This window comes from Sciurus vulgaris (assembly GCF_902686455.1).
Source record: "Sciurus vulgaris genome assembly, chromosome: 11".
Lineage (NCBI taxonomy): Eukaryota > Metazoa > Chordata > Mammalia > Rodentia > Sciuridae > Sciurus > Sciurus vulgaris.
Window position 1 is genome coordinate 98,429,775 of NC_136472.1, and position 66,650 is coordinate 98,496,424.

The 66,650-nt window shown below is 37.7% G+C and overlaps 1 protein-coding gene and 1 pseudogene across 2 annotated transcripts; one reads left to right on the forward strand and one right to left on the reverse strand.

The window, feature by feature from the left end:
- Positions 1-21,032: 21,032 nt before the first annotated feature.
- On the forward strand, positions 21,033-36,917 carry LOC306638577 (annotated as a pseudogene). The gene is made up of 4 exons: positions 21,033-21,042; positions 21,347-21,465; positions 31,510-31,896; positions 36,872-36,917. The product of its transcript is annotated as an uncharacterized misc_RNA (transcript).
- Positions 36,918-39,837: 2,920 nt separating this feature from the next.
- Positions 39,838-49,563, reverse strand: MMP7 (matrix metallopeptidase 7). Its single transcript, XM_079103634.1, has 6 exons — positions 49,405-49,563; positions 46,304-46,530; positions 46,067-46,215; positions 44,280-44,408; positions 42,578-42,739; positions 39,838-40,139 (listed from the first exon to the last, which is right to left on the reverse strand). Exons 1-6 carry the CDS (start codon positions 49,519-49,521, stop codon positions 40,111-40,113), a joined length of 813 nt encoding a protein of 270 aa, XP_078959760.1. The 5' UTR covers positions 49,522-49,563; the 3' UTR covers positions 39,838-40,110.
- Positions 49,564-66,650: the final 17,087 nt, after the last annotated feature.

The following is a 66,650-nucleotide window of genomic DNA, read 5'->3' on the forward strand; positions in this document are numbered from 1 at the left end:
TTATGAAATAAATAAAAATTATTCAAAAGTTCTTTACTGAGCACTTGATGTGTTTGCAGCATTGTATAAAGCATGGAAGAAGAAATAAAATAGTTTAACATGTGGCCATGTCCTTGATGCTCTTATATTTAGGTAAATGATACATTTCCATGCAGACAGGTAGTAATAACATACCATCAAAAGAGATGCCACAAGATGATGATGATGGCTGTAAATTGTCAAGAAGGAGCACAATTAAATGTAATTGGGTACATTCCTAGACTTTAATACTCACTTTTCTTTATTTTTGAACTTGACCTCAAATTTGAAATAATTTTCTTAAGCTTTAAGATTCTATAATTCTATTCATGTACACTACACAAAACCATCAATGCCTCTCCCCTTCCCCAAAACAAAACAAATCCATCACCCCTAAAAAAATACCGGAAAAAGCCATTTATCTCGTTGTTTTCTAGGTGCTTTTTTTTTCCTTCTCTCACTATTTCAAATTTTCCAATTTCTCTAAAATGATTATGTATTTTTAAAAAATTTAGTGTACTTTTTGGTACTGACAATTGAACCCAGGGGTGCTTTGCAACTGAGCTACCTCCCCAGTGTTTTTTTATTTTCTTATTTTAAGACAAAATCTTGCAGAGTTGTTTAGGGCCTTGCTGAGTTGCTGAGGCTGGTCTTGAACTTGCAATCCTCCTACATCAGATTTCTGAGTTGCTGGATTATAGGTGGGTGCCACTGGACCCAACTTTGTGTTGCATTTCAGTGAATTCTTTCAGAAAGCTTTATTTTGGAATTGTATGTCAAATAATAATAATAAAAGTCTTCATAACTATTCTATGATTAAATATTAGGCTAAAGATAAGTATGATTTAATTTTCTTTGAGAGTTCTGGCCTGAGGGATAAAAGAAGAAAAACGAAAGGTCCTCTATGATGGAGAAAAAAAAATCCATATTTATTCAATATTCAATTCAAATACAGATGTGAGATGAGTTTTGTTTGTTCACAGAGTTTTGCCAACATGGCAATGGAATTAAAAGATAATTAGTTGCTAAAAGGGAAGATGGGAGTACTGACATTAAAATTCTGATTTCTATTTCTTTTGAAACATTGAAAGATCTGGTCATACCTGACCTATCTTGTCATCTGGAGTTGTGGAATAACACTGCTTCCTTTAGGTGGTAGATGAATGTTCCCTATAGTCCCTCTGGCTTTTATGGTCTTATTCTCAGCTGGCTTCATTACTTGTACTTGCATTTGAATTTGTGGACCCTAGCATAGAACAGGATCCAGTGAATTGTTTCTGAGAGTCCTATTCCTGGATTGTCAATTTCTTTTCAGTGTTAAAGATTTTTTTTTTCTTTTAGTTCTATTCTTACCTCATCTACAATATGTAACAATTTCATGCTACTATATAAGGTTTTAGAGTTCTGTAACTGACACATATGAGTGAATATTTTTGTGAGCATAAACTTCCAAGGAAGTCTGAAGTTGGATTACTGTTTCCTAGAATGATTAAATGTTTTATAACTTTTAAGACCTCTACTAATTTTATTTATTTATTTTTTATTTTGAAAAAAGTCAAAAATATTACATCAGTGTTGAAAAAATTTAAACAAACCAGATGTGGTGACTCACACCTGTAATCCCAGCTACTCAGGAGGCTGAGGTAGAAGAATTGAAAAGTCCGAGGTCGGCCTGGGTGATTTTGTGAGACCCTGTCTCAAGAAAAAATAAAAAGGACTGGGGATGTACTTCAGTAGCAAAGCACCTCTGGATTCAATCCCTGTTACCACCAAAAATAAAAAACAACAAACCTACCACACAATGCACAGATGTGCCTGAAGTAAATAGGATAAATGTTTTTTCCTGTTTTGTCTCCCAGGGGTAATCACAGTTAGCACTTGCTGTTTTTCTTTGCAGACATTTGTTTTTGTTTTTATGTTTGTTTTAGTTTTGTTTCTGCACAGTTGTTCGGAAATCTGGGAGTTGGGGTGCAGCGAGAGTGCGTGTATGAGGCCCCGAGTTTAATTCCTCCAACCCCTAAAAAAGATTATTTACGTGTGTACAGAGATATAGAACATATTTATTTTCTCCCCAGTAAGGGGATTATACTACACTTACTGCTTTGCAAACTTTTTATTTGCTAATGTATCATAACCATTTTTCCATGTATGTACAAATAGATTTGCTTTGTTATGATGCCTACATAGCAGAGTGTGGATGTACTTTATTCATCTTGCTTTTGATAGATATTTAGGTTATCTCTGATTACTACCAATATAAATTCAATGGCACTGTGAACATCTATGGCAATTTATCTTGGCATGAGTGACCATAGTTCCAAAGGGTAGATTCTTAGAAAAGGGATGATTTACTTAAAGAATGTATGTTGTAAAATTTTGACGTGAGTTGGAAGGTGCCTTTTAAAATTCACGTTCCCATTCTTGCTGACACTGAACATTATCTGTCTCTTTAGTTTTTGCCAAAGTGGTAGGCAAATGACAATGTCTCATTTTGCTTAATTGGCATTTTCCTTCTTAATAACTGAGTTGGCACATCTTTGCCTATGTTTATTAGCCATTCGTATTTCCTCTTCTGGGAATTACCTGTTTATATCTTTAGTTGCTTTACTCTTATATTGAGTCATAGACATGAAAATATGGACTCAGTAAATATCTGTGTGTCCTTCTATATACCAAGGAATGTTTCAAAATCTTCTTCCTGGGTCAGAGTCTATGCTTTTGTTTCCTCCTAGTGTGTAAATTTCCTTTATTGTGGTATGCACATATCCATGTCAACCCTCAGGCAAGCAACATTTGTTCTTTGCCCAGAACAACTAACTGGGGCAGTGTATAATTTAAAAAGATGCAGAGGTCACTTATTCACTTTTACGAGATCACAATCTAATGATGCGGAGAGGAGTAATAGATGTGAACTACACATGGGAACAAGTACAGCAACAACAGTGCAATTCACTTGCCTTTGAGCAGTGCCTTGCAATTGAAATTATTTTAAGAAGGAAACGGGTACATAAATAACTAATATACTAGGTTAAAAAGGTAGCTACCATGACATTGGAACAGGGTTTTGAGGGGAAGTAGATATAAATTGAATGTATGGGGACTTGATTGTAGAACTGGAGAGAACTCTAGGAAAGACAATGGAGAGATGAAGAAGGAGACAGAAAGGTTTTTTTTTTCTTTTTTCTTTCTTTCTTTTCTTTTTTTTTTTTTGGGTAGAAGAAAACAGTGTGAAGAGACAAAAGGGTGAGAATCTGACTTGGAAAGGAAGGCCAGTTCCTATTAGATTGTGCCCAGTATTTGAGAAGTGACCTCTTCTCTTCTGAACACCATACTCCTATTAAGTCAATCTTAAGGTTATGTCCTCATTTTTCTTATATCAGCATATCATTAGTGGTTTATATTGAGTTTGACATGAACCTACTTCCATCTTCTGGTATTTCCATATAGACTTTGTGACCCATAGAAGGAATACACTATATCTGAACCAATGATTTTCAGTCACAGGGACATTTATTAACTCTCTGATTCCTTTATTTTCCATGTTACAACATCCAGAAGATAGGTTGGCCACATACTATGCATTCAGGCTGTGATGGGTGAGGAGGAGACAAAGATGAACATGATGAGTTTTCTTCTTTTGGAGCTTATTTATCAAAGACCAGGAAAAATAAGCTACTTGTACATTCAGCTAGAACACATGAGTACCCTATGCTCAGGGTACTAGGTCTGTATTTGAATCTCTTTAGCACCTCTGAATCTCCACTCTTGTTAATGAAGGTTGTCATGCATAGATGCTCTATCAATGGCCTGAGCCTGGTGAGACAGAACACCGTACACATTACATCAGGCAAACATTTATTACTCAGAGTTAGGCTGCAAGTATAAACAAACCTAGGGCTAGGCACAGTGTTGCACACATGTAATCCCAGTGACTTGGGAGACTTAAGCAGGGGGATCACAAGTTCAGGGTCAGCCTCAGCAACTTAATGAGGCCTGAAGTAACTGAGTGAGAGATTTGTCTCAAAATAAAAAGATTTTTGAAAAAGCTTGGGGGTGGTGTTGGGGATCCAGCTCAGTGGTAAAAAGCACCTCTAGGCTCAATCCCCAGTACAAAAATAAATATATAAACAATAATTTAAAAATTGAGGTCCAGGATCCATAGCAAACTAGTCTCCCAAGACTCAGGAAAGCTGTCCAGGGTGGTGGGGCCTCATCTGTGCATAGATATCCACACCAAGGCTAGGGGCCCTTGACTTTCTGAGCTCCAATGTTGCAGAACATGATGAGAGGAGGAGGACATGGCAAGGTTATTCCAGACCTTCCTCTTTATCCTAGAATTCACATTTTCAGTACCTTTCATGAGAGAACTGAATTGGCTGAGGTCATCCAGGGGGACTGTTGTCCTGCACAGCCTTGCTGGGAGGGCTGACCAGATGGCCTGCTGGTTCCTGAGACCCGGGGACTACTGAACTGAGCCGAGTATGGGCAGTGGTAATTCACATTTTCATCAGGCAGCCTTGTGTGGGAAGTCATACATGTTTAGCAGAATCAGGCTTGACTGAGCCATGGGATACAGAGGTCTGACTCCCAGGTACTGTTTCAGATAGCTGGGGTAGGTGGCCCTGTGCAGAGTTGGCTCACCGTCTGAGGAAATGCTAGTTATCTAAGCAAATGGCTTCCCTAACTTCACGCCATCCTGTTCCTCACAGAAAAAGCCCCTCCTGATCTGGGCCCCTTTACCTGTGGGATTATACATAAAGGTGAAGGTGGGCTCTTCCATCTTGTTGGAGGCCAGATCTGGCATGGCCCCGCCCAACATACCCCCTTCCATTTGAAAAGATTATTTGCTCTTGTGTTTATTTGATTAGATAAATTTTTTGGTGATTAATTGATAGCTGGCACTGTCCTCTGATAGAAACTTTCCCTCATTCATGCAGGATGTGGCAGGAGAGCCCCCCACAGCCTTGTTTTTATTTATATTATGTTTGGTACTTGTTCACAAAGCTGAGCATGCTTTAGCAGAAGGAAGAAGTTTTACTGAGGCTGAAAACTTTTTTTTCTTGCTAAACCAGTTAGTTCACATGACCCTTTGGCATATTAAATGAAAGACTGAGCAGCTCTGATGATGATGGCATTATAATTTAATCTAGTGGAACACTGTTAATTATTTGAAGGTTCATATGGTTTAAGTTGCTTTACTTTGCATTTTGTTTTATTGTTTCCTATAAATTGTAAATGTAATATTAACAAATTGATGTAGGTGAGAATGCTTCTCAACTTGCTAGATACCTATGTAAATAAAACAATTTGTATTTCCCCCATATTGATGAACTCAGTTAATTTGTAAAACATCAATTAAAAATGACTTCAGGATTAAGAAAACACTGTAGTACAGTGAATGAACACTGTTGCTAAGTTAGAAGGCAAACTTCTGATCTTATTTCTGCCACTTCTAATTGTGGAGCACGAGCCACAATTTATAAGCTCCAATTTCCTCTTAGGTAACACAGGGAGACTTCATTAAACAAGGGAATAGTTAATGTCCCATGCAACTTCTCAAAACACCAATGGCAACCCCAGAACCAAACCCATGAATTAGGGACACGTTTGTGCTCTGAGACCAGAGACACATGGCTGTACTCCTACCTTCCTACTTAAACACTCATGTGCCACCTGCCCGTCTGACTCAGCCTGTCTCTTCCTCTATGTATAAGTCTTAGCTTCTTGGAACCTCTATTTCTTCAACTGGGCTACAAGGATACTAATAGGAATATCAGAAAACAGAAATGAGGTAATTCATAGAAAATCCTATCTGTTGTGTCAGGCATTGTAAGTATTCATTAAATATTAGTTCTTTCTTTAAATAAAATACTTAGTTCTAGTTTCCCTCAGGTTCATATGGACATGGTTTTCATATCTTCTCTCCAGCCACTGAAGAACAAGCACCTGGGATCATGTAAAAATAAAACCAGAGAAATGAAAGTTGTCTTCTATTTGTGTACAATGAATCAAAATGCATTCTTCTGTCATGTATAATTAAATAGAACAAACAACTAAAAATATTAAAAACCAGCTGCTTCTATATGTTGTCATTGACAGGAGCCAGGTAGTAATAATAATTTTAATAATAACTTAATAATTATGATTTTAATAAAATGAATACTATATAGCATTTAGTATATAACAGACCATGTTCTAAGAGCATTATATGTATTTATTCATTCAGTCCTTAACAAGTCCTTAACAAGGAGGGTAGTGTTATTATCATGCCAATTTTACAGGTAAGGAAGCTCCAGGCACAGGGAACATACCTAGTAAGTGCCATCAGTGTTTGAACCCAGGCAGGATGGGTCCAAAATTTATACTTTAAACTACTATGTCCTACTAATTATTTATAAGAATTGCATATATTCCTGAGCACTTATTTAATTTAACCAAAGATTTGAACATTTACAAAACTCTGGGAAACTTTAGAAAAAGAATTAATCATGAAATGTAAGAAAAAAACCCAAAGTGACTATAACACTAAGATACTCTGTAAAAACTGGGAATGGTGGTGAACTCCTATAATCCCAGAAACTCAGGAGTCAGAGGCGGGAGAATCTCAAGTTCTAGTCCAGCCCTGTCCAAAATAAAAGGACTGGGGATGTAGTTCAGTCGTAGAGTGCCCTGGGTTCAATACCCGGGCGGTGGGGGAGAAATCTATATATAGGAAAAATCACCAAATAAAGGAAACATTTAAAATTAGAAATGGTGAATTTCATATAATGATAAATGGAGCGACTAGCTACAGACTTGTGTTCTTGGCAGTGCAGCTGATATCTTGACTGACTTACAGGGAAAACACAAAATGCTGAGTAGGAAGTATAAAAGGACATTTAGCAGGCAAGACTGCAGTAAAGTTGATGAGGAAGTTAACATTTTTCAGAGGCTAAAAAGCAAGTGAAAGCAGAAACACAAAAAGGTCAGTAAACTTGTTTTTCATTATTGGGGACATTTGCCAAATCAAGTTCTCGAGGGGCCCAGGTGATCAGATGCCAGGGCTCACCTAAGATAAGGGGTCAAGTAGCAGATTCCTGTCAAGTCTGGAAGACCTAAAGGCTGGAAATGTTGGTGTCCTCTTGGAATTTTCTCCTCTCCCTTTTTTCCAGAATTCAATGATTACCAAGTCTTATCCATTCTATTTCCCAACCATTGCTCCACTTCAACACCCAACTATTTACTTTGCACTTAGAAAACAGGAGTCGCTTGAGTTTTCTACCAGCCCAAGATCTCCTCCTTCTAGTCAATGATTCTCTGCTCTTCTCCAGATCCATCCTCTGTCTGTGTGTGCTTCTCTTCTGTTGCCCTGCTGTCTGTGTACTCTGTACTCTGCCATCTTGTCTGGGCTCTTTGTGTCTCCTTGGCTTTACTTCTGCTGTGCATCTGACCCTGCTTGTGATGATCACACTACTTTTGTCTTGCAAGTTCAGCTCAAATGTTACCTTTCTGTAATATCTCCTCTGACTTAATTTATTCATACTTCACTTATTAAGCATCTCCATTCCAGGCACTGTGCTAGTGGAAAAAATGGTAAGATGAGGTTTCTCGCAGTGGTAACTGACAAACCCTGGGTAGAGCTGATTAATTCTCCCTTCCAATGGAAGAAAAAGGAAACTAACATATTCTGAGCACTAAACCTGCTATCCATTAACTAGGAGCTTTAGGGTACTTTAATTTATTTCTCCTAACTTATTTTTTATATGTCATTTTATTCAACAAATACCTATTCAATGCCTAATTTGCGATAAATGTTTAAGTGCTACGGACATAATGAAAAAGACACATTTCCTGTTCTCCCAAAGCTTATAGTTTATCTCTAGGAGAAGGGTAATTTCATCTCCCATTTCCAAATAAGACACAGAGACTCAGAGAGGTTGGGTAACTGAGGATCACACCATTACTAAGGGGAAAAGCTCTATTTGTTTAGTCATTAATCCTTGCTCTTTTTACCCATTAGCTACTTATTTTAAGATTTGCATCACTGAAGGCTCTGGGGTTGCAAATAATAGAAAAGGAACCCAAATGTGACCACTGAAGGAAACATGAACAATGCTAGCAACATACCAAGTGCTCAATAAATGTTAGCTGAAGAACAAATATAATAAGTGTCTAGTACAGCACCTTTGCATCAGTATTTACTAAATAAATCATATTCAGATTTTCAAATACTATATTCATCAGGTTTGTTCTGCCGTGGAGGCTTCTCAAAAATCAATTAGGGAGCTTGTCTTGTTTTATTCTTTTCTAAGTAACTATCCATATATATTGTGTGGAATACACACATACACACACACACACACACACACACACACACAGACCCCTTGAAAAACTAAACCAACAAAATTCACAAGTTATAAACATTAGGCCTTTTATTTTTGGGGGGAAGTAGATTTTGGGGTAGGATGCTAATATTTATTTAAAATTCTTTCACAGGTATTAAGGAGTGTTCAGATTTGCACAAGTAATAGCATATAGTTGGTGCTCAAAATATGTTAGTTTCCTCTCTCTTCAACTGGAAAAGAAAGGATATTATAACTTTGAAGATATTTGAGGAAGAGTGTAGCATAAATGAAGCAAAAATTTAAGAATATTAATATGATAGCAATGTTGAAAAAGAAAAGTATTAGAGGAATTCTTTAGACAATTTCTCAAACTGATGAAAAACCAGTTCCCTTCTCCCTCCCTCCCTCTTTTCCTCTGTTATTGCAGATCATTTATAACTTATAATTACACGTTACTAGAAAAATAAAATTTTTAAATAACTGGTATACAAAACAAAAGCCCAGTGTTCTACTTTTAGATTCAACAGACTTAAAACTGCTCTGTCACATTGCTGTAAACTTTTCTAAACAGTTCCTGATTTCTGTACTTCCCTTGAACTGGGAACAAACTGTTCATCAAGACTACTGTCCACTGTAGCCCTAGCTAGCAGGTGGTGCAAAAACCCCTCTGTCAATGCCCTCCAATCCAAGATGCCCGTACACCATCTGCTGTTGAAACAAGTTGGGTGCAGAACAAGGGTGACCCCACCTGAGACATCTTAGTAGGAGTGAATTAGAAAGGATTCACTTTAGATTTTGGCTTGTATTAGGTAATATTGAGAAGTGGGGCATTGTTCAGGATTGGATGGAATCAGAAAGTAGGAGCAATTCTGTGATTGGGTCTTTAAAAAAATCTTATTGAAAAAGACTAGGAATAACCAGGATCTAAGTTCTACTTGGCAAAAAGGCAGCAGCCACTCCTGTTTGCTACATTGGGGGATGTTTTGGTTTCTTTTGTGGATCGAACATGTTCATGTTTTTGCCTGTGTTCAGATGTGATTATGGGGTGGTCTTGTTTTTATAATGATCATGAAGTGGCCTAGTCTAATGTTGATGTTCTGTGAAATCATCTACATCATTTGATGCTCTACATCAAAGCTTAACTCTGAGTGCAAGCCAGCTCCCAGATATCAGAGGTTGCCTTTCTCAGCTCGACAGAGTCATTAGTGTAAAAACTTTTGAAAGATAAGGGATATGAAGTGGCCAATTGCTAGAATGGATCAGTGGGGATCCTCAACTGTGATGTGCATCCAGAATTACCTGACAGGCTTACCAAAACGCAGGGAGCTGACTTTTGACCCAGAGTTTTCTGACTCAGTGTATGGGTGGGAGTGGGGCTTGAGAATGTACATTTCTAAACAGTTCCCAGGTATTGCTGATGTGGCCAGACCACACTTAGAAAACCAATGAACGCACACTTGGTGGCTCATGCCATCCCAGTTACTTGGAGGAGGATTGAAAGTTCCAGGTCAGCCTCAGCAAATTCTTGGTGAGACACTGATCCAAAATAAAAATAAAAATAGAAAAGGGCCTGGGGATGTAGCTCAGAAGTACAGTGCTTGCCTAGATGTGCAAAGCTAAGGGTTATGTCTTTAATGCTGCAAAGAAGAAAAAGGAGGGGAAAGAGGAGGAGGTAGAGGAGGAGGAGGAGAAATGAAAGAAAACCACTCAAGTGTATTAGAAGTATCAAAGGCGAGATGATCACAGGAAAAGAGATAGCCTAATGGAGTTAGCAGCAACTCCCAAGATAAGCAAATGAATGGATAAAGAAACTGTGGTATATATACACAATGAATATTATTCAGCTAAACAGAAGAATAATATTATGGCATTATCAGATAAATGGATGGAATTGGAGAATATCATGCTAAGTGAAATAAGCCAATCCCCAAAAAACCAAAGGCTGAATGTTTTCCCTGATACGTGGAGAATGATATATAATGGGTGTGGGGGGTATGGGGAGTGAAAGAAGAATGGGGGAACTTTAGATTACGTAGAAGGAAATGAGGGGGGGTATGAAAAGTGGTGGAATGAGATAGACATCATTACTCTAGGTACATGTATGATTTCATGAATGGTAAGAATCTGCATCGTGAACAACCATAGAAAAGAAATGATGTACCCCATTTGTGTACAGTGAATCAAAATGCAGTCTGTAAAAAAATTAATAAAAAATAAATTAATTAAAAAAAATCTAGAACCTTCTCCTGGTAGCAATCACATGTCCTAATGCATTCTAACACTGTGTTACTGTGCATTTTCCTATCTTAAATTGCCAGTTGTTAAGGGGAGAAGATCATTTAGGAAGATTCTCCTCAAAATAATGTGGGTGAATTGTTGACGCTGAAGTTCATCATTCACATAAAAGAATTTATGTGCTTGTTGTTCATTTTCTAGGAAATTCTCAGTTGCAAATAGTTAAAATCATTTTAGCAAAATGGGTTAGAAATAAGTTCTTCCAATAGATTGTTTGAAAATTGGTTGATTTGCAAATAGATGCTGTACCTATAAAAATGTAAATGTAAAACAGCCCTTACAACTTCCCTATGAACTTTTTTTCTTTTTTAGTAGTACTAGAGGTTGAACTGAGGGGTGATCTCTACCACTGAGCCACTTTTCCGGACATTTTAAAATTTATTTTGAGACAGGATCTGGCCATATTCCTCAGTGTGGAACTTGTGATCCTCCTGCTTCAGTCTACCTGTGGCTGGGATTACAGGCATGTGACACTACTCCCAAATTTCTTTAACTATTCTACTTCACCAATGTTAAGAGAATTCTTTTTCATTTGAATTTGAATTTTATTTTTTTAGTTGTAGATGAACACAGTACCTTTATTTTATTTATTTTTACTTGGTGCTGAGGATTAAACCCAGTTCCTCACACATGCTAGGCAAGTGCTCTATCACTGAGCTACAACCCCAGCCCAAGAGGATTCTTAAAAAGCGATGCAATGACTCAGTCTCTTGAAGTGTCTAAATGTCTTTACTCAAAATTGAATATTTTAATTTAATTTAATTTATTTATTTTTCTGGGATATTTGGTAGAAAAAAGTGGTAAATAGGGGTTGGATAATCCTTGCTTCTGAAAAATAGGTTTAAATTTTATGTTCCTCAGCCTTTGCCTGTGTGTCAGATAAAAGAAATGTTAACATACAGTGAATCCAGTGGTTCAGCTGAATTGCCTCTGACTTATAATTTATATTCAGATTTACCATTCTTTCCCTTAAAAAAATTAAGTATCATACCAGTCTAAATAAGAAAATATTAATATGGTTTCCTACAGCCTTTTAAGCAAGATATAAACTGCTTTAATAACACTCACTCTCTTTAAAAGGATACACCACCAATTTGGTAATTCATGAGAAAAAGGTCAAATGACTAGAAAATATTGCTGTAGAAGTAGGATTCTGGGTCCTCTTTCTAAAATAATTTCATCATCAGAGAATAGTTTTTGGCAAGGAGTTAGATCTTACAAGTCTAACAGAGGTTTTTCAGTTTCATATCATAGTAAGAATTCAAATAAAATAAGATGATTAATTTGGAGTTCTAGGCATGGACCCACCCTCGAGTAGCTATTGGATCAGGAGCAGGTGTTACTCTCATGAGTAATTCAACTTCAGTTTCTTCATTTGTGAAGTGAGAGGCTTAGACTGGATAACATCAAGGGATTCTCTGAGCTCTTAGATGTTTAAGCTGTTACACCAGGGCTGTCTGTTTCCATTATTATGTTGCATTTATCTGTTTTATGGCTCTTAACTTTTTCAATATCAAAAGTCTTTTGACAAAGGGCATACATGGAGATGGTAAAACGACTGGAAACATTTTAGGAACCATTGAAGAAACTGAGGATGTTGAGTTTGATTGAAAAACAGGAGGTTCATAGTGGGAAAAATATAAGCTCTCTCTGAATTATGTGTGGAACCTATCATGTGAACAAGGCAAACTTGTATTCCAAGATGAATGGATAGAAAGTGCAAGGAGATACACTTTGATCCAATGCCAAGAAAAACTTTTCACTTACTCACTCAAACATTACTGTTATAGTTTGGATATGAGGTGTCCCCCAAAAGTTCACGCGTGAGATAATGCAAGAAGGTTCAGAGGAGAAATGATTGGGTTGTAAGAATCTTAACCCAGTCAGTGATTTAATCCCCTAATAGGGATTAACTGAATTACCAGTTAGTGTGGTAGTGTATGGCTGGAGGAGATTGGAATTGGGGTGTGGCTTTGGGGTATATATTTTGTATCTGAACAGTGGAGACTCTCTCTCTCTCTGTTTCCTGATCATGACATGAGCCGCTTCCCTCTGCCTTTTCCTGACATGATGTTCTGCCTCATCTTGAGCCCCAAGGAATGGAGCTGGTTGTCCATGGACTTAGACCTCTGAAACTGTGAGCCCCCTAAATAAACTTTTCCTCCTCTACAGTTGTGCTGGTTGAGTCATTTGGTCACAGTGGCAAAATATTTGACTAAAACAATTATCAAATATTTATTTAACACCTACTATGCACCAGACACTGATCTGCCTAGGTTCTGAGGATCTGCCTTTATTTCTTATTGGTATTATTATCAGGCCTACCTCCCACAATCTGTAAAAGATACATGGATACAAAACTGCTAAACAATTATCCTATGAGTTATACATTGAGCCAAATAGAGTTCCTGTGGTTTCTTTTCACTTTTGATTCACATTTATCTTCCATCAGATGGGACATATGCACAGATGGGGGTTAGCCAAGGAACTAAAAGATAATTAGCTCTACCCTGGTATCCACAAAATTCCCAAACAAATTATTTCTCAGTATATCTCTTGCAAGTCTCACAGAGTTCTGGAGGAAAGCAACATACCTCAGGAAATCCTCCAATACCTGCTCCTGCCCCTCTTAGTTCCTTAGATGGATTTCATGGATTTACCTGCAGCTTTAGGCTAGTCCCACTGTTTGGTTATTGTATGTATATTTAGTGGATGGACTGAATGCTATCTGACTAGACATGCTAACACCAAAACAGTTATAAAGAAATGAATAGCTGAAATCATTCCGAATATGGCATATCAATCCTAATTTTGGCATTCCTTCATGGATGGAATCAGACTTATGACTTCACAACAGAAATAAATAATTTTTGCAAAAAACTCTGGGATAATCATTAAACTTTTACACCTGGTACCAGCCCCACTCTTCAGGGTAAATGGATTGTAAAATTGAGACATAAAATTCTGTCAGGAAAATGGCCTTACGTGACCCCAAGTATTAACTGTGGCCCTTATAACTGAAACATTCCAAATAAAGAAACATGGATTAATCTCTGAAATAGTGTTTGGTTACCCTGTGCCTATGGGCATCTCTAAATTTTCCATTTCTGCACTGAATGAACATTATGGAGACTTGAGTGAACAATTTGATACTATGATGAACTATACACAGTACCGACTGTAAGTTTGGAGCACATCATCAATAGGTAAAAAAGAACATGATTAGTGTATATTAAGGTTTTCAAAAGAAAATGTCATTGTCACTTCACTGGGAAGGTCCTTACAAAGTACTGCTAATCACTTTATATCAACATCAAAACAAAAGTCCTAGATTCACGTGACCCACGCCTAACTAGACCTAGATCAGCACTGCCAGAGCAACAGAAAGATCCACCCTTGCATTTGACTTTACAGTAAAAATTTCCAGAGTCAATTCCCAGGCCTTGGAAGCAAATGCCATCAAAAGGTAGTTTTTCCTAAGATCATAGATCAAGAAAGTAGCTTCACTTCCACTTATTTTCCCACACGCCTGCTTGCTTGCTTTCTTCCTTTTTTTTTTTTTTTTTTTAATGCTGGGGTTTGAAACTAGGGCCTTTTCAGTGTTTAGTAAGGGCTCTGCCACTGAGCTACACACCCAGTGCCTATTTTCTTCCCTTTCTAAGACTTTCTACTTGAACAAAAATACAACAAAATAAAACAAAACAAAAAAGGCGTCACTCATCCACTCATTGGCCATTTCTTTAAAGGTGGACTACAGATTGCTTGTTGCAAGCTCTCCTGTCCTCTCTCTGATCTTGCACTTTTAGTTTTCTTTAAAACTTTGCCTCCCCATTATTAACTTTTAATAATTTCTTAACAGGTTAGGCACAGATCTGACATCCCTTCCACCAGTTTTCCCAATCTCTAACCACATTAACTAATCAATTTGATTGCTGCTTAATCTAGGTAATGCAGAAGAACCTGTACTAATTTTTGTTTCTGTTAACACAAGTACCTTGTGGACCACCTCTGAAAAATAGAATGCCTGACAGGGTATGGCACACTTGACCTACAACAAAACATCACTCTTATTTTTATTTTGGTTAATTAACTGGACATGGAGAAACCTCTCTCTATAAAAGCTTAAGGACTGTCTTTTGCCTAGGTAATGTCATTAGAAGGGAATTTTCCCCTTGGTATTGAAAATAAGCATGGTACTAATCTCTTCCTAAGTGACACACCAAGACAATATTGCAACTGAATTGCTATGGTTTGAGTCCCCAGGAAGTATTCCCAAGCCTGTTGTGACAGTCTTTAATGGTCTTGTCCCTAATTATTATGGTATGAAAATTTACCAAATCTCCAGATCTGAGAGCTGACCTCCAACCCAGCCCTGTATAACCTGGGTAGTTCAGTTCCAAACACCAAAGGTGACATGTGAATAGACTAAAAATGGGCACAAACCTTGTAGATGCCAAATGCAAACTGTAGGCCTCCCATATGTTGTGACATAGTTCCTCCAGACTAACGGGGACAAATGGAAGGTGAAGATGTGCAGATGCCGACATGACAGATGATAAGACATACCAACCCCCACCCTGGTGGGGCCCAAGTTTCATTCTAACCTCTTCTATGAAAAACAGTTTTTAATTTTTATTTTTTAATCTTACATGGTGACAAGGTATCTTACATTGTGACAAGGATCCCACCTAGATGGTCAGGATGATGTAAACTTAAATACCTGATACTTCCTTTTACCAGGTACTGTATTTTTAAATGCCACCCAAACTGAAAACTTGAGCTCTGTATTAGTTAGCTTTGCGTTACTGTAACAAACACCTGAGATAGGTCAACTTAGAAATAAGAAAGTTTGGGCTGTGGCTGTAACTCAGCAGTAGAGCACTTGCTTATCATGTGTGAGGCATGGGGCTTGATCCTTACACCATATAGAAATAAAATCAATAAAACAAAGGCATTGTGTTCATCTACAAGTGAAACAAAAAAGAAAAGAAGAGAAATAAAAAAGTTTGTTTTGTTTCATAGCTTCAGAGGTTTCAGTTCGTGTTCACTTGGCCCTGTTGCTTTGGGCCTGTGGTGACACAGAACATCCTGGTGGGAGTGTGGCATGGAGAAGGCGAAGAGAAAACGGGAAGGGCCTGTTCTCAATATCCCCTTCAAGGGCACATTCTCAATGACCTAACTTTCTTCCATTAGGCCCTATCTCTTAAAGGTTCCATCATCTCCCAGTAGAGCCAGCAAGTGGGGACTAAGCCTTTAACAAGGGGCCTTTGAAAGAAATTTAAAATCCAAACCATAGGGAGCTCCTTTTCTGGCATGAAGTAGTGCCACACATATGTGCTAGAAGTGACATGGATAACCCACTTGTGTATTACATTTCTAAGTTCTTTTCAGTATTCTGATCCCTTTCCCCAGGACTCTGCAACTTATGAGGTAGAAAAGGCAGTTCTAAATCTGTACTTAGTAATCAAAGGGAAGTTCAATATTACTATGCAAGCTTTGGAAGCTCCCCATTCAGATATTAATAGTTTAGCTTCTGTTTTACTCCAAAACTCTCATGCCCTGGACATACTAACAGCCCAACAAGGAAAAATTTGTTTGATCATTGGCAAAGAATACCGCCTCTACGTAAATTGCTCAGAACATATAGTGTTTAATCTGCCTCATTTAAAAAGAACAAGATAAACTCTGCAGCAGATAAATGAGGCTCCCCATTTTACCAGACTGACCTATTTTCAGGGAAGGGAGACTGGTTTAACAAGATATAGGGAAATATGCTTAGATTTACTTTCTCTCTTTGTTTGTATGTGTTCTAATCTGAGTTCTTCTCTTCCTGTGTAAATCTCTAACCACTCAAGTTCTAACCTGATTTTTCTCTTAAGCCACCAAGTTGAATTTTAATGCATGAAACTTCTAGGGAAATTTCAGATGGGGGAAATTCATGAGTTAAAAACATGTGACTCCAGGCTGTGGCAGATTACTTGCCTACTGTGCCTGAGGCCCTGGGTTCAATCCTCAGTACTGCCTCCCACTACTGCCAAAGAATAGACAACTCTAAAATCTGACTCTCTGGCATGCTGACTCTAACTAGAGGCATTTGAGAAACAGCACATGCAGGAAGATCACTCCAACTTTCTATTTCTTAAAAGCATGTGATGAAAGTCCCATGGGGAGGTTGTCTTCTCTGTACCAGAAGGGAAGCATCACTCTTATTATCAAAGCTGGGAGGCAAAATATTGGGGGGAAAATCCATAACAAGTTGAACAAAACTTGTTAAACTAACGCTTATCTTCCTATCAATTCTCTACTTAATTAACTATCAGAGCCCAAGCCCCTTTGCCTTGTTGCATAAAATTAGTAACCTTTGTCCAACTGAGAATATGAATGTTTGAATATTCATTTCCTTATAAAGTTTCCTATGCTATGTAGAATTTATATTGAATAAGTTTGCATGCTTTTCTTTTGTTGTTATGTCTTATTTGCTATGTAGCTCTGAAATGGTTTCAAACACTTAGTTTGCTACGTGAGAATTTTGTTTTGGTGTGTATTTCCCCCTTCCTTCAAGAGTGTGACATCTTTATCACACACTCTCTGTGAGAACTTGGAGTGATCTCCCTGCTCATTTTGAGAGTGTGGAATGTAATCTTGTCAGATTCCACGTGTAAGAACTTGGGGTGAACTGCTCCTCATCTCAGGAAGGGCAGTTTGAGACTTTAGGTTATGATAGGGTCACACTCTGTCAACTGTTTCTTGGAGCATTGGAACTTTGAAGCCTTGCCTGGAAGTATTGACACCACCCTTTGGCGTGGAAGGAACTTAAATGCTGTTGAGGATTTCTCCTGTGGGGTTCAGCCAGCTTTCCTGAGAATCACTCATATAAGTATACCTCAAACTTTAATTAGACCTTATTTTCTTTTTCTTTCTTTAAAGAATTTAACCTTTAATTAATTAATTAATTAATTAATTAATTATTTTTTAATGTGGTGCTGAGGATTGAATCCAGGACCTCCCCCATCTAGGCAAGTGCTCTACCACTGAGCTACCCCAGCCCCAAGACCTTATTTTCCGTGAAGGTCTGTTTTGATTCCAGTTGAGCAATTAGATTTTAATTTTACAACTCACTGTGTGGTTAGTGCACTTTGCCTATCAAGTGTATTCCATGTGAGGTTTGTTCATATTACTCTCATTCTTTTTAAAGCACTGTAACCATAAGAAAAGTTATCTTTGGCAATAAACCATGTGATACATGAAATCATACTTTGATCATCTCCTATTTCTACCACATGTAACATATGTCAATTTACTTTTCAGGCTGAATTGAAAAACCCTGGAGGGTGGAGGTAAAATTTTGCCTCCCTATAGTTCTATGATTATTGTTTTATTCTAATTCCCTAAAAATAAAAATGGGATTGTTACCAGTGGTTGTCCAGGGGTCACATCGTGTTTCTTGATTCTTGCATTCTTGCAGGAGATTTCTGGCAAGACATGAAATGTAGTAAAAATATAGCAAAGTTTGTCAGGAAAGAAAACACTCTCAAGAGGCAGTGGGGTGCGGGGTGGGAGAGTGGGTCATCCCTAAAAGAAGAGAGCAACTATGCACTCTGTTTCCTAGTTTTATTGGGATCTTAGGGAAGTTTTTAGAGAGTCCTGTCCAGGTGCCACCTCTCAGCTTTTGACTGACCGTAGAATTGCATCAAATTTCTAAGTCCCTGTTGTACCTGGTCTTAACCCAGGTACCCAAGAGAAATCCATGGGAGTGAGATTTTACTATTATAATGAGATTAAAATCATATGTTAAAGATCTAAAGGCATCTCTAAGTTACCTTGGTTTGCATTGACTGTTCCAATTGGAACTGGTTTTTACAGATTTTATGGTTGGTGGGCTTTGATAAAGGTCATAACAGTCCCCTCTTCAGGCTAACTTGTGTTCTTATTGGCAGGGAGGTATCTTATAATTAAGAACCTTGAGAGACATAGCTCAACAGATAAAAGGTTGTTTGCTGAGGAATGTAATATATTCTGTAAGCACAAATAACTACGACAGGAGCAGACCTCAATGGATTCAGTGATGCTGTTTTATTAAGCCACGGAGTCAATCAGTCAGGCATTGGAGGGGCTCATTTTCAGGGTAGAAAATGGCCCCCGGTTACAGAAGGAATCTGTGTTTTATAGTTTACAATGAGGATGGCTTAATCTTTAGAGACTGAAGCAGAATGTGTCAGTTTGGGCAGTCAGGAAAAGAGTTGTAAAAAGTCTGAAACTCATTGTTACTGGGAAGGGATGAAAGCTCAGAGCCTGGTGCTCATTGCTTGTCTTCATCCTCTGGGATCTGTTGCTACCCAGAGCTTCACTATTTGCTTTTCCCCTTCCAATTGGCAATGGGAAAGGGTGAAAGCCCAGGGCCCAGCGCTCAGATTCCACTTCCTTCCTTCCGGCCCCTTGTAACTGGGAGGAGATGAATGTTTGCCTTCTTTCCCCCTCCCTCCTTCCTGGTCACACTGTCCTCCTTCCTTCCTGGGGACTGTCTTGGGGGATGTTATTTTCCATATCCTTCATATTCTATTGGCTTAAGTCAGAGCAGGACCAGAATGACCTTAGGCTTTTTAAAAGAAAGCATGTGGGTCAGCACATAGGTCCAGTCTATGGAATTATCCCCTAACTTCATGTTCCTACCAGTCATGTCTATCCACTACCTATCAAGATGGGGACCATAATTGTGGCGGGCAAGACCCAGGGCCCAGGGTTACGCCACGTGCATCTAAAGATGGCGACTGGCAGAGAGCAAACGGTGTCCTGATTATGCCTGGAGAAAGGCAGGAAGCGTTTACAATTGGCTGTATGATAATCAGTTCAGCTGCCTAGCGCGTGGACAGATATATTTACATGTATGCTTCAGCGAGTGATCGCTTGACCTTTAACAGGATTGGATGGACATATCTAGTTACAATTGCTTATGCATGAGACTGCTTATATATTGAGGGTGTTATTTGAATAAACGGGAAGCTGCTTCATGAACTTCTGAAGAGTACGTGTCTTTTGTCCAGCTGGTTGGGCCGAAAGAGCAAGAAGCGGCGGCGGAGCCGCTTGGAGCAACCCAGGCTAGAAGCGGCGGTTTTCCGAACATTATCACTTGGGATATATAAGTATCCATGTCTTTTAAGGGTGAATCCCAGAATTTGATAAGGTAGCCTGAATAGACATATTGATTTATTCATGCATTATTCTTTCAATAGTCATTGAGTACAATTATGTGCTAAACACTTCACCATACTAACTGTGTTACAGAGATAAATTAGACCAAGGTATTGTCCTGGATGTGGTGTCCAGGATAATGAAGAAAATAGACACAATTAACTGAGGAGAATAACATGTGATAAGTACTATGATAAACATTAGTGTAAGGTTATTGAGGCTATAAAGACTAATTGAAAAGATGGGAGATGAGAGAAGAGAGGGTAGGAAAAACTTCATAGAGCTGACTCTTGAGTTTTGAAGATGAGGGTATTCTACCTTGAGGATGTGCAGTAAAAGGAAGGCCAGTCCATGGCTGGTAAACTGCAGGGTCAGCATGTGTGTGCTTGCATTGGGTGCGTGGTCCAGAAGTACCATATCACAAAGAGCTTTAGTTATTTATCACAATAAGGAATTTTAAAGTGTCCTGAGCAGGCCTGTCATATGTAATACCTGTGAGGTCCAGGGCAAGATCATAAGCACAGGTTCCTGGTTGGTTTTCCTATCTCTCCTCAAAGGACCTTGCACACACATGAACATCCCAACCTGCTTGTGTAAGCTCTGCTTTATATTCCGAAAAACATCTGCCTTTTGGCCACTTCTGAGGCTTAACGATGGGTCCCGGCAGCCAGGTTTCTGCATGGTTCCAGAAGCAGATGCAGGCCCTTTGGGATAGGAATTCCAGGAGTGTTGTTCAGAAATGGGGTGGTCACTGGTTCTGGGTGGGACAGCCCTTTGATCTGTGAGGACTGGCCCTGAGTGAGGGTGGAGTGGCTGGGGAAGGGCCAGGGTGGGGTCTCTAAATTTTAGAGGAGGTAATAAACTTTTTCTGTAAAGATAGTAAATAATTTAAGCTTTGAAGGTCACATGTGGCCACTGTTGGATAGTTTTACTTGTTTTATTCACATCCTTTAAAAATATAAAGTCTGTTTTTAGCTCAGAGAAGGTACACAATTTGGTTGCAGGCTGGATTTGGCCAGGAGCCCCAGTGTGCTGACCTGCATGACATGCAAACAGTAGGAGACATTACTAAAGAGTGTTAAAGGGGAGCGACAGTCATTTTGTGTGTGTCTGACTTTGTAGAGATAATATTGGAATTGGACATCTAAAGAGGCTGTTTAACCATTCAAGCAGGAATCGATTAGTCCCTGAACTAAATCAGAAACAATGGCACCAGGTAAGGTGAAGAATTAAGAACAATTTAAAGGAATTGGTAACTTTTTTTTTTTTTTTGACTTTGGCTTTTTAATTAAGGTAAATCAGTATTGGTTCTTATCTCTGAGATGGGGACTTTGAAGGGCAGGGTAAGCCTCTGGAACTTGAGTTGTACGGGGACTCTCAGAGGGATGTCAGGAGGCTGTTACACACGTGCATTGCTATTCTATAGTGAGGGCAGCATTGGAGAGACACTAGGGGACAGATGGCTTCCCAGAACACTGGGAAAGTGAAATAGAAGAGGAGAAACTCCTTGCATCCTACAGGTGTCTCTTTCCTGAAACTAACTACATCACGACAGGGCAAGCCCTGCCGTAGCAAGCTTGTCCAGCTGCTGGGGCCAGCAGAAGCTGGGGTGGTGAGCAGTGTGGTGTTAGAGGTTGAGGTATGATTGGAGTGTGACAGTGATAAGTCTGGGAGGGTGATCAAGGAATGGACAACAGAGAGATCTTCCTTCCCAGGGTAATCCCTTAGTTACTAGATTTAAACCCAGAGTCAGGAATCTACCATACTACAACAAGTTAGATTCTAAGCCCAGAAACTCAAGCATGCAGGAAACATCATATTTCTTTATGACCTATGAATCAACTCAATTTTGACTCCAAGTTGTCATCCTTTGGGGTTGGGAGGACTGTGAATGAAAACCATTCCAGCAGTTCTGCAGCACCACCTCAGCCACACTCCCTCACTATGCCAAGGTTCCAGAGGCCTACTCTACTCCTTAGTCACCTCTTCACCCCAGTTACTGCTGATCTGCCCATTGCTGTGTCTGCACAATTCCAATCAGGTCTGGCAGCTCCCAGGAGTTTCCCTGACACATTTAGGTCACAGGAATATTTGACAAAGCTCTGAAACCCAGTGCCCTATTTCCCTAGATGAACTCAGTATCTCCAGCCTGAAGTCTTACTGTCTTCTGGTCACTACCAGTAGCAGAGCCTGTGTTCTCCCTATCTGTAGCCCTGCAGGCCTCTTTTCCCTCCCACCTCCAAAGTCAGGTCTAGTCTGAGTGGGTGTTTCTCCCTCTTGTTCTTTCACCACATGTTTTCATGGTTCGACAAGTCTGTAACTTGAAAAACAAGTTCCTCTTTACTCCAGGGAAGGGAGGGCTTACTTCTTCAAAGACGAGGAAAGATATTTGCATTTCATATTCTAGAGCATCAAAGAAAGGAAAGAAAAACAAAAGCAGTTAAGATTATACATTAAAACAGTGTGAGTATTTATACCCTGCTGCATATAGAGGAGGATTGGCAAAGGCAAGGAAGAATCCAGGCCTCTGAAGGACTGAGTGAATGAGACAATTAGTGGGACAAGCATTGGGGAAAAGGAGTGGTAGAAGGTGTTATCTTTGGACCTGAGCTTCCCTGATGTTCACAAGGAGCCTGCACTCAGGATCCAAAGACCGGACCTGGACTATCCCCAGTTACCTAGTACACAGGGCTGCAGGTGGTTCAAGTAGTTAGGCGACCAGGGGCTGAGTATTCCTGGTGTAGCCTCATCTATGCTTTCATGCTTCTAGTTAAGATGGCTTTGGAATTCTGTTGGCGCTGAATCTGGGTGCTGGGATCTTTCCTTAAATTTGTGGATTGCTAGGGATGGCTGGTGCTACATTCATTTCATTGTTCTGATTGGAAAGATGAAGCTCAGAGAAGCCAAGTGAATTTACCAGAGTAATACAGCTAATATGTGACATCGAACCCAGGTCAGTTATGTAGGTTCACTTCAGCGGATAATTTATTGCCCAACAGTGACAGTTTAAAAATGAAAGGGGTTGCTATTAGAAATTGTGCCAGGACTATAAGTATAAACTGACTTTCTCCTGTATGGTCAACCTGTTATTTCTCTATAAAACCTTTTTATTTTTATTTTTTTATGCCTGTGGTTAGGTAATTATGCCAATTTTTAATTTTTGTTTATTTATTTTTGGTGTTGGGAATGAGGCCAGAGGCTCACATATGCTAAGCAGGTGCTCTACCATTGAGCTACCTACTCTCCCAACTCCTTTCTTTTTATTAACTTTTTAAAGAACACTGTAGTTTTAGTAATAATTTGTACTTTAAAAATTCTGTTTTATTGATTTGTAAACTTAGTTTTTATTATTTCCTTCCTTTTAAAAAGATAATTACCTCCTTTTATGAAACCAACATACAACCCTAATAACAAAACTTGATAAGAGTATTTCAAAAAAGTAGATTACAGACCAGTTTCACTTTTGAACATGGATGTAAGAATCCTACTATGCATTAGCTTTTAATGAAAAAAAGAATATAATATAGAATGATTAAAATAATATATCAGGACCAATTATAATTAATTCTTAGGACAGCAAGGAGAAAATCCTACATTAGAAAAATCTATTGGTGATTTCCCATACCAAGAAAATACTTAAAACATTTTAACAGATGCAGAAAAAGCATTCAATAAAGTTCTATATTTCTTTAAAATTTAAGTTAGTGGAAAACTGGAAACAAAGTAACTTTTTAAATGTAATATAAAGGAATTTGATTTTTACCTGGAGAAACTTGAAAATCATTTGCTTCAAGATTAGAAAAATACAAGAATACTTGCTATCATGAGCTTTATATCACAATAGAGATTCAGGCCAATGTTATAAGTCATTGTAGGAATGTCTTTGTTAGGAATGAACACTAAAAAATTTGAATGGGATTGGGAGATGAAACTGTCATTTGCAAGTGTTATGATTACCTAGGTTAAAAAAAAAAAAAACAAAAGCAAAGAAAATCAACACTGTTTGGAGTGATAAGAAGACTCAAAGCTTGCTGGTTGTAGGGTCAATACACAAAAGTCAGTAGCATTTCTCAATACCAGCAATAATAAAATCAAGAATCTAATTGAAAATAAGATACCATTTAAAACAATAACAAAATAGCTGTATCATATGAAGAATATAATATATAAAAACTTAAATGACCATTATAGAAGAACATTTTGAAATTCCACTAAAGGGCATAAAGAGTAAACTGAATTAATAATACCTCAAGTCACTTTCATGAAAACAGTATTTAAAGATAACAATCCCCCCGCCCAAATTTAATGCTATTCTAAATGAAGTCACAGCCACTTCTGAGGAGACCCTGCCCTCCTTGTATTTTGAGTGGACACTCCATTGAGTGAGTCCTGGTAGAAGGCAGGGCCCTGCCTTCCTTTGTGGATGTGGAAGAAGGGTCGAAGACCCCTTGCTCTCTGGAAGTGAGGATATAAGTACTGTAGTCTTCTCTTATCCTCTGTTTTGCTTTCTGTGGTTTCAGTTACAGTCAACCAAGGTTTGAAATTATTAAATGGAAAATTCCAGAAATAAGCAATTCATAAGTTTTAAATAATTTATATTATATTGTTATAATTGCTCTATTTTGTTTTTAGTTGTCATTACTCTCTTACTTTCCTTAATTTTAAGTTTCATCATAAATATATACATATAGGAAAAAGCAGGATATAGGGTCAGTACTATGCATAGTTTGGGGCATCCACTGGAGGTGGATATATCCCTAAAGATATGGGGGTTATTGTTTGTGATCTTAACTCAAACATAAAATCCTCCTCTCCAGGACCTTTAATCTTGAGTGGGTGGTACAGTGATGTGGGGACAGTTTGGGAGAATTCTCCTGAGGCAGCATCTGTGATGGTACCCTAACCAGACCCTTTCCAGGTATACCATATAGCCATCTGCAGTTTTGTTGCCAGATTGAATCCTGTCTTCTGAGCCTGTTTTTTTTTCTGGACTTCTCTCTGTTTCTGTGAGCTCTCAGATATATTTTCCAGTAAATGGTATTTCTTCATTAAGTCAGAATCAGTTGCTGTTTCCTGCAATGTAGAAATGGGAAGTGGGCTGGGGTTATAGCCAGTGGTAGAGTGCTTGCCTAGCATATGTAAGGACCTGGATTCTGTCCCCAGCGCATCATCACCAGTAGCCACCACCCCTTCAGGCCCCCCCTAAAAAAAAGAAAGAAAAGAAACAAACAGGGATTTGGAGCTAGAATATTTACAAAATGATTCTGAAATATGTAGAAGATTACATGCCCATGAATCATTAAGACCAGAGACTGGTAAACTTCTTCTGTAAATGGTCATATACCAAACATTTAGGCTTTGGTGGCCAAATGCAACTACTCAACTCTGACTTTGTAGTGTTTAAAAGTCACAGACAGTTTATAAGCAAATGGCAGTGGTCATGTTTGAATAAAACTTTATTTACAAAAAGCAGTCAGTGAATAGGATTGGCTTGGTTCCCTGACCTCTAAGTCAATCAAGAAAGAGAGGAGGAGACAGAACGCCTCTCATAGATCTTAAGGTATATTATCCAGCCATTGTAGTTAAAACAATACAGGAGTGGTAGAGGGATACAGGAGTAGACTAAGGAACAGAAAAGGACCCAGGAATTTACTCATGAGAATTTGCTTTATTTAATATTTTGTAGGAAAATTAGTTTGCTATATTATATCAAAATTCTTAAGAACAAGAAATCTCTGAACAAAAGTGTTTATTTTAATAAAACCTTTAGTAAAAAGGTTAAGCCATAACAAATGTTGGCTGGAAAAAGGAAAATCCTGCCAGGTGGAGTGGCACATGCCTATAATCCTAGCGGTTCAGGAGGCTGAGGCAGGAGGATTGTGAGTTCAAAGACAGCCTCAGCAACTTAGAGAGGCCCTGAGCAACTCGGCAAGACCCTGTCTCAACATAAAATATAAAAAAGGGCCTAGGATGTAGCTTAGTGGTTAAGCCCCACTGGGTGCATTCCCTGCTACCCTCCCCCCTAAAAAAAGGAAAGTGTCCCAGGTGTAGGGACAAGTTCCTGCAACCATTAGCGGTGGGGCTAGGGAGCAGTTGAGAAATGTCTACCAGACCTAAACCTAAGAAAATAATTTTTATAAGCTTTGGGGACAGGAAGCACTATTTACATTCTGCCTACTTTGACTATAGATAGGAAGGGCAAGACAATGTCAAGTGGGCAGTTTGGGGATGGGAGGACAGTGTGTGAGGAGAAGAGCATCTACTTCTGGAATGGTTGGGGTTGTCAGCAGAGTGAATGGCACCTCGATGATGGTCCTGGGGTCCTAAGTCAATACACATTTAGGAATGTGGAACAGTTTTGTTTTGTTTTGCTTTTTGTTATTGTTGGTTTGGTCCAAAGCCAAAGACGAGTTGAGCATCTCCTCTTATTTCTCTTCTTCTCTATCCTTTGGCCTCATAACTAAATTTAGGACATTTCAGAATTTTTCTCTTATCAAGTATATGGAAAACCTAAATTAGATCACTATCTCAGGCAAAAATATAAAACCAAGAAAGGATGTAAATGTGAAAGTTTCAAAATGCTACCAGAAAATATGAAATATCTTTAGGATTTTTGTAGCACAGAAGAGTTGTGATTGCTAGGCCAGTATTAAGCTGTTTTGTGCTCTCTGGGAACACATCGACTGAGACAGTGACTGGGTGACAAAGGCGAGTTGCCTGGAGCTGAGATCTGTGTGGCTAACTCAGGCCAGCATAGTCTTCATTCAGAGAGCCGAGGCCTGGCAGACACACTGGTGACGGAACAATTGTCTGGTTTCTGAAAAGGAAGGAAGCTTGGGCTGAATAGTGGGTGATTTTTGTGTTCACCACAGCTGATTAGAAAAACCAAAGGAGCAGGATTTAGAACAAAAAACAATACATGGCCCTGGTTGTTGATTCTATGACTAAGATGGTTTTTGGGGACAAACATGAGGCAAATGGCCAAGTTCAGTCACAAGGTTAGATATCCAGTAACTTTTGTTTTTGTTTTGTGTATATCCTTAATATATAATGGAAGAGTCAATGAAAAAGACTTTGGGAACATATAAACATGGTTTCAAATCCAAGAGCCATCACCATCTGGCCCCAAGAATTTTCTCATTTATGAAATGAGTGAATTAACGCCTACCTTTCTGAGTTGCGATAGCAAACACATAGAGTGGATTGTAAATGATTGTAGTTCTTTGTCATGCACTCCCATTGAGAAAAGGAGTTTATTTTCATTCATTCATTCATTCATTCATTCATTTCTTTGTTCAACAAATAGGTTTCTACTCTGTGTCCCATGTTCTTCCAGGTGCTGAATAAAACAGATAACTCCCTGCCTGAAAGTAATTTAGATGAGACCTTTTAATCATTGTTGGTGATGTAGTGGTTATTAAGATAACCAGAATATTAGGGTCTAGCTAAAAATGACTCATTGTCTGATGTAGACATGTAAGACACACCTGTAATCCCATCTACTGTGGAGTCTGACGCAGAAAGATTGAAAAGTTCAAGGCCAGCCTGGGCAACTTAGAGAGACCGTGTCTCGAGACGAAACAAAATGAACAAGACTGGAATGTAGCTCAGTGGTAGAGCATTTGAGCTCTTGCCTTTGTGGAAGGCCCTGGATTCAATCTCCTATACCCTTCTCCCCCTACAAAACCAGTTCAAATGAAATCTGTCCTAAATTATAGTTAACACACAAGTATTCATTCTTAACAATCTGGATATAAACCATTTAGCTGTTCCAAATTTAAAATAGCTTCCCTTTTTTCAATATTTTATTTATTTATACCATTCTTTTCTGTAAACTGTATAAAATGAAATTTTTTTTTATTGTAAACAAATGGGATACATGTTGTTTCTCTGTTTGTACATGGCGTAGAGGCATTCCATTTGTGTAATCATAAATTTACATAGAGTAATGTTGTTTGATTCATTCTGTTATTTTTTCCCTTCCCCCCACCCCTCCCACCCCTCTTTACCCTCTATACAGTAGTTCCTTCCTCCATACTTGCCCCCCTCCCTAACCCTAACTCTAACCCTAACACTAACCCTTCCCTCCCCCCCATTATGTGTCATCCTCCACTTATTAGCGATATCATTCGTCCTTTGGCTTTTTGAGATTGGCTTATCTCACTTAGCATGATATTCTCCAATTTCATCCATTTGCCTGCAAATGCCATAATTTTATCATTCTTTATGGCTGAGTAATATTCCATTGTATATATATACCACAGTTTCTTTATCCACTCATCAATTGAAGGGCATCTAGGTTGGTTCCACAGTCTGGCTATTGTGAATTGAGCAGCTATGAACATTGATGTGGCTGTATCGCTGTAGTATGCTGATTTTTAATTGAGTGAGTTAACTCATTCAACCAGTCCTTCAACAAATGTTTGTTGGACAACTTTTATGTGCTAATGACTATTGTAAGCATTAAGTTTCTAACTAAAAAATTCAGATATAGATTCTGTCAAGAATTTCACTTTTCATATCAATATGGGGAAAGAGGTGAAACTTGAAAAAATTTATTGGATTAATCATTTTTTTATATCAGAAGGATTCATTAGACTAACAGATTATAATCTATTTACTTTGAGTCACTCTTTCCTGAATGACATGATCTAATTATTGACAATTGAAAAAGTATTATTAAGTTGGAATCAAATTTTAATTCATTAGTTATCTTTTCTAGCCTTTCTATATGGCTTATAAAGGGCTAGGTAAACTGGGAATTTGAAAGACAAGAAGAAGTAGTCACTCAACTGTGTTCTTATGATGCCCAAATAGTTCTCAAGGTGTCTTTCTTTTCTTTTTAGTGTTGGACACGGAACCCAGGAGTGCTCGATCACCAAGCTATATATCCAGTTCTTTTTTTTTTTTTTTTAAATTTTGAAACAGGGTCTTGCTGAGTTGTCCAGGTTGGCCTTGAACTTGTGAGCTTCCTTCCTCAGCCTCCTGAAGTGCTGTGATGACAAGCATGCACCCCTGCACCTGGCCTTAAAGTTTCTTTTAAGTGAATGTTAGTTTGTGCGCAGGCACACACACTTGACTTTCACCATCATGAATCCATTCTTCCTTCGTAACCAAGGAGTTGGTTACAAAGCTGCTTCTTGGTCCTAAAATGCTAATCCTTATGATGATGCCTCAGCAAAGGACATCAGGGATGAAAGACTGTGCTGTTCCTTCACCATTTGACTCATTGTCTTTGGGTTTTCATAATTCCATGACTCGTCCTCACCAATGAAAGTTACAAAAGGCAACAGCAGCTCACAGCTGTACTTTAGCTGGAGGTCAGACCAGAGCATGCTTCGCCATCCTTTTATGCTTTCTGGTTATCAGAGGATGGTTCCACATGCTTGGAATGATCAGTGGATCAGTGACCAGGGTTCTGTTCATGACCTCATTTTACTCTTGTAGAAAATATAAAATTTATACCCAAAGCAACTGTTATTTCTTTGTTCACCCAGGTCACAGTCTACAGATTCATGTCATCTGAATGTTACTACTAGTTCTGAATTCCCTTTCTGTTGGTTGAGGTCCCATGCAGCACACTGTTGTAGAAAGTATACGTTGGTTGGTGTTATTGTGTCTTTTGATTAAAGTGACGGATGTTTTTGTAAGAGGAAGGGCGACCCCTTGTGGCAATTTAGAAGCACAACTGCAGACTCTGGCATTTCTTCAAGGTGGCAGGGTACATAATGGCATTTCAACTAGGGGAGTTTGTGATTGTTTTTACCAGTAGGGTAGAAGTGATGCTATCGGAGTTCTAAGACTACATCCAAAAAGGCATAACTTAAGATCTGCACACTAGGGTTTACATGTGTGGGCAATATGGTTGTCAGTCTGAGTTGAGTCAGCCTAGTTTTCTAGCCTCATACACTAGTCTCCAAACCAGCCCATCTGCCCCATGGAACAAAAGAATTACCCAGGGGAGCCTTGCTTGAATTCAAATTCATGAGATAAAACATTATGAGATATAACATGTTATATCTCACAAAATCATGTGATATAATAAAATGGTGTTGTCCTGAGCCACTGTTTAGCATGCATATATATATATATATATATATATATATATATATATATATATATATATATATTCAATAGTAGGTAGTTGGACATTCCTTATATAAGTTCAGGTCTTCCAAAAACAGATACCAAGATGAGATTAGATATGCTACATATATATATATATATATATATATATATATATATTTTTTTTTTTTTTTTTTGAAAAGCTATGAAGGATAGAGGGGGAAGGAGTGGAGTAGGGAGAGAGAGAAAGAGCCTTCAGACCATGACACAGGCCTGGAGTTTGTGAAGGAAGGAGGATTAGGCAGGAAGAGTCTTAGGCTACATCACAGTTCTAAGAAAGTTTTGACCAGACTGATGGGGAGTCCCCAAGCCTGTTGCAAAGATTCTGCTTATCCAAAGTACTTTGTGATCAATTGGAGTTTTAGACTTGCATGTTATCTACGGTGTACTAGAAATGGTAAAATGTAGATCAGGAATTCATGAAAATAACATAGAGAATTTCAATAGAATTCCCCTTTCACATTGCACAATCCTCTCTTATAACTCTTAAAATGTTTGATAGTTATTTCTTTCATAGCTGAATAATTCATCAGGTTTTGAAATTCTTGAAGACAGTGTTTATGTAATATCATTTTTGTATCCTTTTTACTCCCCAAGTTCCTGGTTCAGTGATTGCTTTTTGAATGAATGACTGAGAATAATGGTCAAATTGTGTTTCCTGTGTAGTTCTCAGGATAAACTATAATTCTCTGAATTTACTTATAAGAAATTCATTGTTGAATTTCTTAGGGTTCACAGTTATCTCCCCTGGCCTTCTGTGTAGCCACGCTCACCTTTCTTTCACTAATAGACTATAACCACTACTTACAAATAACTCGAGTCCTGTCTGAGTGCTGCACACTTCCCAAAGTCCAGGAGTGCATCTCTGGGTGATAAATGTACTATTTTCTCCATCAGGTGTCAGGGTGGCTTCCTCAAACTGTGTGCAAGCTGTGAACCAGGGGCTCCAGGATCAGGTGCATAGGTGCCTGCCATGGAGATGGGTCACTGCTACTGTGCTAAGAGCTGAAATTAGCTGAAATTTATCACCCAAGCTTTCTCTTGGAAGTTGCAAGTTTAATAGATTCCAGAGTTCTAAAATAGTTGCATCAAGATTCTTCCAATTGTTGTCTAGTTAGGGAAACATATTTCTGATGCTTCCCACTCATCCATCTTTCTAGATTCATTATATTATTTTAAAAATTCTTCTTTTTTCTTAATTGATAGGACATTGATTATGCACTAATTGATGACTTGATCTTAGGAATTTTTTATATGTATACCCCCTTATTCATGGAGCATACATTCCAAGAGTCCCAGTGAATATCTGAAACCATGAATAGTCCCAAATGCTCTATATACTGTTTTATCCAACATGTACATACCTATGATAAAATTTAATTTATAAATTAGACACATGAGATTAGCAAAAATAACTAATAATAAAATACAGCGAGATGCTCCACGCCTTCGGTAGCGATAGCAACTCCCTCTGGGCTTGAGCTGCATCAACACTCCCCTCAGGAGACCACTGCAGTCACCCAGCCACTGCCCCACCGTAACCACATGTGAATGAAAGGCAGTCGTAAAAAATGCAGACTTGTCGGAAGAGATGCAACACAATTCAGCAGAGTGCACTACTCAGGTGTTGGAGAAATATAATGTAGAAAAGGATATGGTGGCCCACATCAAGAAGGGGTTTGACAAGAAGGACAACCCCACTTGGCACTGCATTGTGGGAAGGAACTTGAGTAGTTATGTAACAACACGAAACCTAACACTTCATCGCCTTCTACCTGGGCCAAGTGGCCATTCTTCTGTTCAAATCTGGTCAAAAGCATGGACTGTGCCACACACCCCGTGATCCATCCAAAAATAAGGACTGCAGCTTAATTTCCATATACCAGAGACTGAACTCTTTAGCCTTGCTAAGGGAAAGACGATCTTTGAACATTAGTTGTGTTTTGTACAGGGCATTCTCTGTACTAGTTTGTTATGGTTATAAAACAATCAGCAAAAGAGCTTACATTTCTATTTATTTTCTATTCCATGCTTCTGTGCCCGTGTTTTTTTCTCTAAATCCATTACTTTAAAAAATAAATCCGTGGGAGTTGTAAAAAAAAAAAAAAAAAAAGAGTAACTCTGATAACTTTATGTAATAAGAGTTATATGAAAGTACACAATTTTTTGTGATGATGAGAGGTGACACCTACAGGATGAGATGAAGTGAGGTGAATGACTGGTTTAGTGGTGTAGCATTAGACCACCACGTAAGTTGCTTGAATAAGCACTGTGATACTGCAAGAGTTAATCTGATAACTGAGACAGCTGCTAAGTGACTAATAGGTGGGTAGCTTTTACAACATGGAGATGCTGGACAAAGAAATGATTTGTAGCCTGGATGGGATAGAATGGGACAGAGGAAGATGTCATCATGCTACTCAGAATGGCACACAATTTAAAACTTAGGCATTGTTTATATCTGGAGTTTTCCATTGAATGTTTTGGGAACATGGTTGACCACAGGTAACTGAAACCACAGTCCAGCAAAATTGCAGATAAAGAGGGATTACTGTATTAATTTGAATGCAACCTTAATGGGAGGTTTCAGTGAAATAAACTTTAACTTTTGAGGTAATTTTTCTTTATATAAATGCATATTCAATATCATTATTTAGCTGACAGTCTGTTGTGGAATTCTTCATTAAATAGAAGATTACAATTCTGTGGAATAAATGATGACCGTGAAGATTTAGTATTAGAGACCAAGGAAGCTTTTATGAGTAGCAATCACACAGGCATAAGGGAGGGTAAGGTCAGGGAGGATTTTCTGTACATAGAATTCTAACCCTTAAAGAATTACAGAAGTAGCCAGGTCAAGAGGAGGGGTTGCTTCTATTAGTGATCCTGAAGATCAAACCTAGGGCCTCATTCATGCTAATCATGTATTCTACAACTGAGCTACATTCCCAGGCTCATTGTAATTTTTTTTTTTTTTTGTATCTACCATGAGCTCTGCAGTGTGTGGCTATTCCCTGGTAGAGCCTCAAAGAGTGCTTCAGAAGGCACACATTTTTTGCCTTTATGTTCTTGCTTTTCAGTATGAAATTGATAAAGTTGATAAATTTAATCAAGGGGAAAACCAAATATTTTGATACTTAAAAAGCCCCAGAATCATAAGATATTATCAAAATATTAATAAAATATTATAAAATATTTTATGATTAGTTGTTTTTTAGGACTGGAAGGATGAAAAAGTGAGGGAATTAAAACAGAGGACAGTTCATAGCCAAAAGAAAACAGGGAAGCCCAGTTCTTTCTTACTGGGAAGAGCAGAGCCAGAATTCGCACAGAACTTCAGACACAGATCAGCATTCTTTCTTGTTACATATCATTATTTTTACATCAGCAAAGACAACATAAGGGCAGCTCTAGTTAGCTTCATGCTGGCATAAGAAAAACAGCTGACTTAATTGTATCACTTCAGGTCACTTTTTTTTTTTTTAATTGGAACTAGGGATTGAATGCAGGGTGCTTTACCACTGAGCTACATCCACAGTCCTTATTTTTTTTATTTTGAAACAGGTGCTAATTTGCTGAGGCTGTCCTTGAACTTGCAATCCTCCTGCTCCAGTCTCTGAAGTTGCTGGGATTACAGGCATGTGTCACCACACCTGGTAACTTCAGTCACTTTGATCTGATCTGATCCTGGTTCTGTATTGTTAGATTCTAATTTTTCTGAAAGTTTTCATGGCAAGAACGGAGTATAATGCTAGTAAGGAGAGGAAAATGACTACATTCTATTTTTTCCCTTCATGGTTGAACTAATTTTTTTTGGTTCTAGTATAACCCAAAAGATATTAACATACCTTAATGGAATACAATGTTGAAAAGATATTAACATACCTTATGGAATACAAAAATTTGCTGAACAACCGGGTTTTGGGAAAGGAAAGTTATACAGCATTTCTAGGGTCTTTGGCAGCCAAGACTTATGGATTTTTCCTATAGAAATTATTCAGCATAAACAAGCCTCAGTGCAGAGCTCCATCTCAGGGTTCTCTGTTTATTGTTCATGGTGAGTTTGTTTGGTCCTTGTGCTTTCTTTGTGATCATATCCTCAAAGTTCAAACAGCACCTGGAACATGGTAATAAAGGTTGATTAGGTGAATGAAATTCTACAATTCTCTGGAGAAGGTACCTGGTTGGCTCTGCCTGGCGCAGGTGCCTGCCTTTGCCCCAAACACCTGTCGAAAGAGGTGGCATAGTGCATCCTTGGAACTAGAGTCTGCTATAGGTCAGGGGAATTTCTCAGAGGAGAGGGCAGATGACATGAAAGTGAGTCATTTATGTTTGTCCCTAAAAGACTAACAAGAAATCAACAGTTCTGAAGAACTGAAATTTACAACAAGTAAAGGCTGCTGTGTATAATGTGGTCTCTTTTCATGTACTATATCTAAACTTCATATCCCAATTAGCACATTTTTAAGTGAGTTAAGGTGTCATTTATTATGGGATAAACCATTTCTTCATTTTCCATTAAAAAAGAAAAGATACACAGAGCTTAATATCAAAGGTAAGTAGAGCTTAATAGGAAAGAAACCCTGACATTAAACTTGGGCACCAAATGACTGGTCTTTTTGTATGAGGATCCATGTGACATAAACCTGCCATATCAAAAATATAGCAAGAACACATGACTGTCTCAATAGTAGCACTGGATGGGAAAAGCCATACTCCCTGAGTATAGAACCCTAAGCTGGACCTCCTACCGCTGTGCTAACTGGATTCACATGAGTTGTGTGTCCAAACAATCTCTAGCATGAGATTTAATATAAAGTGATCTCAGATTGATGGGACCCCACTGATTAGCATAAGCAAATTCTTATGCTAAATTCTTTGTAGGAGAATCGCAGCAGCAATTGTAAGATGGCACCTTAGCAATGTAAATGTATACCAATGTATGTTTTACAATCTGTGAAACTGGCAGCGTATTGAATTGGAGACAGTTGGGGAAATTCATCCTGTTCTCTTGTGTCCTAGATTCACAGGCGCATTACAGAACTGTGGTGTTTTGATGGGTTTGGAGAGGCTAGGAGAGTTAGCTAGGCAATTATGAAACAATGAATATATGGAAATTAGAAATAATTTAATTTCTGGTCACATCAATAAGAGTTTGACACTCCCTGATACAGCAATTATAGAAAGACTACATAATTTATAATTTTTGCATACCCAAATTATGATTTTATAAATCAGTCATAGGAAAAGCCATGAATTAAATTATATTAACTTTCATTATTTCCATGCCATCTCTCTGTACTTTTTCTCTCAGAGTCTTTGTTTCATCCCATTCACGTACACTCAAGAAAGGATCAGCATTAGTTATTTCCTTCTTAATATGAATTTTTGTTCACATATTACCTCTTTCCTTTTTAAAAATAATTAAGGGAGGAATTTGTAGACATTTGCTCAGAAATGGAGGAAGTACTGGAATTTTAAAGACCCTTTTTGGCACACCTGAAATCAAACTGTATGAGCAACAACACTCTTTTCTTCTTTCTTTGAGCTTTTTATAAATAAAAATAACATTAAAATCACAACAGTGATTATTTGTTTGTTTTTATATTACTTTATTTTCCCTCTTCACATGTATTTCTATTTTCAAAAACTTCCACTATGAACATATATTGCATTTATTTATTTTTTAGTGCAAGTAATACACTCTACATAAATTAAAAAATAGAACCTGGAGGGCTTATAATAAAAAGCAACTTCTACTGTTCTTCTTTTCCCCCATTAGGAGGAACACATTTTCTTTCATTTTTGGTTATCTGCAAATAGTTAACACCATATTATTAAATAATGTTCAGTCACTATCAGTTTTACACATTTTCTATTCAGATAATTTAGCACAATTATACTATCCTCTGCTGTTTTTCCTTTTTCTCCCGATTTTCAGAGTGGTAGCATTATTGGTTGTCACTTTAAGGTGATCTGTTTACATCTACATTTCTTATTCCATCAGTTTTCCAGAGCATCTCTTGACTCCTCACTTTGTAATATGAGGCTCTCAATGCCTCAGGCCTCTGCCTACGTATCTCTTCCCCTTTCACCTCCAAACTTCCTCTATTTTCACATTGTTATGATTAACAAAAACTATGTTTCATTCTTAACCATAATTAAGTTGCCTGAGCTTTTTCTATATGTCAATTCTGAATGCTGAAAACCAGTAAACAGCATTTAAATATATCACAGTCTAAATATTACTCAACCCAGGGCCAACAGTGAGCCATGACTACATTTCCTTCTCTGTGGTTCCAGTGATGTGACCCTTAAGCTCTCACAGGAGGATTTCCCCTCAACTTCAAATGAATTCTTTTTTTCTATTCCTCTAGTTATTCAAAATCATGTCACTTTTGATTTTGTCTTACACTTGGATCATGATTTTTATTATAATTCCTAATTTTGTCTGTATTTTCTGATTACCTCCCCCACCCCCTGTCCCTCTTAGGTGAAGAACTATGTTATCTTCACCACATTCTGAGTATTTTTCAGGTTTTCACTTATTTTATATATTGCTTGGCAGCTGTCTCGTCTGTCTTCCTCCCTCCTCCCCCCCTCCCCACTCCCTCTTTCTTTTTTCCTTTCTTCTGGGGGTTAAAGCCAGGGGCACTTTACCACTGAACTCTGTTGCTCAGGGCCTCACTAAATTTCTGAGATTGGCCTCAAACTTGTGATGCTCCTGCCTCAGCCTTCTGAGTCTCTGGAATTACAGGCCTGAGCTACCATGCTCAGCTAATTTTTCTTGAAGAGCATCTCTTTCAGATCTCATTGACTTCCTGCTCTAATTTGGACTGGTTACTTTCTTACTCTGGTGCACAGCTATTATTTTGAGATTTCTTTTTTGTCATTTCTTTATCTTTTATCTTCTTTTTTAGATTTCATCTTGTGAGCTTGCAGTCTGTCATGAATCAGCTCTCTTAGAAGTGCATGAGAGATAGACTTTCTGAACTCTTGTTGTATAAGTTGACTTTAATTTTGTCTTCACACTTATATCAGTTTCCTAGGGCTGCCATAACAAGTGTCCCAAACTTTGTGGCTTAGGACACAGATATTCGTTATCTCACAGTTCTAGAAGACAGAACAAAATCAAGGTGTTGATAAAGCTGCTTCCCTCTGGAGAACTGGGGGAAAGTCTGTTCCATACTTCCCTTGTAACTATCTACGGAAGGTGGCCAGCTATCCTTGGCATTCTTTGGCTTGCAGCTGTATCACTCCTATTTCTGCTTCTGTTGTCACCTAACATGGCCCTAGTGTCTTCACACAGTCTTCTTATAATGACAACACACTGGACTGAGAGCCCACCTCAATCCAGTTATGACCTCTTTTTATTGTGATTACTTCTGCATTGATCCTATTTCAGAGGAAAGTTATATTCACAGGAACCAGGAATGAGGATTTCAATACCTCTTTTGGGGGAGCGCAATCAACCCATAACCACACTGGACTGATGGTTCAGCTGGCTATAGCAGTCTAAGATCAAAATAATTCATCCTTAGAACTTTGAGGATTTTGCTCCACTCTAGGTTGCTCCACTCATTTTTTGCTAATTAACTTAATTCTAATTCTTTTGTTGGTATTCTATTTTTTTTTAAATCTTGGGGAAACATTTAAATTTCCTTTAGTGTTCAGAAATTTCAACATGATACGTGCTCTTTCAATTTGAAGATTTGTCTCCCCAAACAGTCCCCAAACAGTCCCCCTTCTCAGGGCTGGAAAATGTTCAATTACTGCTTTAATATATACTTTATTTTGCCTAGGCTCTGTTTTTTTGTTTTTTGTTTTTAATCCTATTGGCTGTTTATCAGACAGAGTTAAAATAAGAACCACTTAGAATGATATAAAGTAAGGAATTACAGGGACCTGATCTCATACTGTGAGATAATCATGGTTTGTCTATTTTTTCTGCATGAGGTGCTGAGCTTGCATTTAGAGCATGGGTATAGGGGTTAGTGGATGGATGAGACCTGGTGCCAGCTGGGCAGCTGAGGCATGAGGAACAGTTGAAATCTCTCTCTCTCTCTCACCAGAACTTGTGATGGTCTCTTCATATATCTGAGTTTCCAGTATTGCTGTGGATGAACTATTGGAGGTCCTGAGATTTGTGTTGTGGAGCCACACTCATGCCTGGCTCAGGATTTGCAGAAATTGAGGGAAGAGATCATGTGGTAGCTGGAGCTGTAGGCCCTGCATACATAATATGTATGAATCCATAGTATGAATTAACAGATCTAGACAACTGGCCATGAGTGGCCACAGTGCCAGACTACATCAACCCTGAGAGAGTAAGTCAGCTACTGCTCTATTTCCACCATCCAAATCCCAAACATTTTTTTTTTTTTTTTTTTTTTTTTTTTTTTTTTTTGTCACCAGCCTGAACTAGAAGCATTTGGAGAACTGGGTGTGATGGCACACATCTGTAATTCCTGCTACTGGGGAGACTGAGGCAGGAGGTTTACAAGTTCCAGGGCAGCCTGGGAAATTTAGTGAGCTCCTTCCTGTCTCAAAATATGATAAAAAGGGCTGGGGATGTAGCTCAGTGTTAGAGTACTTGCCTCACATGTACCAGGCCCTGGGTTCAATCCACACAACCACAAAACACAAACATATGGAGGATGGAATTCTGGGGATCCCCCAGTAGATCTTTTCTTTCATATTTCCTAAGGTTTTGTCTTTTGGCACTCCATTCTGGGTGTCTTCCTTTATCTTCTTGCTCTTTTTTTTTTAAACTGTATTTCTATTTTGGTAACTATATTTTCAATTTTTATGAGCCTTAGCTTTTTCTGTGTTCATTTAAAAAATAGCATCATGTTGTGTATGTATGTAATATCTTTCCAAAATTCTCTGAAAATATCTTATTTTTTTCTTAAATCTGTTCTCTAAATTATTTCTGTTTCCTCAGGGATAAGTCACTTTGCTGCTACAAATTTTTCTCTAATATCTAGTGTTTGATCCCTCACTTGATTTTATTAGTGGTACAATAATGACGATGACTAGATGTCTGATGTAAGTGGATGAATTTTGTTCTCTGGTACATTTAATGTTGAATGAGAAGAAGGGTGGCGTCTCTACCCTAACCTCAAAGCCAAAACATGGGTTATTTTTAAAATTTTGTTTAGAGACATAGAATCCACTTTAAAGGTCCTGCTCGCTCTTGAAATATTTTAAAATTTACCTAGTAAATAATCCTTTGATATTTTGCCTAGAAATGAATATCTGTTTTTTTATTTTTTATTTAAAAAAAAATTTTTTTTTTGTACCAGGGATTGAACCCAGGGGTGCTTAACCACCAAGCCACATCCCCAGTCCTTTTTTAAAATTTTATTTTATTTAGAGACAGGGTCTTGCTAAGTTGCTCAGGGTCTCACCAAGTTGCTGAGGCTGGCTTTGGATTTGTGACCCTCCTGCCTTGTTCATGTGAATCTTCCATAACATGTACAGTTTCTCTTTTAGGACTGGTTGGAGAAAAAGAGAAGAGGATGAGGCTGATGTTTGATTTGGTACAGGGCAGAGAAAAGGGAACTCAGAAAGTGGCTATGGCAGGAGAGATGCCCTGGCAGGAACTTGGAACTGGCAGACTCTGAGAATCTAAGTCCTCAGGAATTCAAAGACATTTTGTGGGAAGAACTGCATTTGCCAGAAGACTCAGTGAAGCCTGGGTTGAACAAACAAGGTAAGTAACTTTGGGCTACATTAATGAACAACAAGAGTGGAGCTGGGACTTCCATTGAGTGATAGGGTGAGGCATGTCTGAAGACCCCAATTTAATGTGGTGAGATTTGTCTTATCTTTGATTTCATTATATACCTTCCCTTGCCACAGAAAAAGTGCCCCCAAGTATAAGTAATTTTATTATGGAATACGAATTTTATTTATTTGTGTATATAACATTTACTGACATCTGCCATTTGCGTGTGGCCTGAGGATCATCATAGACGAGTAAGATGAAGTCAAAACATAAAGTTCATCCTCGGGGGAGAGAGATACATACAAAACCCAACCATAATGCAAGAAAGGATGGAGATTGTGCTGAGTGGAGTGCAGGGAGAGTGTTAATTCTGGTTGGGGAATACTGATACAGAACCCATTGAATGAATGAATATTCTCCCTGAAGCTTCTATCTCCTTCTGTAATTACTTCTTTTTCCTGTTAAGAAAGAAAATAAGGACATTCTGACACAGTCTACAAATGCATAAAAACCATCATAAGATTTCACAAGCAAAGGAAATGTCATAATGTGTATAATTTATCACTTACCTAGCTCCAATTTTCTGTGTCTGGGACAAAGATTCTGAAGTATAACCTCAAAAGGCTAAGAAAGTAGTATTGAACTGAGTGTGGGGTCTGGGGATCAGATGCCTGTGCACCTCGTCTCTACCATTTTAGTAGCTGTGTGACCTTGAGGAAATTACTACTTAACCTCCTTAGCATTAGATTAGCAGTCTATAAAATGGGAGAGTGCCTCATGGAATTGTTAGATTCATTGAGCTAATTCATGTGGAGTGCTTGGTATACTGAAAGTAATCAAAGCATTTTAGGTATTATTTTTGTTATTCTGAAAATAGCATTGGGAGTTTTGCACTCATGACTTTAATCACATTCTTTTGAACCTATATTTTCTGCTCATGTTACTTTTTTTTCTTTTTCCTTTTTGTGATTTTGGAGATCAACTCGAGGGCCTTGCACATGCTGAGCAAGTGTACCATTACTTTTTGAACAAATGAACTCCCTAAATTTACAACTTACATAATTAGATCCAACTTTCTGTTGTCCAGGAGTTTGTTCTTTCCTACTTGGATAGGGGTGGGTGCCTTTTTGTCCATTACTTAAGAATTAAATGCACCAAATGGGACATAACTTTCCTATGTTCATATGTGAATATACCACCAGTGAAATTCCACATCATGTACAACCATAAGAATGAGATCCTAATTAAAGTAGGTTATACTCCATGTATGGATAATATGTCAAAATACACTCTACTATCATGTATATCTAAAAAGAACAAATAAAAAACATAAAAGAATTGAATGTACCAGTTTTCTTCCTGTTAAATTTAATCAGTCTGCCTCAGATCTTCTTTAATCCCTTTGTACTTTCTTAAGGTCCTGAAGAGAATAGAATGCTCTGTTCTCAGAGTTCTGCTATTTTATACAAGGAGGTAGTTTTTTCTGTCAGCATTTTGTGAATCCTCTAGACAGAAGCAGCTGTTTGTATCTGATCTGATCTTTAGGGTCTAGCTGCATAGCATTTTCCAAAGTGTATTCTCTAAAGTATTACTTTGTGGGGTTTCAATAGGTATTCCATAAAAATGATTATAATTTAGGAAACACGGAGTTAAACACTGTTTGTTTAGTATTATTTAATAGCTTATGCATCTGAATTTTAGTAGGTAGTGTTTTTTAAAGTTATTTCTTCACAGCATACTTTTGTGGAAATTGTCTTATGGGACTAGCATTCCAGAAATGCAAATAAAATTGGGCAATGCTGATGGGTAGTAAGTTCTAAGTGCAGTTGATAGCTTAAATTCATTTTTCTGCAGTAATAGTTTTCCTTGAAAGACAGTACTCTTTCATGTGAAAGCATTTTCATTGTTCTTTGGATCACTCAAAAACTCTTAAGTGATCTTTGGTAGTGTATTCTTATCTCAGTACATACATCCATTTATGTACACATCCATACAAACATACATCCATACATCCTGATAATTTGCTGGATAAGTTTGATTATATCTGCTGACTAAAAGATGAAATTCTGTATTTTCTTGTTCAGATTGATTTTGAAAGCTTTCTAGGTAGTGATAGGCAGGCATGCATGGTAGACAAGGTATGAAATCATATAGCCCTAAGGTGGAATCATTATTCAAGCATTTGGCAGTCACATGACTTTGAACAAGTCACTTAGCATCTTTGAACTTTTTTTCCCTCATTTTAATCCAGAGGCATGAATTTTTATCCTTGTCCTTTGATTCCTTTTCTGAATACTATTTCTGACTGTCTTCATCAAGTAAATACAAATCAGCTTATTTCAATAACTAAATTTGGAGCTTAATTAAGATAAAAATATATATATCAGGACATGAGATATTCATAAACTTCATGACTAGTAATTATTAGCAGTGACTGTCCATGGTTAATCACTTTCCCTACATGTATATGTAAGCAGGAAAAATGGGTCACTGTTGATTGCCTAGGATCAAATCAGTGGCAATTGGCAGCTGTGGAGCATGGTGTTATATTCCTCCAGTCCACTCCAGGGGAGACCCTCCTAAGGAATTTGAACTAAGCCAGGAAGAAGAGTGAGTGACAGCTTGAAAAGAATCTTGGTAGTGTCATTGTCATAATCTCACCATATGATACTGAATTACTGAATCTTAAAACTAAAACGAAGATCACTTTATACTCAGTATAAAATTGCCTGGTCAAATATGAGTATATAAGGTCTAACTTTTCTCTTCAGTAGACTTTTAGATATAAGTTTCAGTGTGGTTTTCCAGGTAAATGCCCATTTCTCAGCCTCTTTCTTCCAAGACTATTCTAAGGAGAAAATGTGAAATCCCTCTTATTTGAAACCATAAATATTACCATATAACTTCTGAATGCCATCAATATCATCCTGTGCAAGTCTGAAATTTTGGGACTCTTCAATTCCATAGGTTGGATACATCACAGCATTAGGATCAGAGGAATGACCCAGACCCAAAGAATGGCCAAGTTCATGAGTTGCAGTATACAGGAAGTTAATTCCTACAACCAAAGAGGTAACATAGAGTAACTATTAAAATAACCATGTAAATACCTAACATAAAAGAATAAAAACAAAGTAATTATAAAAATACCCAACTCTTAATCCTCCATAGTTTACTTATTTGCTTCTAGACTTTCAAGACTGGGAAAGGGTTAGAAGAAGAATTCAAATAATAGTGCTTTATATCACTAATTCTGCTTATTAAAGAAAAGTAATATTTTTCTGCCTATTTGCTTCTTCTAGAATCACAGGGCAGTGATATTCTATGGTGGAAAGCAAAAGCTTTAAAAGCATTAAGACCTGTGTTTCTAACATAAATCTGTTACTCAACTGACTGGACGACTCTGGACAAATCAATTGATTCTGCTCAGTCTCAGTTCCTTATCTATTAAACAGAGATAAGAATTCCTACCCTATAGATTTGTCAAGATAATTAGACTTTCCCAATATCTGAAAAGTAGTAGCTATTCAGTAAATGATTATGATTTTGAACATTTAGGAGAAAGTTAGTTTTGAGAAAGCCAAGACAAAAAAGGCAGTATCTCCAGGCAATGCTGGGTGTTGTTTTTTATCTTGATTCATAAAATCATATGTGTGTGTGTGTGTGTGTGAATATATATTAATGATATGTAATATAGATGATATATAGATTGTGTATATGTATCATATGAGATAACGACTGAGTCTCTCAGATACACAGAAGGGCTTTACAAGTCAGGGGGAAGATGAGTCTGTGAATTTGAGGAGTCACAAGAGCTTGATTTGGGTTGCATTAAAGGAAGCTGTCTTTAAACTACCATGAGAATGAAGATGTGCAAGATGTGGCACGAAGGCAGCCTCATTATATTTCAGGGGTTAGGTTTCTCTACTTTGTTTAAATGGTAGTAAATTCCCTTAGCCAAATACAAGTATTAATTTCACTTTTAGTACCAGTGACTAGCCATTTCTTATAAAGGATTGTTTCCTCTGAGGATTATTTATGCCAGAGCTCCATTACATTAATTCTCAGATGTGTCCATAATCTTCCACTTCGTAAAATGATGAATATGATGGGTTAGGTCACGGAGCTGCTTCTTTTCATCCAATAGTGAATAATCCCAGAATTGCATATAATTTTAAGATATTGTAGTCTTTGTTCCTTTTTTTAATTTGAGAACCTTTTGAGAATATGGCGACTATAATTCACTGAATTTTTAATATATTCCAAGCACTGTGCTAAGCATTGTACAATCATGATCTCATTTAATTTAAATAATCCTCAAGTGGGAACTATTACTATTCCCATTTCACATAAGAGGAAACTGAGGCTCAAAGACACACGGTAAGCATGATAGAGGCAAACAAATTATACCTGACATTGCTTGACTCCATAACCGGAGTTTCCATCTTTTGTAGTTGTAATATTATGAAGATGTTAAATGATATAAAACATCTAAAGCATATAGTTCAGTGGTTGTCAGTTAAGGTCTTGATAAATATTATAAATTAGAGTAAGTATTAAATTAAAAGTTAAAGTAGAAGAGACATAGGACTCTGTACCTAGACTGCTTCCATCAGTCCAGTGTTCATCCTCATCAAAATGAGCATCTCCTCCTAGACCTGGCCCAGGTGCAAAAGCATGAGCCAGAGTGTTTCCTGGTCCATCAAATGGGTAGAAGTCCCCGTGAGCTGCAAGAAAATTGAGTGACTTCCCTTCGTTACTGAATTTTTCTAGTCTTTTCATCTTTTTAGTTTACATGATTATTGAGGCTGGAAAGAACAGCCCAGACCAAATGATCCACACTGCTGGTATCAGAAGCCAGTTGCATTTTGTTGCTTATTTGGTAAGGGCACATTTTCTTTACAGAACCACTGCTCATCACCAATAATTACCACACAGTGAAAGTCTACAGGATGTGGAACTTTAAACACATTTATATCTAATTTAGGATTGCATTGAAATGTTTGTTAAATATTATCACTTTGTTTGGCCAAATGGAGATGGGAGGGAGCATGAGTGTGAGCTTTGCATTTGGTGAGTAATTTGTGTATCATTTCATGTATCTTTTTCTTAAAAAGATATTTTTGGTGGCTGGGCACAGTGGCTACGCCTGTAATCCCAGTGGCTCAGGAGGCTGAGGCAGGAGGATCTCAAGTACAAAGCCAGCCTCAGCAATTTAGAGAGGTGTTAAGCAACTCAGTGAGACCCTCTTTCTAAACAAAATACAAAAAGGGGCTGGAGATGTGGCTCAGTGGTGGGGTGCCCCTGAGTTCAATCCCCAGTTCCTCCCCTCAAAAAAGCTATTTTTTTGTGAGCATACTAGATAACTTGTTGAAGAACTGTGCTCAAAGTCTGTTAAAAGAGATTTTGATAGTCCTTTTATTTGTGAGTCAGAGTTATTTATCTTTATATGAGTGTCAGTTGATACCTGGCTCAACCAGTTCTTGAAAAACCTGTACTGCTGTTATCACTGCTTTCTATAGCATTTTCTTCAATCTTGCTAATGTTGTGGGCTCAAGTTTCAAGTTTCAGCTAAATTCATAGTACCCAGGCAGTTCAATATTAGAATAGATCAAAATGAGAAATATTTTTTCTACATTTGCACCATGAAACATTAATAAAGAGCAGTTCATGTGTATGCATTATATCTCTTTAAAGTCTCCATTTTTTACTTTCTTCCACATGAAAGGCATTTGTAACAGGTCCACATTGTGGGGGTCACTTGAGATTTTTGGAATCCAACTCCTTCTCTTTCTTCTTGATATTAGCTAGTTTTGAACATATTTATACAGAAACACACACATAATAATTCATGCTACAAAAAAATTATATATGTAAAGATTCATGCTACAAAAGAGGAGTTGGCAAATTTTTTTCTAAGAACGGTCAGATAACATGTAATTTAAGTGTTGTGCACTTTATGAATGTTGAGACAATTGTAGCATGTCTGAAAGTGATCATAAGACAGTAGTCAAGTGAAGGAGCATGGCTGTGTCTCATTAACACTTTATTCATAAAAACACACGGTGGGCTTGATTGGGCTCATGAGTCATAGTTTGCCAATTCCTGCATAAAAAGTGACTCTAATTTAATAAACTAGAAAAATTGAAATAATATCTCATTAAAGGTTTCTTTTTCTTTTATTTTGATGCTGGGGATTGAATCCAGGACCTTACACATGCTAAATATATGCTGTACCACTGAGCTACATCCCCAGTCCTTATCAAAGTTTTTAAATTAAACAAACAAAAAAAAAAAAAAAAAAAAAAAAAAAAACAAGAGCACTGATATAAACAATGAACAAATCAAATAGCACATAGGAATAGCCTACTGAACTCATTCTTACCTCCTCTTGCAAAGCCAATCATAATATCAGCAGTTCCCCTACTAACTCTCCTGAAACGCAGCGGGATGTACCTGCTCCACATGTTTAAAGCCTTTGCCACTATTTGATCCACTACAGCAGGTTTTAAGCCTGAAGTGTATGATATGATCCTAGAAGCAAACAAGAAAACAATATTTGACCTGTTAGGACAAGGCTTTATCATTTGTTTTTGTCAAAACGAGCCAAAATAAAACTAACCTGTAGGTGACTACTTTGGAAGTCCATTTTGGCCTATTTGGGAATAGTGAGTATTCTGCAACATCTGGCACTCCACATCTGGGCTTCTGCATTATTTCTATGATGTGGGAGTTCAACTTTCCAGTTACAGGCAGGCCAAAGAACTTTTGCATCTCTTTGAGTTTGACTTCTAAACTGTTGGCATCCTTTTCTTTTGAGTCATGAAGATAAAATCTCTTGAGATAGTCCTGTTGAAAAGAGAGTAAATAATCTGTAGTTCTTGTTTATTGTCTTTTTTTAAATTTTAGAAATATGCACTTCTTTTGCCTCTGGTTCTTGTGGATTCAAATAGTGATTTGAAGACAGAATAATTATATAGATACTGAGTACAATAACTATGCACTAATAAAAAGAAAATTTAATATTGCTAATGAAGCACAAGTGTGCCATTTCATGAAATAAAAATTCCTTAGCTTTTCTTTTTTTAAAAATTTTTAAATTATTTTTTTAGTTGTCAATGGACCTTTATTTAATTTATTTTATTTATTATGTGGTGCTGAGGATTGAACCCAGTGCCTCACACATGCTAGGCAAGTGCTTTACCATTGAGCCACAACCCCAGCCCCTCAGCTTCTCATTTTATCCCCCTTAACTGTTTTGAGGAAAATATACCAAACACTTTATACAGCGTAGACTTGTTTTTGGAACAATCAGGAAGAATGTTCCAGCATGACCTCAAGAGGCACACCAAGACCTCCTTTAGCATCATGGACGCTGTGAGGAGATCTGAAGTCCCCTGGCCCATCTAAGATTCTGCTGAGGTCTGGTACCAGCTAAAGGTTAAAGAGTCTTAATTCAGTCTGGGAAAATATTTAGGACACCATTAGTTTAAATTGAATTAATTGTCCAGGTGAAGAAACCAAAGCTCATAGCATCCAAATGATTTTCTTGGTTTCACACATTAGGTTAGTAGCAGAATTGGGCCTGAATTTCCTGCCTCCCAGTTTCTCTTTTCCCTCTCTAGTCTTTCCACCCCCCAGTCTCTCTTTCCCTCTTTTAAATTCCTACTACTACCTCTTTGAGAGACTGTAAGATAAAGCAGATCTCCTATGTACAACTGGGTCTTATAGTTTCCTGGTGTTTGCAAATGAAGATGGTAATCTAACAGAACAAACAAACAAAAAATGCACTAACAGCAGCAGCTAAGTCACAAGAACATTTTAACGCACTTACTAATGCCAGGTATTTACACATTTATTTCAATTAAACCTTAACCACCCTGTGAGCCAGGTATGGCAGTCATCTTTATTTTACATATGAAGAAACACAGCTTGGAGAAACAAAATAAATATAAAGTCACACCGAAGAAGCCTGTGTTCGGATTCCAAAACCATTTCATTAGAAAAATGTATAGATGACCAGGAAAGATGGCGCATGCCTATAATCCCAGTGACTTGGGACACTGAGGCAGAAGAATTACAAGTCTGAGGCCAGCCTCAGCAATTTAGTGAGACCCTGTCTCAAAATAAATAGGGATGGGGATGCAGTTCAGTGGTAGAGGACCCGGGTTCAGTCCTCAATACTGTATGCATGTGTGCATGTTGTGCACACAAACATAGATGAAATGTATAGGCTTATATAATGTATGATAATGTTGTTGAAATGATTTAAAAATTGGATCAGTAATTTGCAGTCAATATTGGAGTGAATGGTAACAGTCACTTGTCTGTGAACCTATCAGGAGTATGAATTTTACCTAAGAAACCTTATTAATATTGTGCCCTCTATGTCTATTACCAATAATTGTGTGTCACTCAATATAACAAATCCTCATTGTTCATGAATATATGAATTAATTCCTTATTTAAAAGCAAATAGCCTATTTTATCCCTTCTAGGGCCATAGCCTTTACAAAGACACCACTGGAAGAAATGCCTCTGCATTCCTGAGATGACCTTTCCTGCTTTCCATTAAATCTAGCTAACCTCCTTTTAGTTTTGACAACCTGTGTGTTAAATAAAGGGACTAAATATTCTTGCAAATGCATTCCTTTTGGAGAATTCATTAGATAGACAGAAATTGTGTATAAAAACACTCAATGAGTCAAGAAAGAAATGAGTCAAGAGAGAAATTAGTATAAAAATTGGGAGGCAAAAAACTATTAAATATCAGTAATTTAATATGGTTGGATCTAATATATTATTGGAATTTTTTAAAAAGTACAAGTTCATGTGAAGCAAAATTAGATTTTTCTTATGTCTAAAGCTTAAATTTATAAACAATGCTTAAAAATAATCATTCTATTATTTTACCAAATAATATTTTTAATACATATTAAACTGCTTGTTAAGTAGTACATTGGAAGGAACATGATTTTTGAGCTAGAAAAACTTGTCCTTGATTCTTATTGTTACCACAAAGAATCTACTACCATTCTAAGTTGAATGGGAATCAACCAAACTTTGGTTTCTCCTGGTTTTTACAATAGAACTAAGCATTAAATGATGTAGTGTATAGGTAAGTGCTCTATAATTGGCAATTACACACATGCAGTTGGTGTTATCATTTATTTACTAGAATAATTCTGTGAGATCTAAAACATACAGTATTATTATTTCCATTGGACCCAGGAGAAAACAAATCCAGAAGTTCTTTCCTTGCCTATCATCATCAGCTTATAGCAAAGTCATAACTTCCACCCATACTTTCTGACTTCAACAAGTAGTTTTCATCTTAAGATGCAACATTCTATATCCCTGTGAAAAGAATTTCAAGTCACAATAAATAATAATAAATCTTGAATTTATTGAGCATCAATAATGTCCCAGGTACTGGGTTAAATGCTTTATAACACCCTATTTGTTATCATTATCTCCAACTTCCAAATTGGAAAACTAAAAAGATCAGAGAAGTTAAATGACATTTTGAAGTTCATCTACACAGTGAGTGGAGGAGTTGGAACTCAAACCCAGTTTGAACAGGCTCTAAAGCCTGTTCCCTTTATAATAAAAATATTATAAGAAAATTCATTGCAATTCTAACATGGAAGGAGAAGTAACTGAAAAACACTTCTAATGCTGACAGCAAGACCACTGAGCCTAGGTGAGTGGACCGTGACATACCTGAGCCTGTTCCCACTGCAGCTCATTCACGTCTCCCGCCTCCTGGGGCAGTGGCAAGGCCAGGTGGCCAGGCAGCAGACACACAGCCCACAGCAGGGCCAGCTGCATAGCTGCCATGGATTGTTCTCAGACGTACGGTTGGTTTGATGTTTTCTGCCAGAGGCTGGAGAAATTTATACAGCTCTTCAACCCTGAATATGGAAATTGGTGACTCATTTGAGTGTTTTCTTTCTTTTTAGAAAGTATGTGTGTATGTGTTATTTTTCATTAACAACAATGAGGAAGTATTGTGTCCTTATTGGCAAGAGGCACGCAATGTATTTATCTTTCAAGGGCTTTTTCCCCCCTGTCTGCTGTATAAACTGAACCCATTAGAAAACTCATTTTATTTGCCTGAGTCAAATTATTACTCACACAAGTCTTCTCAGTTTAAAAATTTGGAGGTTGATCATTCAGGACATTATTGTATCATGTATATTAAAAGGACTTTTCAAAATTTGAAATGTATAAAAAAGCGCACAAAATTACGAATAATCAATATTATTAAGCCAACACTGTAACAATCACCAAAGTCAAGAAATAGAACATCATCAACATCTGGTGGTTCTTTCTAGAGGAAGAGGATGGTAGCAGGGACTGATGGGAAGACTGCAATGTGATGGTTGGTGGCCACTGTAGAGTTGTGTTCCATCACCTCACCTTCCAGATATCTCAGTCGAGCAGTGAGAACTCCCTTCTTTAGGGGTCCTTTTAAGTAGGTTACCTCTTTTCTTAGTGGTCAACACTGCTTCTAATTTTTCTTGAATTATTTGAAAAGCACCAAACAAGAATCTTCGAGCACGGGCTTGACTTGTTCATCTGCCCTACTTACCTTGCTCCTCACTTGGTACTAGCAGGTTTTCTCCAAAGCTAGATCTTCAAGTTGGAAGTGGTTTTGTTCAATCCTTTTTTCCAACTGCTATGCAGTTACAGGTAAAGCTGTGTTAGACCTCAATACACATAAAAGTTATTCTACATATAAAGATTAGAGAGACATTGTCTAGAGATTCTGATCCATGTACTTGATTTTTTTTTACAAAGATTAAATTGAGGCCAAGATTGAGGACAGCTAGTTAAAAGTAGTTATGACTCCCAGTTCAGTGTGTTTTCTATCACAAAACAATTTACTTATTTTGTAATAGGTCTATTTTCCTCATTGTACTATATATTTCTTGGAGAGCACGATGCTTATGATTCAAATACATCATGGGAGATACCTCAAATATGCTAGAACTTTAAAGTTTAATGATTCAGATATCTTTAAAAATACTTGGTAGTAGGGCATTGTGTGTGAGCATAGATAAAATTTCTAGTTCAATTAATTACATTTGTTCTCTTTACTGAGATGCTTTGATTCTGTGTGGTCACACTTCAACTATACTTATATACTTGTTATCCTTAGGTAGTGTATACAACAGGAGCATAAGAAATGTTTATAGAATAAATGAATATTTGTAGACTTTACTTGGATCAACTAATGGTGAAGATATATGACATATTCAGTGATCTTTGCATTGAATTAAAATCAAAAGACATTCATTTCCTCAGAGAATAAGACAAACTACAGACTGGGAGAAAATATTTACAAAAGATATCTGATAAAGGACCATTTTCTAAAATATATAAAAAGCTCTTAAAACTCAACAAAAAGAATACAAACAGTTTGATTAAAAATGTGCCAAAAATGAACTAAACGGACAGTTCTCAAAAGAATAAATATAAATAGCCAACAAACATACAAAACACTTTCAACATTGTTAGCAATTACGGAAATGCAAATCAAAACTACATTGAGATTTCATCTCACTCCAGTTAGAATGGCAACCACCAAGAAATCAAATAATAACAAATGCTGGAGAGAATGTGGGGGGAAATTCCACACTGTTGGTGGGATTGTAAATTAGTACAACCACTATGGAAATCAGTATGGATGTTCCTCAGAATAATAGGAATGGAACCACCATATGATCCAGCTATACCACTCTTTGGTATTTATCCTAAAGAATTAAAGTCAGCATACTCTAATGATACATGCATACCCAACTTCATAGCAGCACAGTTCACAATGGTCAAATTATAGAACCAGTCTAGGTGTCTGTCAATAGATGAATGGATAAAGAAAATGTAGTATATATACAAAATGGAGTTCTATTCAGCCATAAAGAAGAAAAACTATGTCATTTGCAGTAAAATGTATAGAACTCAAAAGCATTATGTTAAGAGAAAGTCAAGGACCATATGTTTTCTCTCATATGTGGTAGATAGAGAGAAAAAAAGGGGAAAACAAGTGTGTGCGGGTAATCTCATGAAAATAGAAGGGAGACCTGAAAGTAGAGGAAGGGGACCAGAGAGAGGGAAGAGGAGAGGGTATGGATAGGGACTGGGTAGTATAATGGACCAAATTATTTTTTGTGCCTGAATGAATATGTAACAACAAATCCCGTTATGTATAATTATAATACATCAATGAAAAAAAATGCCAAAAACCATAACAGATATCTACCTCACCAAAGAAGATAGACAAATAGTAAATAAGAATATGAAAAGATGCTCCATATTATATGTCATTGGGGAGATGTACACTAAAATAATGAGATACTACTATTTGGTTAATAGAATAGACAAAATGCAGAGCATGGGCAACACCAAATGCAGATGCACTTGTAGGAATGTAAAATGGTATAATCACTTTGGGAGACAGTTGGCAGGTTTTTTTTTTTTTCTTTCTTTTAAGAAATTAGTGTATTATAATTATACATAATAGTGAAATTCATTGTTAAATATTTGTTCACACACACAATATAACAATATCATTTGGTCAATTTAATTCTCAAGTATCTTTTCTCCCTCCTCCTACCTCCTCCAGATTCTTAGAAAACTTAACATTCTCTTACCATATAGTCCCCATAACCCAAAGGAGATGAAACATATGCCCCCACAAAAACCTGCATGTGGATGTTTATAGCTGCTTTATTCATAATTGCCAAGTAATTAAAATATCTTTCAGTAGGTGGATAGATAAAAACCATGGTACATCCAGACAATGGAACATTATTCAGCACTAAAAAGAAATAAGCTACTAAGCCATGAAAAGACACGGAAGAACCTTAAATGTGTATTACTAAGTCAACAAAGTCACCCCGAGAAGGCTAAATTCTGTACGATTCCAACTATATGATATTCTAGAAAAGTCAAAATTATGGAGATGGTAAAAGATCAGTGGTTACAGGAATAGGTTAGGGTCAGGAGGATGAGGAAAGAATAGGTAGAGTATGGAGGATTTTTAGGGCAGGGAAAATACTCTAACACTATAATGGTGGATACTCATACACTTATTGAACCCTACAGCATGAGTAACACCCAGGGTGAGTCCTTGGATATGGAAAGATAAACCATGGATATGGGAAGACAAGAAGAGCTTGGATGGAGCTGAGAGGGCAGTTAGTGTGGCTGGGGTAACAGGCAGTGTGTGACTGGAAAGCTCCTAAGGGTCAAGAGAACCAGCCTTGTGTGCCAAGGACTTTGGACTTTATCATGAGGAGCAGGAAGGTATGTGTTAGGGGAAGAAGGTAGTATGATCAGATTTGTAATATGAGAAAATACTAGTGGTTGCTCTGAAAATAACTGTAGAGGGAACTTAGGCAGATAGACCAACCAGAAAGTTATTCTAATGGTCCAGTTAGGAGCAGGAGGGTGAGGTCTGAAATGAAGACCCTGACCTTAAGAATGGAAAGGAGGAAGGCAATTTAAGACATATCTAGAAGGTAGGATTGAGAAAAACAAAATAAAACAAAACAAAAACTTGGGGGCTGGTTACTTGCAGAAGCGAGGAAGAAAGAATCAGAGGTGATTTGAGCTTAATGGATGGTGCTTGTGTTTTGGAGACAAAGCCTACAGGAGTGAATTTTTCCAGTGGAAGAGGAACTTGGCTGTGGTTAAGCAATGACATCAATACTGGACACCCAGTTTGAGGCGTCAGCTGGAAACTCACTTCTGGAGCTCATGAGAGTTATCTGGTCTGCAGATACAAGTTGAAAATGGCTTAAGGAAGGAAAGAAATCATACTTTGGTGTTTTTTTTTTTTGAGGGGTGTATAGCATACACATAATGAAAATTTACCATTTTAACCATTTTAAAATGTACAATTCAGTGGCATTACTTACACTTAACAACATTTAAAAACTGTCACCAGTATTGATTTCCAGAATTTTCCCATCATCTCAAACAGAAACTCTCTATCCATTAATCAACAGCTCTCTTTTCCCTCCCTCCGGCCCCTGGTAATCTCTAGTCTCCTCTCTGTCTCTAAATTTGACCATTCTAGGTACTTCATATAAATGTACTCATACAATAAATATCCTTTGGTGTATCCTTCGGTTTCTTCACTTAGCATATTAGTTTTAAGGTTTGCTGTGTTGTAGCATGTACCATTTTTATGGATAAATAATGTTCTATTGGATGGACATCACATATTTGTTTGTCCATTTATCCATCAATGGACATTTGGCTGCTCTCAACTTTTTGGTTGCTGAGAATAATTGTACAATGATACCAGAATGAAACTATCTGTTTGAATCCCTGTTCTAATTATTTTGGGTATATATGTAGGAGTGGAATTATTGGGTCATATGGCAATTCTAAGTTTAACTTTTTTAAGGAACCACCAAATTTTTTTCACAGTGGTCTCATCATTTTACATTCCTACCAGCAATATATTAGGATTTTGATTTCTCTATATTCCCATCAACCTTTTAAAATTTCTGTTAAAAAATTTCTACTATTATGGACAAACACACTACTAAGTATCTAGTATCTCCTTGTGGTTTTGATTTGATTTTAATGACTTAAGAATGATGTGCATCTTTCCACGTGCTTGTTGTCCTTTTGTATGTAGATCTTTGGCAAAATGTCTTTCCAAGTCCTGTACTCATATTTTTAGTGGGGCTATTTGTCTTTTTGTTGTTAATTTGTAGTAGTTCTAGAATTCCTTATTTATTCTATTAAACTTTTATCAGATATACAATTTTCAAATATTTTCTCCCATTCTGTCCTTTGGTAATATTCTTTGATGCAAAAATGTTCTAATTTTGATGATGTCCTATTTATTTTTTCCCCCTTTGGTTGCTCATGCTTTTGGTGTCATATCTAAAATCCGCCTATTAAATTCAAGGTCAAGATTTACCCCCATGTTTTCTTCCTAAGAGTTTTATGGTGTTAGCTTTTATGTATAGGTCATTGATCCACATTACTTATGTTTGATAGTTTTTCTTTTTTTACCTTTGCTTTTCCTTTGTCAGACTGACTTATTTTGTTATCATGTTAAAGGGGAGGCATTCAGCACTATTCAGTTTCCTTTTGTGTCATAGTGACCAAATATTCAACCCCTCTGAAATTTTGCTTCCTTACCTGTGAAATGGGATAGCCCTTTTCTCTGAGGGTTATGGTGAGGATTAAATGAGAAGATTTAAATGTATAAAATCGTGTTTTTGGACCACAGGAAGAGGACAGTAAATGCTTGCTGGTATCAGAATCATTGTCACTATTATAAGAGTTTTTATGTATCATAGTATTTTTCTTTCACATCTATGAACTTAGCATGGAGATTGGACAAATGTAGAAGTAAAATAGGTTTAAAGGGTTTTGTTCCAATAATTTTTATTGAAACCGTTAATGCCAATGTGTTTTGAGACACAAGGAAGTAACTATCTTAAATATTATAATGTGATGTGCTATAATAAATAACCAGTAGATTCTTATCATAGAATCTACTAACATTTTAAACAAGGAACACACACTATCTTTATCAATAAAATCTTTGGGTATACAGGATGAACAGCAGAACACACCCCTGAGGGAAAGAACCACAAAGGTTGAATGAGGGTAAATCAGATGATAGGACAAGTGGCACCACTGGAGTGGAAATATTAATTGACATGACTTTGATTTTAAATGCATGGAAAGGTTTCACATTCAGGAGAAGGATGTACATAGAGGAAAGAAAAGCAGTAGGATGCCTTAGTGAATGTAGCTGGTGAAGATGGTGACGCTTCCAGAGTTTGGGTGAGAGGTGACTGGACAAGGTGACATTGAAGCCTGTTTCCAGAAAAGTGTGAGCTGCTGCAGCAACACTGCCTATCAGCGCAGCTGCCACTGCCTTCAGATACATGCATCAGCTCATGGAAAGTTCTAGAATTGCAAAACTGCAGGAGAAAGGAGTGCAAAGGGGCAAGGAAAGCAAAGGAGATGATGTTTTGAATAACCAATGCTTCTGCTCAGCTCCCATTGTACTGTAGGCTTGCTTCTTCCACCTTCTAAGCAAGAGGGCAAAGCAAAAAACCAGATTCTTTCTTTGTATCATTCCTTTCTCCTGAATCCTAACTTGTGAAGAACCTGGACCTCAGTTAACTGAGTGCATCTTCCCTCAAGAGGAAGGACAAGGAAAATTTTAAATGGAACTGGACATTTTTTCTATCAGTGCCAATTTTCACACGTCATCCCTTAGAAAGAAATGGAAGTGATTATCCATATACCAGCCCAAACTCCAAAGTTGGATATTACTTTGACTTTCTCTATGTGGATTCACAAGAAGTATCTGTGGAATACATTTAATGGAGAGTAGTAGGTAGTGGAAGGTGAATTACAGCCCTGTACCACACTGTAGGTACTTTACAGATTTGTACTATGCTTCCTGATTTTTTAAAGAACAGTTTTTCAATAATCAGATCTGCCTCCTGCCCTGCTGCTTGACTTTTCCTATTTTCATTTGCCTCCAGTCCTAAACTTTCACTCATTAAAAAAAAAAAAAAAAAAAAAAAAAATCAAAAAAGCCTGGGAATGTAGATCAGTGGTAAAGCATCCCTGTGTTCAATTCTCAGTATCAAAACAAAACGAAACAACCAGAACAACAAAAAAAGAGGGGCCCTTTAGTAATATCCAGGTCATCATCTTAGAATTTAAGCTCTTAGGGATTCCTTTACGTTGTCAAGTAGTTTGTCAACATATTTTTCTATACAAAGAATATATCTCTGGAGGAAATATATGCTTACTAGTAAAACAAGAACTTAACCTCTCAGCTACATCAGATAACATGAACTCCATTTTGAGTTTGTGTAGCAATGACTTCTTTAGTTAAGACTACATTTTCTCTTATTTTTAAAAAAATTTTATTTGTCCTTTTTAGATGTATGTGAGAATAGAGTGTATTTTGACATATGCTAAATACATGGAGTATAACTTCCCATTCTTGTGGTTGTAAATGATGTGGAGTTACACTAGTATTTTATCTTATGATTTAAAAATAAAAGCAAACATTTTATTTCAGATTGTATCTAAAACTTATGATGGTAAAACTTACTCCAAGTACTGGGGAGTATTTCTGACTTTCAATTAATTACTCTGGCCCTTCTTTTCCCATGTTTAGATTACATTGAAATTTAATTTGGTGCTTATAGCCAAAACAGTTATTAGGACTTTTTGTTGTGTTGTATAAAACCAGCAATCATTCTTGAAGAAACTCTATCATCTCAGTTTTGGGAAGATTCCAATGAGTCACCTTGCTTAATGCTACTCTGTTCATAGGGCAATCCCTAGGTTCTGGCAAGACCACATCCTCTGATTGTTTTAAGGCCAAATCTGTGGTTCACTGAGGGTGTTGTCTTCACTCAGTTTTCTCATATGGTTATCATTAAGAGATTTGTTAGTTTAAGCCTGGCTTTGGACCAGAGTCAGCTCCAGGATCAGTCAGGGCGATTTTTTATTTTTTTGGCCCTTTCTTCCAGACTATTGTCACTACCTTGTCCTCTCCAGTTTCTGAGCTCACCAATGCTTGTTCTTTTGTTAACTCTTTAGATCTATATAGGCCATCAATATCTCAGTGTGATCTTTAGCTTCCATTGGCACACCCAGGTAATTACATCTTAATCCTATGTTTGTAACTGAGAGTGGTTATCTATTTTTCACGAAATGTCAGTCCTCAGTAATGAGTAAGGGTCGTTTTGGAGGAATCATGCCTTTTCTGCCTGCTCCTGTCTCCATTTAAGTACTCCTTGCCTTGTCAATGCTTAGGGATGATTATTAGTCTAATTCTGGGCCTTGTCGCCTGGCAAGTTGTGTCTTCAGTTTCTTATTGGCTACAACTGTGCTTCTCAGAGTTCCCTTCATATGCTCTTGGGTATTCTAATGGTGTAGTTCAAAGCATCTCATCACCAGGAGAGGATTTCTTTGATATGTTTCATTTGTAATGATTCATGCAAAATTTGCTTTTTAATTCATAATGTCTTTATTTAATATAAAAGCTTTCTTTATTAAATCGCTAAGCAGAAAGACAGTAATGGAATTAACAAATTGTTAATTTTGGAATAATACCTTTTTTAAGGCACTATTCTAATTCTTTATGTGTAGTCTTCACGTTCTCATGAGGTAGGTATTGTTGTTCATCTCATTCTGTAGATGAAGAGACTGAGGCACAAAGAGTTTTTGCAACTCATCCAAGATTGCATGAACTACTGATCATTGGAGCCAGGATTCAAACTCAGACAAAACATGATTCCTGAGTCTAGAAATCCAGATTTCACCACTTCTGAGTCTTCACCTGTTTACTGTGCACCACCTTGTCTCTCCATTGTTCTCCATCTCCCATCTCCGACTTATCCCTAGGATATAAGTGCCCTAGATTTGTGAAGCTGGAACATAAGAATAAAGACAAAATTACTTAACATGGTATTCAAGGAGTTTCAGAATGTGATAACTATTTACCTCTCCAGCTTCATTTTCTTCCATTTCTTCTTTTTGCTTAATACTCTCATAATCCCAAGCTGGCTGAGCTTCCTGAACTCATTATGCTTTGTTTTCCTCACTTTCTTTCTCTCAAGAAGTTGGCAGTTTGACTGAAATAGGCATACAAAATTAGAGTGCAACGTGATCTGTGCAATGGTAAAGCATTTTCTGAGGTAAAGAAATCTAGAGGAGACATCTAAACATTTAGCACATCCTCAGGGGCTGGTACTCTAAGGGCAATGAAGGCAGATGCATATTTATAATGTATATCAGTCCAATAAGCATGAAATTGCTGCCTCTAGAGGATGAGAAGGGTCTGATTTAACTTTTTACTAAGTGACTGATTGGTCCTCTTGAAGGATGGTATCATACTGAGGGCTAAAGTTGATAAGACCTTCATCCTCATCATTATCATCATCAGCAGCAGCAGTAGGTAGGTGGACTGTAGTTGGGCTGGTGAAAAGCCACCATGCCTATTACCATGCCTGTGTTTTTCATGAGCCCATTGTATTCATGAGGTAGCTGAGGACAGAGTCTGGCTGACTCCCTTGGATGCATCATCCTACACCACACAGGTGTTCAGAACTTCCTGCTCAGTAGATGTTCTCTTTTGGGCATTCATATGAGACACAAGGACCTATACATTTTGTGCTTAATTCCATAAGTTCATTCAGGTGATACTTTCCCAGAAATCACCTCTGACATTATAATTGTGCTATCTTACTCCTTCCAGATCATGACAAACCAGTTCGGGCAACCTATGATTACTCAGGAACCTATGTATTTTCCTAGCCATGATCACTTCACTTCCCCTCCAGACCCAGGTGGTGACTGCTTATCGTCATCAAGATCAACACCACCTACTCTCAATGTTCTGCCTACTGGAAGCATTACTCCTCCCTATTGTCTTTCAGAGTTATGGATGTGAGGCTAAGGTGCAACACCAGTTCATTATTTTCAGTCAGCCAGGCAAGAATTCTTCCCCCTACTTAGTGAAGAAACCTGAATGGCAGCAGAATTTACAACCCCAAAACACTGCCACTCCGACACAAGGATTATTTTGACCTGAAGGCTGAGCCACAGGTATAAGAAAAGCTCTTCGCATTGCTTCTGTGTCTAAAAATGTGACATCAATTTGTCAAGGAGTTCCTCTCCCCTTTTTACCAAAGATAGAAGTGAATCACTGGAGACAACTCTAGTGATTCAACCTTGAAACTACACAAACAGAATCTACATAGCAAATATTTTGATGTCACAAACTCAAAACCTCTCCTCCCCAGCACTTCACAACTCTTCCTCAACCGGTGGAGGTGAGATGACCAACTGCGCCTGCGCTGAACCCTGCACCACCTCCTTCTCTCCATCCAATCAACAAGCAGTTTCTCCCTCTCCCTTCCTATAACCCCGCCCTCCACGGCTAGAGGCGGATTCAAGCTCTTCTTTTTCCAGCTCTTCCTGTCCTCCATGGTCAACCACGCTACAAAGCTTTTTCAGTTTATAAAATCTCGGTGCCGTAGTATTGACTTTTACGGGTGTGGGATAGCCAGCCTTGCTCAGTATTATAAGGAGACTTAATTGAGATATATGTGTGTCCTAATTACAATCTCCTTGATACGTGGAAAGGACTCACAAAATAGCTTTCATCATCGTCATGATTTTGATCATAATTTTATGGATGAGGCAAGTGAGTCACAAGGACTTTAAATAACTTGTAAGTGGTAGAGCCAAATTTTGGCTCCAGTCTGACGCCAAAACCTGTGCTCTTAATTATTCAAACAGCATTATTAAAATTTCTGCTAAGTAAGCATGTGAATATGGTGGTGTTGAGGACATGCCACCCCCAAATATGGTGGTAGGAGACCAGAAGATGCCAACTCACGTATGTCTCCTTAGCATAAAGATTCTTTTGAGGTTATTATTTAGGGAAACAGCAGGCACAGGAGAAACTGTTAAAATGGAGTACTCTTTTGTAAGAGTAATTTACACCTATAAAAGAAACCTTTATTTCAACAGGTGTCTTTCTGTATATAAGGAAGAAAAGGATGACTCCAAATAACTAGAAATTCTTATCAGTGGGAAGGTACTGACTTATCTGCCTAACAATCCTTTTCCTTCTTTATCATTGCTTTCACTGGGCATGTTGGGTACTGATACCCCATCCACTTTTCTTTGTTTCAATTAGAGGTAGTATTTAAACCTGCGTTCAAAACTGCCTCTTGGAGATATACCCATTTCCCTCTGGTTGTCTGTCATGTGCACATGAGGTATACTGCTATTAAACTTGTTTGGTTTTCTCTGTCAATCAGTCTTTTGCTACAGAGGTCTGTCTGTCTCAACTAATATCTGTAGAAGGCAGGAAGAAAATTATTTTTCTTCCCTTACACATATTTGTGTTACTTACATATTTTTGAGAAAATTTTAAAAAGCGACTAAAAAATTGGAATGAAAAAGAATTCTTTACAAGATGAAGAGGAAATTCCTAATTATAACTTGTGCAGTTTTCAAGACAGCCTAACAGATACTAATAGTTTTACCAATTAGCATTATTGAAAAATAATATGAACCATAAAATTCACCTACTAACAGTGGTTGGTTTTTTTTTTTTTTTTTTTTTGGAAGACCAGGGGGGTACCAGGGATTGAACTCAGGGGCACTCAGTCACTAAGCCACATCCCTAGCCTTATTGTGTTTTATTTAGAGACAGGGTCTTACTGAGTTACTTAGTGCCTTGCTAAGTTCCTGAGGCTGGCTTTGAACTCGAGATCCTCCTGCCTCAGCTTCCTGAGCTGCTGAGATTATAGGTGTGTGCCATTGTGCCTGGCTAGTGGTTGGATTTTAAAAGGAAAGAAAATGTGTAGTTAGTTTTGCTTTATCTCATGGGATTTTTAAATTCATTCTGATATTTACTTCATGTAAAATAATTTGGTTCCATTAAACTCATTCATAATTATTAAGCACCAACAGAGAAGCCCTTGAAAGCTATGCATGTGAAAAGTACCCTACCTTCTCTTAATAGCTGGTATTTTGATAATCTGCATTCCATTACTTCAGTCTTTTTTTTTTTTTTCCTCTTGATAGAAATCATTATTAAGCTAGATATCAGATCATTACATTTTGTTGTTATTTGGCATGGCATTTAAAAAGATTCAATACTTCTGCCACTAAGGATTTCCTCTTAACTACTTCTTTGTTTTGAAGAAATTACATTCACATATGGTGAATAAAAGACCTAATGTTTACTATATTCCCAGGAAGTAATTACAATATTGTTTTATACCAGTCATTCTTGTCTTGAGGATTTTCCAAGGTATTTATTTGTACAGTCAAAAGAGTTCCCATTGATAAACATGGAACTCCACCAGTTCTCCTTTCCTGGGAACAACTTTATTTACTTGAACTTCCTCTCTCCCCATATCTAGCTCTTGTCACACACTGGTCTGAAATGACATTCTGTCTCCATAGATTACTAGCAGAGTTATTTTGCATGGGGGACAATCTTTTCCTTAGGGACCTATGTTTGACATATGCTTCCGAGCAAGACAGAGGATTGGGGAAATAATTTCATTCCTGGTAGGTTGTAAGTAATGTAGGTGGGCTGCATGATGCTGGAAGAACTGGTGTAGCCCTGATGAAAGACTCGATGCTGGGTCTGACTCTGCTTTGTGTTCTTAAAACTGGTTTGTTGAAGCATATGCGGGAGGCAGTTTAAGGCAGCAGCAACAGCATGGATTTTGGAATCAGGTACATCTGCATTTAAATCTCAGATTTATCACAAGGGTGGGTTAGTTAATTCCCCTGGACCCTAATTTGTCACCTGGAAAATGGGTTAACATAGAGGTTCTAGAACTTCTTTGTCTCTGACCCCCTTGATCTTAGTTTTTATTATTATTTTTTATAGTGCTCCTAGGCCAAAATAAATGTTCAACAGTTCTATTCTAAGTAGTTAAATCCAAATCAACTTATTAAGTATTTAGGTTCCAGGATCTTAATAGCTATTTTAAAAAAGAATACAAATAAATTTTAAAAAATTATTATTATTTTCTTCTTAAATAATCACAATATCTTTTTAATGGCATGTGTGTACCTTTTGAACATAGTATAGTATTTCTATTTTTGGAACAAGATGAATTCACATTAATTTTCATACAGTGCTTGCTTTTTATCACAGCAACCAGTTTTACAAAGTTTGATATTATTTAAAGGAATGTAACATGACCTAGTATTGAAATTGTGCTACCTTGAGCTACTAGTTAGTACAGTGTACAAGAGTCACTGTATTTCCCTTGGAAATTTAAAATATTCTGTGAGTTCATTTCTTCAATTCAAGTTGCCTCAGCTGCAGTTTGGGAACCATAGAGTTGAGGGAATTTAAATGCAGGGATGTTATGGGGATGAAGGTAACAGTGATTAGCTAGTGTCTGATAATTCACAGGTGCTCTGTAAATGCAGCTATTGACCCATGCTTGTTGAAGGAAGGAAAAAGGGAGAGAGGGGAAGAGGGTGCACTCAGAATGTGGCCCAGAAGTTGATCCAGTAATTGTTGCCCTCAAAAATTAAATCCCTTCAATAGCCTGAGACCAAGTCCTCTTGTATACCTCTTGCTCTTGCACTGAAACTGCAATATGGTGCCCCTCCACCCACAGTGAGAGGTGCACAGGGAAGAACTTGGGAATTCTACTCAGAAGCTCTGGGGTGGGGTTTTTAATTTTTCTGTGGTTACCTGAGGAAAGTATGCAGCCCCTTTGAGCGTCAAGTGAAGATGCAGCTAGTTAAGGATACTTTCAGCTTTGGCTCAAGGGTTAAATGATAAAACAGCCCAAGAGTCAGGGTGGGATGAGGAAGAGGTGATGACTTCAGTGAACTGGAGAGCCATAGCCAGGCCAAACAGGGCAGTTACAACTCAGCTCCAGCTGATCATTACTAAATTTTCCAACTTCTCAAAAGATGCCAGAAAATTTTAGTACCTCATAAAAATCCTGATTTTTAAGTACCAAATAATTAAAATAAAAGAGCAATGCCTTTTGATCCAACACCATGAAGTTCAAACACAACATACTTTTAGGCTAGCTTTTACCCATGGACTACCCTTTTACTTCTTGTTGACAGAGGCAGAAACAAACCTAGTGTATATGGTCCATAGAATGAATCATTTAAAAAATATTCTCTTTCTTTATATAACAAAATTATTTTCAGTAATAATTGGGAAATAAAATTGTTGGGACTCAGAAAATGATACCCCAAATTATGATGTTTTGACACACTGAACACTTAGAATGAAAGGAAACTGGAAGGACTTAAAAGTTTCCTTAGAACCAAGGTCTCTATAATCTTTCCTTGTTTAACCTTGCCTTGTTTCTCTGCTAAGCCCAGGAAGGACTCCCTGAAGTCCTCTTATCTGACTGAGGAACTTCTTCCAAAAGAAATGCAGTTGTCTTAAATTCTCTTGTGTTATCATTCCATCACTATAACAAAATGAGATAATCAACTTATAAAGAGAAAAGGTTTATTTGGTTTCACAGTTTTGGAGATTCTAATCCATGATGAGTTGGTCCTGTTGGTTTGAACTTGTGGGGAAGCAGTGCATAATGGCAAGAACACATGGCAGAGCAAACCCACCTATGTCATGAACCAGGAAGTAAAGCCAGGTTGAGAGTAGGGTTCCACAAATCCCTCTGAGGGCACATCTCTAATGACCTAAGGACCTCCCAGAGGACGCCACCTCTCAAATGGTTCACTGCCTCCCATTAGTGTCAGGCTGGGACCAAGCCTTAACACATATGCCTTTGGGGGACATTTAAAGATCCAAACTATAGCATCCCTCTGTTAGGAATCTCAACAAATAACCAGAAAAGATTAAATACTGAGAAGACATTAGAGACTAAAATTCATTATCATTGCCAAGACAGAATTTTCATCTATTCTTCTGAGGGCGACTCTAAGGGATTACCGGAGAGACTTTTATTTGCATAGCAAGACAGCCTTTGTTCATAGTGTGGGAATTTAAGTTTCAACTATCTGACCCTTCTTTGAATTTCATATTTTGTGTGGTTTGGGTGTACATGTGCATGTTAATGAGTTTGTTTGCATTTTCTCCTGTTAATCTGTATGTTGCCAATTTGTTTCAGTAGACTTAACTACTGAAACTTCGTAGGACAAGTCTGAACTTTTCTGCAAAATGAGTAAGAATTTCGACTGCAAAAGAAATGCAGAAAGGGAAAATTTCAGTTACTAAACATTTGATAGATAAACATGCCAGAAAAACAACAAAAAATTAAATGTACAAAATGGAAAATCATATTAATATTGAAAAAAGGAAAAAAGTCTCATAATAATCTCTCATTGTAATGAATAATGTTACAGATTTTGTTTTAGCCTAAACTTCATCACAATTGATTTTTGCATATTCATGTTCAGAAATACAGCAATCTTTTTCTACTCATGGTTGATTGAAGAGCACTTTTTATTAATTTTAATTTTGAAAAGTTTCTTTTACATGGAGCAAAAAATTATACGAATAGGAAAAATCTTAAACATAAGAATAAGTTTATCAAATCAAAGAATTCTGTTGCATATCAATTCCAGAAATCACAATGACTACTTCTTTGGGATCAATTTTAACAACTTTCATATGTCTCCACTGTTGAAAAATTTAGAATACAAATAAAAACTGAGTGTCACAATGACAGAATTGATAGAATTCAAATTCTGTTTTCTCATGTTTTTAATCTATGTTTCTATGGTTTATTTGGAAACTATTCTAAACCTATTAAAAAAAAAAAAAGGAGTAGTACCACAAAGATTGGAGAAATAGATTGTACCTGAGTGAGTTGGAACCATAACAGACTTACTTCCTAAATGTAAGTGTTCAGTCAAATACTCATTTGTCCTAGTGTAGCTACATAGCCAGATGTTTTTCAAATCAGTTTCCAAGACTAATAGATCTTGGGACACAAGATCTACTAAAAGCAAAAAATAAAAATGTTCTAATTTGCAGTGTACACATAGTGTTTGTTTAATACAGATACATATGAGATTTTTAGGTGAGGAAGATTTTGTTAACAATGTTGTTTAGAATTGCTGACACATGATGATAATGAAAAGCAAATGGAGCTTTAGTCTGTAAAGACAATGCAATTGCAGGTACAAAGGGCAGTTTCCCCTCTGTGCTCTGAAGTTTAGGTGGAATAAACTGACAAACAGGAGAAATGGCATACAACTTCATTAACATAAAGAAGATGAAAATTCACAGCATAAGGGAAAAATCACGGAACTGTGATTACCCCCAGCTCAAAATTCTTCAGAAACATATATTCTCTATTGGCATCAGGTCTGCCATTTTAGGAGGGGAGCCATTTTTACCTATGGAGCTCCTAAGTTTGGATCCTGAGGCAATGCCACTTAGCTTCCCGTAAAATGGTAGAAGTCAGCCCCACCCTAGCCCAGGATGCAACCCCTAGGAAGAATTCCTATTGCAGGTTATAAAACTGCTCTGTAAGAACTGACCTGCTGCAGCTCTCCCCGGGGGGCGGGGCAGCCTTGTCCTTTGGCCCTTGTGCTACTGACAGTGAATCTCTGTGTGAGATTCCAGTGTGTGGCGTGGTGCTTGGACTTTGTTCCGACTGTGCATGTCCTTTCATTGGTGCTGTGACTGGATAGGCTCTCCCATCGGTCTTGCTCTCCCTTTGGGGATCTAAGCTGCTTTGGGATCCTATACTTGGTCCTAAGCCAGTCCTCACACCACGAACTCACCTTCCATTTCACCGAGTGCTGGACTTCTCAACTACCACCAACTGATTTGGGTCCGTTTTCCTGCTTTCGGTAGACTCAAACGGTCTGTGGGTCCTGGGAAGTGACTGATGGATGTCTGGCACTCCCAGGATTCCTCCTTTGGCCCGGGGCACTCCAACCACGACTTTCACAGCCACGGTTGATCCCCACTGTCAACCGAATGCGTAGGTCTGAGGGCCTCACCCCTGTAAAAGATCCTTCTCTACTGCTCGCGGTCAATCTTCTGGCTCAAAGCCCTGGTGCCAGGCACCAAGAAGCCCTACGGGCCGTAGCCCCAGCTACCACTGTCCTGAGGTAGTGACAACGCCCAGAACGATTAGCTCCTTCTCTTTCGCTACAAGAGAACACAGAGAACGCCTCTGCTTCTGCCTACCGACTCTATCTTTTGCCATGGGTGCAGCCATCTCCGCCATCCCCTCAGACACCCCTTTTTGTTGCCTTTTGGCAAATTTGGACTCAGTCCACCTTACCCCTGACTCGAAGGCACAAAATTAGTTTATCTTTGCAACCAAATTTGGCCCCTCTTTACCTTGGACAATGACTCCAAACGGCTGCTTAAGAGCACCCTAGATCCCAACATTTTGAGGGACATTTTCAACTTTTGTAAGCGCTCCAGGAAATGGAAAGGGATCCCCTATGTCCAG

Bases quoted from the DNA above. Each gene is read 5' to 3' on its own strand.
- MMP7 (XM_079103634.1), bottom strand. From the start codon at position 49,521: ATGGCAGCTATGCAGCTGGCCCTGCTGTGGGCTGTGTGTCTGCTGCCT. The intron at 46,531-49,404 runs GTATGTCACGGT...TCTTTTCAACAG, and splicing joins TGCAGTGGGAACAGGCTCAG to GACTATCTCAAGAGATTTTA. The intron at 40,140-42,577 runs GTAATATTTATG...CTTTCTTAACAG, and splicing joins TGGCATTCAGAAGTTATATG to GAAAAAGAAGTAATTACAGA.